The sequence below is a fragment of the Lissotriton helveticus genome, chromosome 10 (assembly GCF_964261635.1).
Source record: "Lissotriton helveticus chromosome 10, aLisHel1.1, whole genome shotgun sequence".
Lineage (NCBI taxonomy): Eukaryota > Metazoa > Chordata > Amphibia > Caudata > Salamandridae > Lissotriton > Lissotriton helveticus.
Window position 1 is genome coordinate 485,669,269 of NC_136071.1, and position 72,089 is coordinate 485,741,357.

A 72,089-nucleotide genomic window follows, 5' to 3' on the forward strand; every position below is an offset into this window, starting at 1 on the left:
TGTGCGCGCCCCCCTCGCCCCCAGCACAGCGGGGAAATTACCCCCGCAGTGAAGGGGTTAAGCTTCAGTATCCCTTGTCAAAATACAACTTTATGTTTTTATGTTTTTTTCATTTCCACAGTTAGGGAGCATTAAATGATTTTCACACTATGCAAATCTCATTAACAGGAAGTTCGGTTCAATCCGTAGTGGCATTTTTATGTCAACATTGTTTTCAGGTTTAGACAATATCTTAATTGTTTTAAAAATTTATTAATCAGATTATCAATTATATTGCAGCAATAGATTACATATGTTGCAATGGGAGAATTGTCCTTGTACTTGAACCCATGCATTTATGCTTGTATCCCTTTTAAAAAAATGGGAAGAAGGGACCTGTCTTCTATGTTCATGAATTGTGACATGCACTAGCACTTTAAAAAGTGGGAAAAAAGGTCAGGGCGCTGTCATGTAATCAACGCCGCTTCTACGGCTGAAACGCGTTATGGCAGAGGCTAAATAAAGAAGAAATTGCTGCACAATATTGATGGTCTGCACTCGTTCCTACCCGACGGAAAAGGGTGACGTGGCGAGGTGAATGGATATATATATATATATATATATATATATATATATATATATATATATATATATATATATATATATTCAAGCTCCGCAGTCAAAAGACAGAAACAGCACTCGCAGTAGGTAAAACCCGCTAAGGTTTATTGCACAAAAATCAAAAACAGACTCGTTTCAGCCCTTGCCTTCGTCAGTGTCAGCTGGCGACGGCAAGGCGGAAGTAAATAAAGGCATAATGATCAACATAGAAAACGGATCATGTTCCAAATCATGAGCGCCATCTTAGAATGGTAAATTAAACTCAAACAAAATAGCAACAAACTAATGAAAGCAATATTTGTTAACGTTGAAAAACAATTAATATGATGTTCTGTCAATTGATAGACAATCTTGTGTTTAAGCTTCAGTATCCCTTGTCAAAATACAACTTTATGTTTTTATGTTTTTTTCATTTCCACAGTTAGGGAGCATTAAATGATTTTCACACTATGCAAATCTCATTAACAGGAAGTTGGGTTCAATCCGTAGTGGCATTTTTGTGCCAACATTGTTTTCAGGTTTAGACAATATCTTAATTGTTTTAAAAATGTATTAATCAGATTATCAATTATATTGCAGCAATAGATTACATATGTTGCAATAGGAGAATTGTCCTTGTACTTGAACCCATGCATTTATGCTTGTATCCCTTTTAAAAAAATGGGAAGAAGGGACCTGTCTTCTATGTTCATGAATTGTGACATGCACTAGCACTTTAAAAAGTGGGAAAAAAGGTCAGGGCGCTGTCATGTAATCAAGGCCGCTTGTACTGCTGAAACGCGTTATGGCAGAGGCTAAATAAAGAAGAGATTGCTGCACAATATTGATGGTCTGCACTCGTTCCTACCCGACGGAAAAGGGTGGCGTGGCGAGGTGAATGGATATATATCTTCAGTGGATATCTTCAGTGATGTCATTTGAGATGTTATCAGTGATGTCATCAGTGATCTCACTGACCATGTCATGAATGATGTAATATGTGACGTCATCAGCACTGCATGGCGGGGGCACGAGTTATAGTTATCTCAATTAATTATAATGGGCGAATTTCTCTGGTTTTATATGAGTCAAATGTCCAACTAACTATAACGTCCCTGAAACCTATGGTTTTTTAATGAATTTCAAAGGTTTTTTACATGCTAATTCCTACCTATAACGTCTGTAAAATCTATGTTTTTTTCAGTGAATTTCGAAGGTTTTTTAAATGTTAATTTCATATTTTATTATTTATAACAGTTATATATTTTTTTGTAATATTTTGGAACTCTATTATCCTCTTTTTACTTTAAAAATTATGTCATGTTTTATATCTTAAAAAATATATGTATATCATTTTTTTTTTAGAAAACTAGAGTCCCATACCGGGAGTGTACCAAGCTCCATCAGCAATGAATCCTATCAGCCATATTGCTAAACTCGTAAATGATGCGCATTTCATATCCAATGGGTTTGTGGCACTGGGTCCCGTGTGACATCATATACGTATGAGGTTTCGCCACCTGCTACTTTGGTATGCGACAGCTACGCAGTACCAAGCTGCGCGTTACTTCATGTACGTATAGGGTCGCGCCCGCTGCATGTGGCTTATGCGACGAGTGTATGCTGCCAGGCCCTGTGTTATGTCATAGATGTATGTTGTCGCAACGGATACGCCATTCCCTTATTTTTTTTAATGTCTCAATCTATATCTAAATAAGTTTAAAGTGTATAAGAGAGCAAGCGAAAATCAATTTTCTTTTAACATTTATATATTTCTAACTGTAATAAACTTATATTATAGTAAATATATTTTCTCAAAATCGAGTTGGGTACGGTCTCCTTGCACGGTGGGTGTACGATTGCCATGTGACCTTAAAAAAAAGCATTTGATTAGTTCATAACATTTCCCAATGTAGCAGTTGGAGAATGTCACTCATTTTAGTCATTCTCTCTACAGCATTTGATGAGACACACCTCTTCTGCTTAGAGAGCTTTTTTGAAAACTTTTTGCTATGTAACCATATCCTACACTACACACAACAGGCAACCATTATCTTCATCAATATTCATGGTATGTAAAGTAGCCTTCCACCTGTGATAGCCATGCACCTAAAAGTTACATAACCAAAGTTTTCCCCACTGCCAGAGGTGACATGGTTGCATACTCTGTCCACAGCACAATGTAATGTAGTACGGCCCAGGGGCAGTATCATGCATAGATAATGAACACAAGGACACAGATAGATAATGGAAGTGGGTACGGGCACGTGCGCTTGACTCCTTTTTATTACCAGGGTCACATATACAGTGGCGTCTGTGCTGGATGCATGTGGGGTGAGTGTAAACCAGCCCTCAGGGAATGGTTGCCGCTAACATCAACTACAACAGTAATCATTGGATCACACACAGAGATTCAATTATAAAAGGATCAATAGTTTGTGCTGCAGTAAGGTAGGGAAAGTAGATGTGAAATAATACAGAAAAAAATCTATCATAAAAGAACCATAACTTGTGGTATACTGAGACACAGGCAATAGATCTGAAATAATACACAAAAGGATTTTATCATAAAGGGTCCATCAGTTCTAGTGCACTATGATACCACATCAAAACCATTCAGGATGTGCACAGCCAGCGATGATGCGTGCTGCAGGCGGGCCGTACTAGGAGCAATGTCTGTTGCCTACAGGACTGCATCATCTGCAATAGCTACTCGATCTGAATTGTGAACACTGCTGTCTGCAGTGTAGGCCAGAGAGAGCGGTCAGCAAGGGCCCACAGCCACATGGCATTAACCTGAGCTTCCCAGTTTGTAATAAACGAAGCAACAAAAAGCATGTGTGGAGCCTGCAATGATGCATATGTGTGGTGAGGACAGACCACACTGGAGTAATGTCTTTTGCCTACAGTACTGCATCATATACAAAAGCTACTCGATCTGAATTGTGAACACTTCTGCCTGCAGTTACGGGCAGTAGTCACACAGACATCCATGAATACTTTTTCTCACTTCCTCTTCACAAAATACAACAACATAAATTACAGAAAACTCTGCAATAAATAATCAAAATAATTCAGATTCAAATCTCTGCTGTCCACAGTGTAGACTGTTATTCAGTGTTCTTTTCCACTATCAAGAAAAATTTGGTAATTGTACTAAATCTATAACTTATCTAAAAATACTTCTTCAAGCATGTATACTAAAAGGATATTGTGTATATTTCAATAGACATTGTAGTTACTTGACTACTGGATTTGTTAATTAAACAATCACCACTCGATCTGAATTGTGAGCCCTGCTGACCGTAGTGTGGGCCAGAGGCAGTGGTCATTAATGCCTTACAGCCACCTGCCGTTGGATTCGGAAGCATGGAGTTGGTTGCCCCTGATCGGAGGGGGTATACAGAAACCATCACAGACCTTAACTCCTGGCATCCTCAATCATAGAATCAAGACATCAAGACCCCGTTTCACTGTCCGGACCTGCTGTACCCCAGTGTAGTCCAGCCACTGCAGTCGGCCAAGGCCAATAATCATGTGCAGCAGTTAACTATGGAAGCACAGAGTGTGATGCACCTCAACGGAGGGAGTCCTGTGAAAACCAACCACAGGTAATATCAGACATCGTCCATTGTGGGATTAAGACACCGTTCAACTGTTGGGACCTAGAGTTGGTTGCACCAGGTCAAAGGGAGTACCTTCATCTCCACTTTCAGATGCAGTTCTAACACTGTCCATTATGGGATTAAGACATTGTTCCACTGTTGGGACCTAGAGTTGGTTGCAACTGGTCGAAGGGTGTACCTCCATCTCCACACTCAGATGCAGTTCAAACATCGTCCATTGTGGGATCAAGACACCGTTCCACTGTTGGTACCTGTTTGACTACTGTGTTAGTAGTATACAGAGCACTCCACGGTGCTGGGCCTCAGGCTGGGCGGTGTGTGTCGGTGTTGCGGTAGCCAGCGTTGATCTCAGGAGACTTCTGAGCTCACAGACCTTGACCCAGGAGCTTCCGTCGGCATGTGGTGGGCCCTCTTTCACATAAGGCGGTGTCGAAAGTTGAACTGTGTGGCATATATGTGTCACAGCAGCCATGACGGTTTCTGAGTACCAGCAGGCCGAGATCATCATTCACGCAGCCACCTTCACTCACAGCATCAGCCTCATGGCGGTGTAAGCTGCGCAGACCTGGCAGACACGTTTGCCATTCCGGAAGAGAACCACACCCGGAGAAACGTGCCTTTTATTCATAGCCCAAGGCTAGCCTTGAGTACGCCGAGCCAACCCACTACGCTAAATATTTGGGGGGGAAGGGGGCACGTACGCGCTATGTTTTCGTAATCTTCCCTACTGACTGTACTATCATGGTTGCGTCCACTGTCCACTTCACTCAATAGGCCATCAGTGTATGTTGACATGTACATGTCTGTGCTGTTCATACTCAAGTCTCTCCAGCACATCCCCTCAACACTTTGCATTGTATACTTTGATAATCGAGAATCACTTGCCACCTTCGCACATACTTTGCTCCCATCTCTTCCCGTTTTCGCATTGTGTGGCAGAGGTGCCATCCATGTTTGGTTTGTGTCCATGGCTAGCCACGGTTCCCACAGTATGTACTGTCATTGTGTCTGCTAGGTGTACATATTGTTTGTCATGTTGTATGTGATTATATAAGATAGCGCATTTATTCAAGAGCAGTGGTTTCTCCCATTTACATATCGCTGTCTTAAAGAGGATCCAGAAGTGTTTCTCACTGGTGAAATTTGCGACCACAATGGCAGTCCTTCATTACTATGCAAGAATGTCCAACTGCACAACGCTTCTAAGCTTACAGTCCCCAATCTAGCTGGCTTTCTTAAAATCACACCAACTCCCACAATCAGACTTACATTCACACTGCTTTCTAACGGCAGTTATCAGCTTCTTAATAACATGCACTGCTAGGGAATGTGAGCTAACATACCGTATGTCCTTACTGTTTCAAACCGAGTAACTTCCCGTGGCAATGTCTATGCCCACCCACACAAAGTAACTCCCAAACTTCAACTTGGCCTTCAATATCTACTTTGAAAACAGATATCATTAAACTGAGCAAACTGAAAGCGCTTTTGTTCCAAACACAAGTGTCCTTCACTTCTGCAAAAGAAATTTATCGACTGCAGATAGCACAAACTTCAAGTAAAATATAGTCACTATTAAATACCAACCTCCCATTACACTTTGTGAATTGTTACACAATGTTTAACACATCTGACACTCATGGTCTGGCACACTTTTTTAACACTGTCTCCTCTGGTCTTGTCACAGGCTTTCAAACTTTTTTTGTTGTAATACCAGACTTAATTTAGTAGACAATTTGTCTTTTAGACATGGGGGTAAACCGGGAGAGTCCCAAATGGGGGAATAGTTTGAATAGTAAGATAAGCCCAGTTTTTTTCTAATGTTAAACCAGTTTTTGGCCCAAGAGTATAATATTTTCAGTTTAATGTTTTTGAAAAATGTCTGACTTCCGAATTTAAACATAAAGCCATCTGCTGCTAAGTTCGTCCCCTTTAGCATGGCCCCGAACATGGATGTATTAGGAAGATTGGATGGCATTTTAAGGAGCATTCTAGAATAGGACATCTGAAAGGCCCATGAATAGTACATTAGGTCCGGCAATGCAAGACCCCCTTTTTCTCTCCTTCTTCTAAGCTTCTTCCATGCTATTCTTGTTGTCTTATAGCTCCATATAAAAGAGTTGATTTCTCTTTGGCATTTTTCCATCGTTTTTGTTTCCATAGCTATTGGGATAGTGTTAAATACAAAGGTGAATTTTGGGAGAATGCACATTTTAATTAGATTTACCCTTCCAGTTATAGAGAGAGGCAGATGTGTCCAAGATTTCATAAGTCTTTTGCTTACAGCGAGTATTCTTTCCAAGTTAGTTTGTGCAAGGGTGCCCACGTCTTGGGTTATTTTGATTCCCAGATACCGCATTGAGGATGAGATGTTTATCCCAACATCTAAGTTGGGTAGATTCCATGCCATGATCTCACTCTTGCTCGAATTTATGTCATAGCCTGAGACATGGCCGAATTCTTCAGCCCGCTGTATTACCACTGGGAATGCCCTGTCTGGGTCGGATGTGAACACTAAGATGTCATCTGCATATAATGCTATCCGTCTTTCCCACTCTCCGAAACAAAAAGATGGAATATTTGCCTCTTCTCTTAACACCTGGGCAAAAGGCTCGATGTACAGATCGAATAAGAGAGGGGAAAGCGGGCAGCCCTGCCTTGTTCCACGTGTGATGTTGAATGCTTCAGTCAGGGACCCGTTAATCAGCAGCCTAGCAAATGGTGCACTATATAGCTGCTTTATGGTTCTGCAGAACACTTCCCCGCAATTACATTTTTTTAAGACGTCATTTAGGTAGAGCCAATTGACTCTATCAAACGCCTTAGTTGCGTCGAGGGTCAAAGTGGCCAAGGGCAAGGAGAAAGCAGTGGCGATATCTATAGCCCCAATTAGTTCCTGCGTTAGCTCAGCCAGTTGTCGCCCCTTTATAAACCCTTTCTGATCATGATGGATTACAGTGCCAATAATACTAGCCAATCTTGTGGCAATTATAGTTGTAAAATTTTTATAATCGTTGTTAAGTAACGATATTGGTCTGTATGACCCGCACTCTAATGGGGATTTCCCTGGTTTTGGAATGAGAACTATTGTGGCCTCACCCCAAGACTTAGGCATTGGCTGTTCTTGCCGTTGAAGAGTCTACTAAATTACAACAAGCAGGCATCATCAAATGGGGCCAACTATTTAAAGAAAAAAAACTGATAACTTGGGATGAGCTATATGATCTAGTTGGCCCGGGGCTTTCCAGATTTAAATACATTCAACTGGACAGTTGGGCAAGATCTGTAACCCGTACAGATGGTAATATCGGGAAGATAAGTGAAACAGAACAACAAATGGTGGAATGACCAACTGGGGGAAGAGAAGTAGCCAAATGGTATTGGCTTTTGCTGGAGGAAAGCGAAGGGGAGTTTCAACTCCCGGATGAGCTATGGGGGGCAGAGATAGGGCTTCCATGTGAGGAGAGGTGGATAAGCTCTTTTGAATTATTACGCAAAATCGTAAAGCCCTCATGGCTAGTAAGAAATCACATTTTCACGGCACACCGGGCATATCTAACACCACGAAAACTTTCCAAATACCAACCGGATAAGAAATGTAACAAATGTAACTTAGCGGATGCATGTGATGTACACATGTTCCTAGAATGTCCGAATATAGCAAAATTCTGGATAGAGGTGAAAAACATTCTAAACTCCATACTAAATACATCCCTCTCAATAATTCTCCCACTGGTCATCTTTGGGATGGAAGACAACATTATTGGTAAGGAGAAATCATTCCTTTTCTACGCAATTCTATTAGCAAGAAGACAGATCTGCATACAATGGGTAAAGAAGACACCTCCCTTACATTGTTCATGGTTAACATCTTTATACGAGACATCCAAAAGTGATTTAAAAAGATCTGTCGGCAAGAGAAATCTGGCTTTCTGGGACCTTCTGTCCAATTGGAGATGATCCGGGTCTTTTTTTTTTTCCCGGGTCCGATGATTATGCCATCTATACTCTTTTGGACCTGGGCCCAGGACACACTCGAGTAAGGTCTGGCAGGTTGAAATATACCTGGATGGAGTCAAAAGAAAGCACCCCATATTTTTGGTGTTGATATATCTCTCCCACCAACAAGACACATCACGTCAGCAATGCCCTGCACGGTGGGTGGTATTATCCACCTAAAGGGGAAGGCAGATGAGGACAATTTTTTTAAAGCAAAAAAAAAAAAAAATACCAGACTTAATTCATTAGATCATCTTTGGAATAACAGGAACAGTGCCCATAATTCTCGCTCTCTCTGCTGCCATCCTACTACTATTTTTGCTTGTAAAAAATGTCTGCGCTCCCTGTGGTAACAAGCATGTCCCACAGAATACGCCTCTACACGAAGCTACATCAATACTGTGAAAAAATGGACCAACTTTTCGGCTGCCTGCCTCTATCTATTATCGGAACCAGCTACAACATGATATTTATTTACACATATGCAATCTGCGTGCAACCATCTTTTTATTGCAAAGCTTGCACATTCGACTGGCGAATGGATCTATGCCTTACCAACATCCCAACAATAGTTCCCGATATCCAGCACGTAATGGAGTATCTTGAAAACCATGAACTTGATTGTTCGGGCTGTGGAGCAATGGCGGATGCAACGGAAAAAGGTATCGTGGCGGAATGGGATTTCTGCGCAGAGGCTAAAGATCGCCTGCAATGTGCGACCTTTGACAACATCGCAGATTGCCTGCCAATTCAAATCGCCGCTCCAAGATTTGAGGAACATTACTGTCCCTTCGAGGATATGAATTGGATTGCTTCGCTTTTCTCACATGATGGCAACAATGACCTCTTGGAACATTCCGCATCTCAAGCTGCTGAAGAACTTCTGGACTGCAATCTCCAAGACTTGTAAGAAATTCACGTTATTCTTGGATTGATTTTTTCCAAGTTTTTTTAACTTTTTCCTATAAAAAATGTTAATACACTTCAATTGAACTACTTTCATATAATAACTTTCTAAGTATGCTCAGGCATTTGAACTCTGTTTTAATTATTGTCCTATACGTCTCCAGCCTAACCAGGGATGGGTGATGTATGGCCTATGCAGATACGCTATTTACTTGCTAAATTAGCCTAAACCCAACATCCATTTTAAAACCATGTCTATTCTTTGTGCACACATCTCTCTGCCTGCCTGTTATCCACAAAGCCCTTTCACACAAATTAACTCATCCTCAGCCTCTGCTCATGAGCTGGCGATCAAGATAAAAAACACGACATTGTTCAGGAACTGGTTGGCACAGTGGTAATCGTATCCTTCCTTTTTTTTCATTATCGAATTTAGTCATTCACGTCTAATAGCTATTGTTTATGTCACATGGAACTGTAACATGTAGTGTGGAATTCACTGATGCAGGAGTTTAGGTTTTAATACAGCAGAAGCGGTTGGACTTTGTCTCAGCTCGATGCCTTAGCTCTTTGCACAAGAATGTTTTTTTGAAAGGGCTGAAGACAATAATGTATGGTTTGATGAGAAGGATACCAAATGTGCTTCTGAGAAGCGCAATGTTTGTGTTCCTCCTCAAAATTGGTGTGGGTAGAACTATTACCAATTCTGACACACACCAGATTGAATCTACTGTAGAAGAGATTGCTGACTGTTCTACTGTTGATAATTTTGTGTTACAAAAAAGGAGTACCAGGGTACCTAAGAAGTTTGATGATAACATTTTGCAATATATATATATTTTTTTGTTTTCTTAAAGGTTACATGTGGTAATCGTACCCTACCTTTATTTTCATTATAAAATTTAGAGTCATTCATGTCTATTGGGGCATTGTTTATGTCACATGGAACTGTAACATGTAATGTGGAAATTACTGATGCAGGAGCTTACGTTTGAATACAGCAGAAGAGGTTGGAGTTTGCCTCAGCAGGATGCCTTAGCTCTTACACCAGTGAGTCTAATTATGGCACTTAAATAAAGACACTTTTTATATAACTGCCAGACTCCATTGCTTTATTACACACAGCCACTTTCTTAGACACACCTGATTTCACCGTTTCTCTTCTGTGGCATTGCAACATTCTGCATTATATTCTTCGTGACTATTTCTGCTAAAATATTGCATTCGAGTCTTCAGACCGGTAGGGGTGAGTAGTTCGCTTCCCATTCCCTGTATAGTATAAACGCATACTAACACTACTTACTCAGGTATCCTACAGTGGCCACAGCACATCACTTTACAGCAATCAGCTCACAGCTTAGGCTCTCAGTTTCATCCCCGAGTCTTCAGACCGGTAGGAGTGAGTAGTTTACTTCCCAATCCCGCTATAGTCTAAACGCATACTAACACCACCTGCACAGGTATGCTACAGTGGCCAGAGCACAGCAGTTTACAGCACTCAGCTCCCGATGTAGGCGCACGATTTCATCCCAGAGTGTACCCGCACCTCACCTCAGCACCATCTCATTGTGGGCAAAACAGCACTTTCACACCCGTAGGGGTAAATACTTCGCTTCACACTCCCTGTATATCACACCCTAACCACCCCACAGAGCTCACAGTGCTCCTACCCTTCTCTTTCCTACTTTTTTCCCCTTTTTCCCCTTACTCGCTTCAACGGAATCAAAAAATGGCTGCCAACACTTCCTAGCTGCAACCGTTCACAGCCAATAACCAGCACGCTTGTGCTCGTAACACCTCAGCCAATCATATGGCAGAATTCCTAAACATCAATATCTGTAAATTTTGATATTTCTCCAAAACTACTGAACGAATTTACGCCAAATAAACAAAGGCATGCTTTCTAGACCAAGACTCTTCTCCCTGCCAAAGTTGGGGTAATTCCGTTCACCCGTTTGACCTGTGGCCTTGTCTACAGTTTCCTATGGAAATTGCATGGAGAAAACACGTTGTGGGACCCCCTTTTTTCTAGCCCCCCTTGACGAATCACCCCCAAATGTTCAACACAGGAGCTGATATCAACAAAGAATTAGTTTGGGAAATTTCATGAAGATTCCGCATCCCCCTTCTGCTCCAAAACCACCAAGATCATCTGCGGCGAACCCCAAGGCTCATCTCTCAGCCCAACACTGTTCAACGTCTACATGGCACCACTTGCCCACGTAGCCCGACAGCACAACCTAAACATCATCTCCTACACTGACGATACCCAGCTGATCCTCTCGCTCACCAAGGACCCCCACACCACCGAAACCAACCTCCACGAAGGAATGCAGGTTGTGGCCGACTGAATGAGGGACAGCCAACTGAAGCTGAACTCGGACAAGACAGAGTTCCTCATCTGCGGCTCCACCCCCTCGGCCTGGGATGACTCCTGGTGACTAACGGCACTAGGAGTACCCCTACACCCATCAACCACGCACAAAACCCTGGGGTCATCCTCGACCCCAAACTCTCCATGACAAAGCAGGTCAACGCCGTCTCCTCCTACTGCTTCAACACCCTCCGCATGCTTCGCAGAAATCTTCAAGTGGATCCCCTCCGAAACTAGAAGGACGGTCACCCAAGCCCGCGTCAGCAGTAGACTGGACTATGGCAACGCACTCTACGCAGGAGCCCCGGCCAAACTCCTGACATGACTCCAACGCATCTAGAATGCCCCTGCACGCCTGACCCTTGACATCCCCCGCCACAGCCACATCACACCCCACCTGCAAGACCTGCACTGGCTCCCCATTAACAAGATGATAACCTTCAAGCTCCTTACCCACGCACACAAGGCACTCCACGACATCGGACCAGCGTACCTCAACAGACGACTCGGCCTCTACACCCCCACCCACCAGCTCCGCTCCGCAGACCACGCCCTCGCCATCATCCCCTGCATCCAAAGAGTGACCACCGGTGGCAGATCATTTTCCCACCTCGCCGCCAAGTCATGGAACACTCTCCCCATGCACCTACGACAAACTGAAGAAGACCTCCTAACCTTCAGGAGACTCCTCAAGACCTGGCTCTTCGAACAGTAGCAGCTTCCCCTCCCTAGCGCCTTGAGACTCTCACGGGTATGTAGTGCGCTTTACAAATGCTATGATTGATTGATTGATTGATTGATCAAACATCGCCAAAGTTATAAGCAAAACACCTACTGGTGACCGCCAATACGTATATATAAATATATATATATATATTACCTACTGGCGGTCGCCAGTAAGTATATATAGTTAGGATTTTTTCTCTATGGGTTTTTTGAAAATTCTATGTCTAATAACTTTGGCGTTTGTGGACGGAATTGGCTGAAATTTTCAGGAAAATGGCACATTTTGTTTCTGAGCAGCCCCTGAAAATTTTGGGGGGGTTCGTCAAGGGGGGGCCGAGAAAAAAGGGGGGTCCCAAAACGCGTTTTTAACATTGAGTTTTCCATAGGGCGTCTGGCCTCACTTTTAGCCCGAACGGCTGAATGGATTTGCACGAAACTTGGCAAAATTGTAGGGACTGGTAGCCCGATGTGCCTTTTGTAGGTCTCAATATATGTGCTGCAGTGGATTTTGAGAAATTAACGTTTAAAAAAAGATATATATCTGTAACAGCGGACTGGGCAGCGGCCCAGGACGCGGACTTTTCGCGCAACGGAGCTTTGTGAAGCGAAGCTGATTGGTTCTCCGGCGTCTGTCAACATTCCAAATAGTCCGTAGCGGCCGCCATCTTGTCTCTCAGTAGGATCGAGAGACAAGAGGAGGCGAAAGCGAAGGGGCAAATGACCATAAGGGGGAATAGTAGATCCTCGCTGACCCCCTAGGTTTGATGTGGAGGTTTTAAAAGGGCCCCGCGGGGCAAAAAAAAAAAATAATAATAATAATCGAACGGCTGAATGGATTTGCACGAAACTTGGCAAAATATTAGGGACTGGTAGCCCGATGTGCCTTTGCTAGGTCTCCATATATGTGCTCCAGTGGATTTTGAGAAATTAACGTTCAAAAAAAGATATATATCTGTAACAGCGCTCCGCTTCGCGTACTTTTCGCGTTACGGAGCTTTGCGAAGCTGATTGGTTCTCCGGCGTCTGTCAACATTCCAAACAGTCCGTAGCGGCCGCCATCTTGTCTCTCGGTAGGATTGAGAGACAAGAGGAGGCCAAAGCGAAGGGGGAAATGACCATAAGGGGGCATAGTAGATCCTTCCTGACCTCTTAGGTTTGATGTACCATTTTGCCAAGTTTGGTGTAATTCCGTTCAGCCATTCAGGCTGTAGACGTATGTAAATGTCCTATGGAAAATTGCATGGGGAAAACACATTTGAAAGTGTTGAAATTTAGAACCAATTAAAATGTTACTTTGGTTTTGTATTTGTGTGTGATGAAAGTTAATTGGTTATGTATATATGTCAAATGAGAGGAAACCACAGCCATTTTGTGATACTACTGTCTGAGGTACATTTGTGAGGAATTTTTGGTGGTGAATTTCTGGTGTTTGATTTACACAGTACTAACACTTTTCCTACTTTTGAAAAGGTGAGTTGTTAATTTGTAAGGGGAACTATGTTGTACACTTGAAGATAATTTGAAAAATGTTTTCTGTTATTTATTTGCAGTCCTTCTGTTATACTAAATACTTGATAAAGTTAGTTTTATATTATGTATTACTAAAAACGATAAATGAAAGTGATTATTTTTTTCTGCAATTTACAGCAAGCAATTTCAAAATAAAATGGCTCACAATGAAGAGACCGTGGCAATTTCTTTTGAATTGTCCACTACATTGATTGAAATTGAGAGCACCAATAATGAAACATTGTCACAAGGAGGACATGACTTGTATGATTCCATTAGATTGATTGAAATGGACAGCACCAAGAATGAAATATTGTCACAAGGAGATGACTTGAATGATTCCACTACGTTGATTGAAATTGAGAGCAGCAATAATGAAATATTGTCACAAGGAGGAGATGACTTGTATGATTCCATTAGATTGATTGAAATGGACAGCACCAATAATGAAATATTGTCACAAGGAGGAGATGACTTGAATGATTCCACTACATTGATTGAAATTGAGAGCACCAATAATGAAATATTGTCACGAGGAGATGACTTGAATGATTCCACTACATTGATTGAAATTGACAGCACCAATAATGAAATATTGTCAGAAGGAGGAGATGACTTGAATGATTTTTTTGATCAATCTCTTGATGGCGAATTTATCGAGTGTTTGGAGACGATAGAGTTACAAGAATCATTATTGCAGACTTTTCATGAGGACATTGCTGATGAGGACATGTTACTAGTTCTTTCAAATTTAGAAAATTCTGAAGAATAAATTTATATTTAGAAATCAAAAATTGTTTGAGACATTATTCATTTTTATTTTTAATTTATGAGGTTGTAGCGAAGTGATTGTAGTATAAAATGAGACTTATAGTATAGAGTGCAACATTTTTATGTTACATGGTAAGTTTACTCATATTTACTTCCCTTCTGCCACTATATTATCTCCAATGTGTATTTGACATCTCTTCTTCATCTCCGGCCTCCTTTCTCTCACTGTGTGTCTCCGATGCATCTTATCGGTGCTATTTTGTGTAATTACAGAAGAGAGTAAAATAAAATAGTTCGGAACGTGAAAAGGGGGCAAAGTAGAGTACTCCTCACCCCCTAGGCCTTTTTAGGCGGTCCCAAAAGGATCAGTTTCTGCTTTCCTGAGAGATTATGGTATGAGTTCCATATACCACAATAACTTGCATTACAACATGCAAGATATCTATCTCCTATTACCAACTTTTGGAGATATTCGCGCTAAGCGCGAATATCTCCAAAAAGTAACACCTGCCCTGAGCAGTTCTTAGCCATGTTATCCAATGGGAGGTGGATAACATGGCTAAGAGCATTAGCTCGGTAATGTATGAATATCGCTGAGTTTTTAGCGATATTCATGCATTGCGGCCGTTTATTATCGCATTTGTGATAAACCTTGATAATAGCAAGGTTTATCTTTGATAATTTCTGACGATGCTTAGCGGTAAAAAATTCGTTGGTAAGCATCGTTAGCGATAAATATCGCTTAACTTTGGTAATATGCCCCAACGTCTGTTAACGTTCGATTCGAAGGAAATGAGGAAGTGTTGAAAAACATTGTCTGCGCCATCTTGCCTTTTTTGAAATGCCACACTTTTGTCGTGCACGGCAGCCATTTTAGATGTCTTGACCAGACCCACTCTCTGCACGCTGTCGATTCGTAGCATGGCTCCTCACCCTCGCAAGCATCTTCCCCAGGCACTGGTCACCCCCGCTCTCTGTCTTATGCATGGGCAATAAACCTCCCCCCATCTGCGCTGCTCTTCCCTGAGAATCACACTCTGTGCCCGCCCGACACCTCCCTTTCGCCCTATTCACTACCGCACCCTCTGACACTCCTCTTCCTCTGTGTCCGATTGTCCAGGCTATCAGCTAGCCCTGCAGATGTAGTTTATGGCCTCAGCTGTAAAGAATCACCCCTCTTCAAAGGAGTTATAGTAGATCAAGGCCCACACCCGATGAGATCCGTCACACCACACGTGTTCCTACTATCTGAAAACTATCCTGTATTGTGATTGGGGAGGGGATCGAGCCTGAAGCGGAAGATTCCAGGAATGACTCTTTGTACATCAAAGTTTTTACAATTATGTCTCACATTAAAAATATATAGCACTCCAACAAAGTAGTAGGAATATAAAACTTTAATAACATATAAATATATACAACAAAACAAAAACAGTAAAAACATTTAAACAACGAAGAGACCGTGGCAATTTCTTTTGAATTATCCAATAGATTTATTGAAATTGACAGCACCAATAATGAAATATTCTTGTCAGTAGCGGTCTGTTGTGCGAATAGTTCCAAGACAGCAGAACGCGCTGAAATCTAGATGGCACTAAAGTGATGTCTAGCAAGTTGCCGGCCAGCACATAACGGCGTGGGGCGCCGCGGGGGTGAGTGAGTCCAGTAGGCACCACAGCTATTCTTACCGGCATTGCAGAATTACTGCTGGGGACAATGCCTGTGCTGTAGCAGGGTCACAGCAGAAACAAAAAGGATTCTGTTGAAGATGTTGTTGGTTTTCAATTTGAAAACAGTTCTGGTGTCAACTGCTATGCTAATGTAGTGGTTAATGTTTTGTTTTCTCTAGAAAATGTAAAAGAGGGGGAGGCAGTCCAAAGTTCCGTTAAAAGGGCAAAGGAAAGGATCGGTGGTTTGAACTATCAGTCAAAAAGGGGAGGGGGTGCAATAATTTTTCCTACCGGGTCACACTGTGCTTTTACCGGAAGTGAGGTCTGCAGGATTCTAGTAATTCAAAGTGAGGCTGGCGCCGAAGTCCCGCGAATACAGTTTCGTCACTCCACGGGTGATCATGGCAGTCATTCCCCATCGGGGGTCGGAGACTCCCGCGGCTCCTCTAGAATCTTCAAGGTCGTGGAGGACTACGGTGGTGGAGTCAACCAGTGACCGGGCCATTTCTTTATGCTGGGCCCGCTCTTGCAAGGTCGACCGCTATTTTGAGAGTTCGGTAGCTACTGGCGATCGCGGGGTCAAATGAGCGGACGGGCTCCACCCTGCCGGGCGAGACGTTGCAGCATGGCCACAGTGGAAGAACTCTTTTCCGGGCGCCTGGAGCGCTGAGGGTGCAGCTGGGAAGCCTCCACTGGGGAGGCGGGAGAGGCCTGTTCGCACCGTCTCTTCCTCCCAGTGCACCCCACGGCGTCTCGCTTGATATTTGTTATGGCCGGACCAGGCGATGAGGACGAGGGGGGGGGGGTCGGAGGCATGTGCAAGACATCCCCCCCCAGGGTTGTTGCAGCAATTATACAAGAAAGAAGAAGTGTCCCGTTCGTCTTCGGGCCGGGCTTCCGGTAGATGTCGGCCGGACGCCCCTGGCTCTGGCCCCATGAACGGGTTTCTTGGTTTATCGGCTGCAGCCGGATCCCGTCGGCCTCGGCCCCCCGACCGTTGGTGGCCGGACCGGAAGAGCATGTGGCGGGACTACCTGCAACTCTCAAGGGCCACCGCGGCCGGACTGGGAGAGAGAGGGGAGGGTCGAGGAGACATTCCCCCCCCCCTGCAACTGTTCAGCATTGTAAAGGCAATCCCCTGGCCGGGTCCCGCTGGTCTCGGCCTCTCCTCCGGCTACACCCTACGTTAGGATCTCCTGGCCGAGGCGTGGCAGCAGGACCTGCCTTATATGGGCTGCTCCCGGCTGGGCGTAGCCGGAACCCTGCTCCACCTTGGAAGTTTCCAGAGTGGGGGCGGATGTTCTACTGACTTGCATTTTCCCTAGTCTATCGATTTTTTTGGCGTGGCAGGCGGTGGGACAGCGAGGGGTGATTTGGTTTCTCTTACTGTTTTTCTGGTCTCTCACCAATGGCATATTTTAACGTTTTCTTGTTTCTAGGACATTAACAGGTTTTATCATTACGTTATGTTATCGTTTCTTTGTTCGTTGTTTAATAAAAGTTCATGTTCATCAGTGGCCTACTGATTTTCGTTTTCCTATTCTTTTCTTTCCAGGTTGTTTCATGCTAAAGTTTCTGTTAACAGGATACAGTGATCACTTCGTTATTATTGCATATGTCCTTTTCACTAGGGGTGCTCTCTGGTCGGGCCAGATGACGTATGTCTAGTAAATGGTCCGGGTGAAACAGGTGCATCAATCAGTGGGGAGTAGATAGGCATGACAGATTACAACGGGGGAGAAAGGTCCGCATTACGTACCCTTTCACTACTTGCAAAGATTTTCCTACGTTTATTTGCAAACAGGGAATACCTCCAAAAAGAACTAATTCCCAAACAGTCAATGTTCGGACAATCAATCAATCAATGAGGAATGAAATAGGTACGACGTGTTAAAGGCTTGCGTTACCTACCCTTCACTATCTGCAAAGGGAGAGAGAATATTCCTATTCTTCCTCGTTTGCAGGCAGAGAAGATCCTTAAGAGAACCAACTTCGAACAATTCAATGCTCGATTCAAACAATCAACAAGGGGTACTGTGAACACAAATGAACGCCGCTCATGTACATACGCATTGCTATTTTCAACAGGTTGTTCCTAATGTTTCTATTTTAGCGAGGTCAAAAAGAGATCCCATTAGTGGCCTACTGATTTTGCTCGATTCCTTTTGTTTTTTTACACGGTTTTTCGCTATCTGCAAAGACTAAACAGAGTATTGCGACTCTGTGCTTGTTTGTAAATAGAGAATGAACCAAAGAGAACAATCAATCAAATGGAGAGAGAAGCAGGCACGACGGATTACAAAGGGGGCAAAGGGCTGCGTTAACTACCCTTCACTATCTGCAAAGAGAGAGTACTCCTAATAGAAATGAGGGGTGGGGGGCAGCATTCAAAGCAGATCAGTGTGCATAAACACGAAAATGTTTTTACTTACCACGTACTTGACATTCGACAGCTTATGATATTTGCTATTAAAAAACCATTGAAATTCACTGAAAAAACCATAGGTTATAGACCATATATAGTTAGGAATTAGCATTTACAAAACCTTGAAAATTCACTGAAAAAACCATAGGTTATAGACCATATATAGTTAGGAATTAGCATTTACAAAACCTTGAAAATTCACTGAAAAAACCATAGGTTAGAGACCATATATAGTTAGCTGGACATTTTATTGACATAAAACCAATGAAATTCCATATATAGTTAGTTGCACTAACTATATATCGCGCACCCGCAATCCACTGCTGATGATGTCACATATTACATCATTCATGACATGGTCAGTGACATCACTGATGACATCACTGATGACATCTCAAATGACATCACTGATGACATCTCATTTGACATCAATGACCACATCACTGATGATATCATTCATGTGACAATACAATGCATCTCCTCACATTTTAATATAACCTCTGTTTCACCCAGTGTTAAATACAGAGTATAATTTTTGAAACCATTGACACACCAATAGTAGTTACTACATACGTACTCACTGATTCCTACGTCTACACACACCTTCACTCATTCACCCATACAATCATTCATACATACAATCACTCATCTTTACAACACTATCATATGCACTCATACACCTATACAGACACTCACACTCTGCCACTCATCCATGGAGTTACTCACACACCTAGTCAGTCCTGTAAAGAATCAATCACACTTCCATTTTCTTGTCTATACAGTTAAACATAGAGCACCTTACATTTTCAAAAATATACTAACACATACTTACCTTCTTATACAATCATTGATACAAGTACACATTGATCTGCACAGAGTCACACACCTCCCAGCCAGCCACACACACACTCAGTCTCCCATACAAATACTTGGACAATCAATCAGTAACCCATATAGTTAATCATATAGCTACTGATCAACACATGCAGCAGTTTACAGAACAACAGACATAATGATGCACAAATTAAGACAGTTTAGTCACTAACCCATGCACTCAGTGAGACACATTTAATCACTCACTCATACATTCAGTCATGCACCTACTAAATTCTTCGTCCAGACACTTATACATCTACTCATTATTCAATATGTAAAACATATTTAAACTTTACAGAAACACACAGTCACTGGATGATGTCATCAGTGATGTCATTTGAGATGTCATCAGTGATGTCATCAGTGATGTCACTGACCATGTCATGAATGATGTAATATGTGACATCATCAGCAGTGGATTGCGGGTGCGCGATATATAGTTAGTGCAACTAACTATATATGGAATTTCATTGGTTTTATGTCAATAAAATGTCCAGCTAACTATATATGGTCTCTAACCTATGGTTTTTTCAGTGAATTTTCAAGGTTTTGTAAATGCTAATTCCTAACTATATATGGTCTATAACCTATGGTTTTTCAGTGAATTTTCAAGGTTTTGTAAATGCTAATTCCTAACTATATATGGTCTATAACCTATGGTTTTTTCAGTGAATATATATATATATATACATACATACGTATGTATGTATGTATGTATGTATGTATGTATGTATATATATATTATATATATATATATATATATATATATATATATATATATATATATATATATATATATATATATATATATATATATATATATATATATATGCCACACTAACACTTCCCCACTCGGGAGAGATCACCACGGACACTTCACATGGATTGCAGAAAGTTTATTCATGCAACTGCACAGCAACGCGTTTCGACTTAACGTCTTGATCACGCTAGACGTTAAGTCGAAACGCGTTGCTGTGCAGTTCCATGAATAAACTTTCTGCAATCCATGTGAAGTGTCCGTGGTGATCTCTCCCGAGTGGGGAAGTGTTGGTGTGGCATTGTGCAGGGCTTCCGGTGCCCTGACCGCGGACCGCCCTGTAGACGGCCTCTTCTTTAACGGAGTTGGTTTGCTGATGTGTATATATATATATATATATATATATATATATATATATATATATATATATATATATATATATATATATATATATATATATATATATATATATCAAAAGGACAGTCCACTCCAATCTGGCTGAACAGAAAACCAGCACACCATACCTTCTATCAAAGATGATTTAATTCAAGCCCCTACCCCCACAACAGACGCGTTTCGCCAACAGGCTTCGTCAGTGTTCACCAGTGTTAAAAATGCCAAACGCCATTTAAAGCCGACTCATCATGGAAATCAATGACGGTATATCATTTTTCGAATGTACATCGTGTCGGCCATCTTATAGTGTGCAAAATTCGCAAAGGTAGTTACATTTCATGGCGTTTTGTAAATACATAAAGTGCTCAGTGCAAATTACAAACAAAAGGTAAGCGATATATTAATATTTCTAAAGTGCATGTATCTTAGAGTTTTGTCAAACATTCCCTGTACTCTTCTTATCACAGTATAGGTGTAGTACTTCTCTCATAGTGCTTAAATAGTCGTGTTAATACATCTAACAATCACTTGAGTTGAGATTGTGCCTTGCATAGGCAGATACTATCCTACTGCATTAATACATTTCATTCAGCCCTGGATGGGCATAAACTTAAAGAAGAGTATATACAGAGGGGAGTATGTGTGCGAGTGCATCACAACAAGGACAGTTTCAGAAATGTGGAGATAGTATGATGTTATACAGTATCTAGATATTATTCCAGGTGTACCCACATTTCCTCATTGTTATTGAGGCCCCAGGGAATTGTTGTTTTTAACCCGATGATGTACTTAGACTCCAAAGTCCGGAGTCTTTTTTCTCTGTCACCACCCCTCTCGCTGCGTTCAGCCTGATCTATGCAATAAATGCTTAACAGTTCCCTGTCACTTTTGTGGAACTCGGCGAAGTGTCTTGCTACAGGGTATGCCTTGTCCCTGTTTGCTATTGCCCGTTGATGTTCAAGAATCCGCATCTTTGTAGGCTTGATAGTACTACCTATATAGCGTTTCCCACAGGGGCATGTAAGGCAATATATGGTGTACTCTGAATTGCAGTTGAGTAGTTTTTTGATACATCTATCGGGTTAATTTTCGTCAGTTTTACCTGGGTAGGTTTTCATTATCTTGCTGTTTTTACAGGCCTTGCAGGCTCGGCATGGAGAGAAACCTTTGGATTTGGATATTTGGGCCGGCTTGCTTTTAGTTGGCATAAAGTGGCTGTGGACAAGATGGTCCCCCAGGGATTGACTCCGTTTGTATGTTAAAGCGGGTCTTTCGGGAAGGACTTTGGTCATTACTTGGTCTGTTTTGAGGATATGCCAGTTCTTTTGAAAGATGTGCATTATCTTCCCTGACTTTGAGTTAAAGGCAGTGATCATTCTGGGATTATTATCATCTTTCAACCCCTGTTTGGTCATCAGGAGTTGATCCCTTTGGATCTTTTTGGATTTCTCCTCTGCACTAGTCAGGATGTTCCGGGAGTATCCTCTGATCTGGAACCTTGTTTTGGCTTCTTCCTTTGCCCGAGCGTACTCCTCCTCATCCGAGCAGTTTCTTTTCAGGCGAAGGAATTCACCATAAGGTATGCTACCTATGAGACATTTGGGATGCTGGCTCGCTGCATGTAAAACTGCGTTTCCTGCAGTCGGTTTTCTATATAGCCTGGTCTGTATCTTCCCATTGTCTACATAAACCTCAAGGTCCAGGTAACATACACTGGTGTTGCTGATTACATAGGTAAATTTAAGGTTCCAAATATTGTTGTTAAGTGCGGCAATGTATTCCTCAGCCGAGGATCTACTGCCGCGCCACACCACAAACAGATCATCTATGTATCTTGTCCATAGAAGAATGTTATCAGTCCACTGGTCGTTGGCCTCACCCCAAGCCTCGTGCCTCTCCCACCAGCCAACAAAGAGATTAGCGTAGCTGGGAGAGAAGCACGAGCCCATGGATGTCCCTCTGACCTGTCTATATAGCTGGCCTGCAAACAAGAACATGTTATTGTTAAGACAGAAAGTTGTTAATTGTACTAGCATTTCATTATGGTCCCGATATTGTCCATGTTTCCAATCAAGGAACCATTTTACTGCAGCAATGCCGTTCTCATGGGCAATGCAGGTGTATAAGTTGACGATGTCCAGAGTTATTAGTAAAAAACCAGGTTCCCAAGCAATATTGTCTATTAGTCGTAGGGAATCCTGTGTATCCCTCACATAGGAAGGAAGTTCTTTAACAATTGGTGCAAGATAGCCATTGATAAATCTTGAGGCATTCTCCAGCAGGCTGTTGATTGCCGAGACAATCGGTCTTCCTGGGGGTCTCTTTGGGTCTTTATGTATATTCGGCAAGTGATAGAATGTTGGGAGCACAGGTGAGTCACATTGTAAGTATAGCAATTCATCCATACTCAGCATCCCTTTCTCTCTCCAGATAGCCAATAATTTGTTGAAGTCCGAGATGCTTTTGTTATATTCCTGTCTGTTAATTGTTATGTAGCAGTCTTTATCCCTTAGTTGTCTCAGGGCCTCCTCCTGGTAGTTCTCCTTGGAAAAAATAACAATATTTCCACCCTTGTCGGAGGGCTTGATTTCAATAGTTTCATCGCTGCTTAACGCCTTGATCGCTTCCCATTCATTTCTAGTTATATTTGATTTTTTTGCATCCATTTTTTCTTTTGCCTGTTTTTCAAGGTCCAAAAGCACTGCCTCATTAAATACATCAATTGCATCGTATTGTGTTTTAGGAAGTTTCCTCGATTTCTTTTTCATTTTACTTGGATCTCTTATTTGTTTTGCCGCATCGGATGATGTTAGTGTGTCTGTGTCTTGGCCATTCTCCATATTAGGGGTAGCTCCATTTAGTGTCTCTACAAATTGTGTTAGTGTGACACCATCGTCCACATCATTTCGGAATTGGTCACCTCCATTGTTTCGGTCTGTGGGATGCAAGGCGAAAAGTTTCTGAAATTTCAGTTTTCTAATAAATTTGAAGAGGTCAATTTTGGTATCCACCAGATTGAAATCATTGGTAGGGCAGAAGTTCAAACCTTTCTTCAGAATTTTTTCCTCATCTCTTGATAGAGTTCTTGAAGAAAGATTAATGATGGTTTTATCTTCTACCAGTTCTTGCGTCTGGACGCACTCCTCGTTACCCTTGGTGAGGCGGTAGCCACACTTCCCCCTCTTGCCCCTCCTCGTTTTCCTCTTTTGGTTTGGAGGGTGATTGCTTTGTTGTGGCCTCTATCTGGTTTCTTTTATTATTTGAAACTCGTCGAAAAAAAAAAAAAAAATATATATATATATATATATATATATATATATATATATCCAACACACCGCCTCTCCTCTCACGCTCTGGATCCACTCCAGCCAAGAAGGGAATTAACGGACACGGACCAAGTAAAGTGCTCCAAGTTATTTAATAGAGGTGCAGGTTCAGTCTCATGACGTTTCGGCTTGCAAGAGCCTTGTTCACATGAATACCAGACTTAATTCATTAGATCATCTTTGGAATAACAGGAACAGTGCCCATATTTCTCGCTCTCTCTGCTGCCATCCTACTACTATTTTTGCTTGTAAAAAATGTCTGCGCTCCCTGTGGTAACAAGCATGTCCCACAGAATACGCCTCTACGCGAAGCTACATCAATACTGTGAAAAAATGGACCAACTTTTCGGCTGCCTGCCTCTATCTATTATCGGAACCAGCTACAACATGATATTTATTTACACATATGCAATCTGCGTGCAACCATCTTTTTATTGCAAAGCTTGCACATTCGACTGGCGAATGGATCTATGCCTTACCAACATCCCAACAATCGTTCCCGATATCCAGCACGTAATGGAGTATCTTGAAAACCATGAACTTGATTGTTCGGGCTGTGGAGCAATGGCGGATGCAACGGAAAAAGGTATCGTGGCGGAATGGGATTTCTGCGCAGAGGCTAAAGATCGCCTGCAATGTGCGACCTTTGACAACATCGCAGATTGCCTGCCAATTCAAATCGCCGCTCCAAGATTTGAGGAACATTACTGTCCCTTCGAGGATATGAATTGGATTGCTTCGCTTTTCTCACATGATGGCAACAATGACCTCTTGGAACATTCCGCATCTCAAGCTGCTGAAGAACTTCTGGACTGCAATCTCCAAGACTTGTAAGAAATTCACGTTATTCTTGGATTGATTTTTTCCAAGTTTTTTTAACTTTTTCCTATAAAAAATGTTAATACACTTCAATTTAACTATTTTCATATAATAACTTTCTAAGTATGCTCAGGCCTTTGAACTCTGTTTTAATTATTGTCCTATACGTCTCCAGCCTAACCAGGGATGGGTGATGTATGGCCTATGCAGATACGCTATTTACTTGCTAAATTAGCCTAAACCCAACATCCATTTTAAAACCATGTCTATTCTTTGTGCACACATCTCTCTGCCTGCCTGTTATCCACAAAGCCCTTTCACACAAATTAACTCATCCTCAGCCTCTGCTCATGAGCTGGCGATCAAGATAAAAAACACGACATTGTTCAGGAACTGGTTGGCACAGTGGTAATCGTATCCTTCCTTTTTTTTCATTATCGAATTTAGTCATTCACGTCTAATAGCTATTGTTTATGTCACATGGAACTGTAACATGTAGAGTGGAATTCACTGATGCAGGAGTTTAGGTTTTAATACAGCAGAAGCGGTTGGACTTTGTCTCAGCTCGATGCCTTAGCTCTTTGCACAAGAATGTTTTTTTGAAAGGGCTGAAGACAATAATGTATGGTTTGATGAGAAGGATACCAAATGTGCTTCTGAGAAGCGCAATGTTTGTGTTCCTCCTCAAAATTGGTGTGGGTAGAACTATTACCAATTCTGACACACACCAGATTGAATCTACTGTAGAAGAGATTGCTGACTGTTCTACTGTTGATAATTTTGTGTTACAAAAAAGGAGTACCAGGGTACCTAAGAAGTTTGATGATAACATTTTGCAATATATATATATTTTTTTGTTTTCTTAAAGGTTACATGTGGTAATCGTACCCTACCTTTATTTTCATTATAAAATTTAGAGTCATTCATGTCTATTGGGGCATTGTTTATGTCACATGGAACTGTAACATGTAATGTGGAATTCACTGATGCAGGAGCTTACGTTTGAATACAGCAGAAGAGGTTGGAGTTTGCCTCAGCAGGATGCCTTAGCTCTTACACCAGTGAGTCCAATTATGGCACTTAAATAAAGACACTTTTTATATAACTGCCAGACTCCATTGCTTTATTACACACAGCCACTTTCTTAGACACACCTGATTTCACCGTTTCTCTTCTGTGGCATTGCAACATTCTGCATTATATTCTTCGTGACTATTTCTGCTAAAATATTGCATTCGAGTCTTCAGACCGGTAGGGGTGAGTAGTTCGCTTCCCATTCCCTGTATAGTATAAACGCATACTAACACTACTTACTCAGGTATCCTACAGTGGCCACAGCACATCACTTTACAGCAATCAGCTCACAGCTTAGGCTCTCAGTTTCATCCCCGAGTCTTCAGACCGGTAGGAGTGAGTAGTTTACTTCCCAATCCCGCTATAGTCTAAACGCATACTAACACCACCTGCACAGGTATGCTACAGTGGCCAGAGCACAGCAGTTTACAGCACTCAGCTCCCGATGTAGGCGCACGATTTCATCCCAGAGTGTACCCGCACCTCACCTCAGCACCATCTCATTGTGGGCAAAACAGCACTTTCACACCCGTAGGGGTAAATACTTCGCTTCACACTCCCTGTATATCACACCCTAACCACCCCACAGAGCTCACAGTGCTCCTACCCTTCTCTTTCCTACTTTTTTCCCCTTTTTCCCCTTACTCGCTTCAACGGAATCAAAAAATGGCTGCCAACACTTCCTAGCTGCAACCGTTCACAGCCAATAACCAGCACGCTTGTGCTCGTAACACCTCAGCCAATCATATGGCAGAATTCCTAAACATCAATATCTGTAAATTTTGATATTTCTCCAAAACTACTGAACGAATTTACGCCAAATAAACAAAGGCATGCTTTCTAGACCAAGACTCTTCTCCCTGCCAAAGTTGGGGTAATTCCGTTCACCCGTTTGACCTGTGGCCTTGTCTACAGTTTCCTATGGAAATTGCATGGAGAAAACACGTTGTGGGACCCCCTTTTTTCTAGCCCCCCTTGACGAATCACCCCCAAATGTTCAACACAGGAGCTGATATCAACAAAGAATTAGCTTGGGAAATTTCATGAAGATTCCGCATCCCCCTTCTGCTCCAAAACCACCAAGATCATCTGCGGCGAACCCCAAGGCTCATCTCTCAGCCCAACACTGTTCAACGTCTACATGGCACCACTTGCCCACGTAGCCCGACAGCACAACCTAAACATCATCTCCTACACTGACGATACCCAGCTGATCCTCTCGCTCACCAAGGACCCCCACACCACCGAAACCAACCTCCACGAAGGAATGCAGGTTGTGGCCGACTGAATGAGGGACAGCCAACTGAAGCTGAACTCGGACAAGACAGAGTTCCTCATCTGCGGCTCCATCCCCTCGGCCTGGGATGACTCCTGGTGACTAACGGCACTAGGAGTACCCCTACACCCATCAACCACGCACAAAACCCTGGGGTCATCCTCGACCCCAAACTCTCCATGACAAAGCAGGTCAACGCCGTCTCCTCCTACTGCTTCAACACCCTCCGCATGCTTCGCAGAAATCTTCAAGTGGATCCCCTCCGAAACTAGAAGGACGGTCACCCAAGCCCGCGTCAGCAGTAGACTGGACTATGGCAACGCACTCTACGCAGGAGCCCCGGCCAAACTCCTGACATGACTCCAACGCATCCAGAATGCCCCTGCATGCCTGACCCTTGACATCCCCCGCCACAGCCACATCACACCCCACCTGCAAGACCTGCACTGGCTCCCCATTAACAAGATGATAACCTTCAAGCTCCTTACCCACGCACACAAGGCACTCCACGACATCGGACCAGCGTACCTCAACAGACGACTCGGCCTCTACACCCCCACCCACCAGCTCCGCTCCGCAGACCACGCCCTCGCCATCATCCCCTGCATCCAAAGAGTGACCACCGGTGGCAGATCATTTTCCCACCTCGCCGCCAAGTCATGGAACACTCTCCCCATGCACCTACGACAAACTGAAGAAGACCTTCTAACCTTCAGGAGACTCCTCAAGACCTGGCTCTTCGAACAGTAGCAGCTTCCCCTCCCTAGCGCCTTGAGACTCTCACGGGTATGTAGTGCGCTTTACAAATGCTATGATTGATTGATTGATTGATTGATCAAACATCGCCAAAGTTATAAGCAAAACACCTACTGGTGACCGCCAATACGTATATATAAATATATATATATATATATATATATATATATATACATACATACGTATGTATGTATGTATGTATGTATGTATATATATATTATATATATATATATATATATATATATATATACATTCACTGAAAAAACCATAGGTTATAGACCATATATAGTTAGGAATTAGCATTTAAAAAACCTTATTTTACTCACACAAAACCATTGAAATTCCATATATAGTTAGTTGCACTAACTATATATCGCGCACCCGCAATCCACTGCTGATCATGTCACATATTACATCATTCATGACATGGTCAGTGACATCACTGATGACATCACTGATGACATCTCAAATGACATCACTGATGACATCACTGATGACAACATCCAGTGACTGTATTTTTCTGTAAAGTTAAAATATGTCTTGAGTGGATGTATAAGTGTCTGGATGAAGGATTTAGTAGGTTCATGACTGACTGTGTGAGTGAGTGATTAAATGTGTCTCACTGAATGCATGGGTTAGTGACTAAACTGTCTTAATTTGTGCATCATTATGTCTGTTGTTCTGTAAACTGCTGCATGTGTTGATCATTAGCTATACGAGAGGCTATATGTGTTATTAATTGGTTGCCCAAGTATTTCTATGGGAGATTGAGTTTGTGTGGGGGTGGCTGGAAGGTGTGTGTCTCTATGCATAGATGTGTGAGCAGTTTATTCACTAGGTGTATGAGTTCAAGAGTGCATGTGAAAACAGCTACATGGGCAGTTGACTGTGTGCATGAGTGTATTGATGAGTGAATGGATATCTCAATGCTACATGTCATAGTAAGTACATATGTAAAACACAGTACATGTGAGAGTTGGCATATATAAATAACTGTGCATGAGAGCCACTGAATGAGTGAGTGGTTGTATCGATCATTGTGAACTTGTATCAGGGATTGTATAAGAGAGTAAATATGTGTTAGTATATGTTTCAATAAGTAAGGTGTGTTTAACTGTATAGTTGAAGAAATGGAGGTGAGATTGTTTCTTTGCATGACTGACTGGGTGTGTGAGTAACTCCATGGATGAGTGGCAGTGTGTGAGTGTCTGTATACACTGAGTGTATCTAAGGTTATATTAGAGTCTGAAGAGGTTTATCGTATTAGCACAAGAATGATGTCAAATGAGATGTCATCAGTGATGTCATCAGTGATGTCATTTGAGATGTCATCAGTGATGTCATCAGTGATGTCACTGACCATGTCATGAATGATGTAATATGTGACATGATCAGCAGTGGATTGCGGGTGCGCGATATATAGTTAGTGCAACTAACTATATATGGAATTTCAATGGTTTTGTGTGAGTAAAATAAGGTTTTTTAAATGCTAATTCCTAACTATATATGGTCTATAACCTATGGTTTTTTCAGTGAATTTTCAAGGTTTTGTAAATGCTAATTCCTAACTATATATGGTCTATAACCTATGGTTTTTTCAGTGAATTTCAATGGTTTTTTAATAGCAAATATCATAAGCTGTCGAATGTCAAGTACGTGGTAAGTGAAAACATTTTCGTGTTTATGCACACTGATCTGCTTTGAATGGTGCCCCCCCCCTCATTTCTATTAGGAGTACTCTCTCTTTGCAGATAGTGAAAGGTAGTTAACGCAGGCGTTTGCCCCCGTTGTAATCCGTCGTGCCTGCTTCTCTCTCCATTTGATTGATTGTTATCCAAGTATTTACTGTTTTAGAATTAGTTCTCTTTGGTTCATTCTCTATTTACAAACAAACACAGAGTCGCAATACTCTGTTTAGTCTTTGCAGATAACGAAAAATCGTGTAAAAAAAAAGAAAAGGAATCGAGCAAAATCAGTAGGCCACTAATGGGATCTCTTTTTGACCTCGCTAAAATAGAAACATTAGGAACAACCCCTCATGACAAATACAAAACTAGTGAGATGAACTGAACTCCACACAATGATGGCTGCAAAACAGCTCGGCTCCGCCACCCACCCCGCCCAAAATAACGATAAAGAACGGCTGCCATGATTGGTTGCGGAATGACCACGACGGAGCTACGAAATGGTGCTGCTCTCATGCTAACCCCAGCTTCAGTCTGAAACATCCAGAAACACTGTAGACTACCAATTCGATCAGTTCCGGTAGCGCCCCAATGTAACCCGGTAGAGAAGAACTAGCCCTCCCCTCTTTGACTGATGGTTCTTGTTGCCTGTCCCTTCTGTTGCCATTTAACAGAACTATTTAGCCTGCTGAAAGGGGTTGTGTTCCGACCGCTGGTTGGTGGAGACATTTTGACTATATTCTGTACCTGCGTTGTCGCATAATGCGTCATATGACGCGCCGCGTTAGCGCATCCGGAAGTCATCCGGGGCGCGCAGCGCGTAACGTAAGCATAACAAGTCATGTGACTTGTTAATAAAACTTTTCATTGGTTCATTTTACTTTTCTTATTGTAATGATGAAAGGCTTGGTCATATGACCTAAAAATTACGCTTTTCATTACTTCCGAACATTTTTTTTTCTTAAATATATGTTATAATGTTCCAGGCTAATGTACTTTCCCGGAAATTTTACAACTGTCCTGCAAGTAAAATATATTCTTTTTTCGAGAAAAAGAGCGTTTCTTCGTCCCATGACGGAGCCGTTGAGCAAAAGAGGGTCGACCTGCTGTCTTAGTCGCCGATACGCCTGAATATGAGATTCTTATCGATCACTTTATGTTGCAGGAATAGAAAACACAACAGCCCTTGACCATTTATCTTTACTGCGTTCCTTCGTATTATACCTTTTACCCTTCATGTAATTGGTCTGCTTTATTTCACTTGCCTTTTAATGATTCTAAAACAGTCACTATTATTAAAAACTTTACCAATGTATATACTACTACCATGTTTTCTTTTAAAAACCTTTATTGTGAAAATGTCATTATACAAATACGAGCCTATAACCACGTGGGCCTGCCACAGAGCAAACTGTAATCGTATATGATGAATAGACATTTACACTGTAGAGGAACGTAACGGGCGGGCCATTAGGTTGCAAGAACTAAGGTGTCTAACAGTTACGGAATCGGTGGACGTACATTTTATAATTAAAATACGACAGGGCCAGTTACAATAAAATTATCTAGATATACATTTGCGGGCAAGTACCATGGGTGACGTTAATTCGAACTTTCAACAGTACAGTAATCAATAACACATCAGAACTTAATATCAATAGGGATGTCGAAATAGTCAATCAATTCTCGTCCCCGCCCGCCATGTACTTCAAAACTGCATACGTATCTCGTGATTTCAAGGTTCTGCAACCAGTACACAACAAGGAGTTACGAGTCCCATTTATTCCGGCGCCATTTTGGGCGAGGACGGGCAGGTCCAGGATATAGTCAAAATGTCTCTACCAACCATCGACTATGATGATGTTCATATGCTGTATTTATTAGAGTAACACTCATCTGTCCACATGAAATTAATTTGCCACAATCTAAACATGTCATTTTAATCTTTCCAAAGTTCTTCTAAATATTTGGGACCGTTTCCCTTGCCTCTGAAGCTCTCAGTGCCACTTCTTTGATGAATGTACTAGCAGGTCAGGGGTTCTCCTCCAAATCTCTCTTTTATGCAGCACTATAATTAATTGGTGCCACCTCTCCATATGACGATGCATGGTATAGTTACCACAACTATATTTTTTTTCGGTTCCTCTGGAGAGTTCATCGTGGCAGATGAAGCGTGTAACGTACCGGGCATTTACCTTTTTTTGCATGTACAGGAAAGGAAAAAAAAATCGAGCGTCCGAGTTCTAAGGTGTCCCAGGGCCATTTTAGTGGACCAGGCCCAAATCCAAAGAACAGGCCGCCATTTTGAGAGTCCTCTTGCAGCCGCCTGTCGCTGTAGCATCAAGAGCAGCCGAAACTCAGCTGAATGGCAACTGAAACAGTAAAGGGGCGCCCCACTACAGCAGACGAGCCTCCACCTAGGAAGGCCCATTCACTCCGGCTCCCCCCCCCTTCGGGCACCCCACGCCGTTATTCGGAGCAGTATTGTAGGATGGCCACCCCAGTGCGGCAACTTGCTAGACATCACCTCGGTGGTAACCGAATCTCAACGCCTTGTGGTGTCTTCTATTCAAAAAACATTGTTATGCTGCCTTCGACCTATTCGCCGCAAGTGCGCACACAACTCAACTGCATAGCTTGCTAGACACCACCTCGGTGCCATCCGGATCTTGGAATGTCAGCACCTTTTGGTGTCTTCTCTTCAGAAAATATTGTTGCGCTGCCTTTGGCCCCATTCGCACATCAGTCCGCTACTGACGCCATCTCACAGGCTAATGGGGCGCCCCACGCCGACTTTCAGCATTGTAGAATGACCACACCAGTACAGCAACTTGCTAGACATCACCTCGGTGCCATCCGGATCTCGGCGCCCCACTGCAGATGAAGTGCCTCTCAACTATGAAACCACCACGGTGACATCCGGATCTTGGCGCGTTGTGCTGCCTTCGGCCTATTCGCACATCGGTCCGCTACTGACGCCATCTCACAGGCTAATGGGGCGACCCACGCCGACTTTCAGCATTGTTGGATGGCCACACCAGTGCGGCAACTTACTAGACACCACCTCGGTGCCATCCGGATCTTGGCGCGTTGTGCTGCCTTTGGCCAATTCGCACATCGGTCCGCTACTGACGCAAACTCACAGGCCAACGGGGCGCCCCACGCCGACTTTCAGCATTGTAGGATGGCCACACCAGTGCTGCAACTTGCTGGACACCACCTCGGTGCCATCCGGATCTTGGCGCGTTGTATTGCCTTCGGCCTATTCGCACATCGGTCCGCTACTGACGCCGCCTCACGTGCCAACGTATTTTCTACACATTTTATACCCTATGCCGCATAACAGGTCATGTGACTTGTTTATAAAACTTTTCATTGGTTCATTTTACTTTTGGTTTCCTAATGATGGAAGGCTTGATCATATGACCTAAAAACAACACTTTTCATTGGATGAAAACTTTTTTTTTTTCCCAAACGATGAAAGCCCCACCTTGTTTCTGGATGTTTCAGACTAAACTGGCGTCAGCATGAGAGCACCACCATCTCGTAGCTCCGTCGTGGTCATTCCGCGAGCAATCATGGCAGCCGCTCCCCACCAGAAGCCTGCAGGAGTCGGGGCCCCCAAAACTTTTGATGAATTCTCAAGGCGGAGGGGACGCTTTCGAGAATGGGGTCCAAGACCTAGCAGACAAGCGTCCGATTTCCAAGGTGTCCCAGGGCCATTTCAGTGGACCAGGCCCAAAAAGGAAAGAGCCTGCCGCCATTTTGAGAGTCCTGTGACAGCCGCCTATCGCTGCACCGCAAGAGTGGGCGCAACTCAGCTGAATTGCGGCTTTTGACACAGTGGACCAAAAACGGACGGAATGGCAACTGAAACGGTAAAGGGGCGCCCCACTACAACAGATGACACTCCACCTGGAGAGGCCCGTTCACGCCGCCTCCCCCGGGGCGCCCCACGCCGTTATTCGGAGCAGCATTGTAGGATACCAAAACCAGTGCGGCAACTTACTGGACATCACCTTGGTGCCATCGTTCTGCTGCCTTGGAACTATTCGCACAACAGTTTGCTACTGATGACCCACCCCCCGCGACACCCCACGCCGTTATTTGCTGGGTGGCAACTTACTAGACATCACTTTCGTGTCATCTAGATTTCGGCGCGTTCTGCTGCCTTGGAACTATTCGCACAACAGTTTGCTACTGATGACCCACCCCCCGCGACGCCCCACGCCGGAAATCTGGACGTTGTGCTGCGTTGGGACTATTCGCACAGCCGACCGCTACTTCGTTGTTTTTCCCTAAAAATGTTTATATGTTATTACTATTTTTGTTTTCTTGTATATATTTATAAATTATTAAAGTTTTATAATCTTACTACTTTGTCGGAGTGCTATATATTTTTAATGTGACACATAATTGTAAAAACTTTGATGTACAAAGAGTCATCCCTGGAATCTTCCGCTCCCCAATCACAATACAGGATGGTTTTCAGATAATAGCAACGCTTCTGCTGTGACGGATCTCATCGAGTGTGGGCCTTGATCTACTATAACTCCTTTGAAGAGGGGTGATTCTTTACAGCTGTGGCCATAAACTACATCTGCAGGGCTAGCTGATAGCCTAGGACCGGCCTGGACAATCGGACACAGAGGAAAAGAAGTGTCAGAGGGTGCGGTAGTGAATAGGGGGAAAGGGAGGTGTCGGGCGGGCACAGGGTGTGATTCTCAGGGAAGAGCAGCGCAGATGGGGGGAGGTTTATTACCCATGCATAAGACAGAGAGCGGGGGTGACCACTGCCTGGGTGAGATGCTTGCGAGGGTGGGGAGCCATGCTAAGGATCGACAGCGTGCACAGAGTGGGTCTGGTCAAGGCATCTAAAATGGCTGCCGTGCACGACAAAAGTGTGGCATTTGAAAAAAGACAAGATGGCGCAGACAATGTTTTTCAACACTTCCTGATTTCCTTCGAATCGAACGTTAACAGACGTTGGGGCATATTACCAAAGTTAAGCGATATTTATCCCTAACGATGCATTGCAAAGATTTTTTTACCGTCAGAAATTATCGCAGATAAACCTTGCTATTATCAAGGTTTATCGCAAATACGATAAAAAACGACCGCAATGCATTAATATCGCTGAAAACTCAGCGATATTCATGCATTACCGAGCTAATGCTCTTAGCCATGTTATCCACCTCCCATTGGATAACATGGCTAAGAACTGCTCAGGGCAGCTGTTACTTTTTGGAGATATTCGCGCTTATCTCGAATATTTCCAAAAGTTGATAATAGGAGATAGCGATGTTAGCGACTGTTTCCAGTCGCTAACATCTTGGCATGCCCACTTTGCATGTCATTAGTGATAAATATCACTCACATGCAAAGTGGGGCCCAAGATGGTCGCTATCTCCTACTAGCCGTCGCTAACTGGTGTTAGCAACAGCCAGGTAATACAGATATAATTTTATCTCCGCGAAGCGGAGCGCTGTTACAGATATATATCTTGTTTTTGAACGTTAATTTCTCAAAATGCACTGAAGCACATATATTGAGACCTAGCAAAGGCACATCGGGCTACCAGTCCCTAATATTTTACCAAGTTTCATGCAAATCCATTCAGCCGTTCGATTATTATTATTATTATTTTTTTTTTGCCCCGCGGGGCCCTTTTAAAACCTCCACATCAAACCTAGGGGGTCAGCGAGGATCTACTATGCCCCCTTATGGTCATTTGCCCCTTCGCTTTGGCCTCCTCTTGTCTCTCGATCCTACCGAGAGACAAGATGGCGGCCGCTACGTACTGTTTGGAATGTTTACAGACACCGGAGAGCCAATCAGCTTCGCTTCGCAAAGCTCCGTAACGCGAAAAGTACGCGAAGCGGTGCGCTGTTACAGATATATATCTTTTTTTGAACGTTAATTTCTCAAAATCCACTGAAGCACATATATTGAGACCTAGCAAAGGCACATCGGGCTACCAGTCCCTACAATTTTGCCAAGTTTCGTGCAAATCCATTCAGCCGTTCGATTATTATTAATTTTTTTTTTTTTGCCCCGCGGGGCCCTTTTAAAACCTCCACATCAAACCTAGGGGGTCAGCGAGGATCTACTATTCCCCCTTATGGTCATTTGCCCCTTCGCTTTCGCCTCCTCTTGTCTCTCGATCCTACCGAGAGACAAGATGGCGGCCGCTACGGACTGTTTGGAATGTTGACAGACGCCGGAGAACCAATCAGCTTCGCTTCACAAAGCTCCGTTGCGCGAAAAGTACGCGTCCTGGGACGCTGCCCGGTCCGCTGTTACAGATATATATCTTTTTTTAAACGTTAATTTCTCAAAATCCACTGGAGCACATATATTGAGACCTACAAAAGGCACATCGGGCTACCAGTCCCTACAATTTTGCCAAGTTTCGTGCAAATCCATTCAGCCGTTCGGGCTAAAAGTGAGGCCAACCGCCCTATGGAAATTAACATGGGAAAAACGCGTTTTGGGACCCCCCTTTTTTCTCGGCCCCCCCTTGACGAACCCCCCCAAAATTTTCAGGGGCTGCTCAGAAACACAATGTGCCATTTTCCTGAAAATTTCAGCCAATTCCGTCCACAAACGCCAAAGTTATTAGACATAGAATTTTCAAAAATCCCTATAGAGAAAAAATCCTAACTATATATACCTACTGGCGACCGCCAGTAGGTAATATATATATATATATATATATATATATATATGCCACACCAACACTTCCCCACTCGGGAGAGATCACCACGGACACTTCACATGGATTGCAGAAAGTTTATTCATGCAACTGCACAGCAACGCGTTTCGACTTAACGTCTTGATCACGCTAGACGTTAAGTCGAAATGCGTTGCTGTGCAGTTGCATGAATAAACTTTCTGCAATCCATGTGAAGTGTCCGTGGTGATCTCTCCCGAGTGGGGAAGTGTTGGTGTGGCATTGTGCAGGGCTTCCGGTGCCCTGACCGCGGACCGCCCTGTAGACGGCCTCTTCTTTACCGGAGTTGGTTTGCTGATATATATATATATATATATATATATATATATATATATCAAAAGGACAGTCCACTCCAATCTGGCTGAACAGAAAACCAGCACACCATACCTTCTATCAAAGATGATTTAATTCAAGCCCCTACCCCCACAACAGACGCGTTTCGCCAACAGGCTTCGTCAGTGTTCACCAGTGTTAAAAATGCCAAACGCCATTTAAAGCCGACTCATCATGGAAATCAATGACGGTATATCATTTTTCGAATGTACATCGTGTCGGCCATCTTATAGTGTGCAAAATTCGCAAAGGTAGTTACATTTCATGGCGTTTTGTAAATACATAAAGTGCTCAGTGCAAATTACAAACAAAAGGTAAGCGATATATTAATATTTCTAAAGTGCATGTATCTTAGAGTTTTGTCAAACATTCCCTGTACTCTTCTTATCACAGTATAGGTGTAGTACTTCTCTCATAGTGCTTAAATAGTCGTGTTAATACATCTAACAATCACTTGAGTTGAGATTGTGCCTTGCATAGGCAGATACTATCCTACTGCATTAATACATTTCATTCAGCCCTGGATGGGCATAAACTTAAAGAAGAGTATATACAGAGGGGAGTATGTGTGCGAGTGCATCACAACAAGGACAGTTTCAGAAATGTGGAGATAGTATGATGTTATACAGTATCTAGATATTATTCCAGGTGTACCCACATTTCCTCATTGTTATTGAGGCCCCAGGGAATTGTTGTTTTTAACCCGATGATGTACTTAGACTCCAAAGTCCGGAGTCTTTTTTCTCTGTCACCACCCCTCTCGCTGCGTTCAGCCTGATCTATGCAATAAAAGCTTAACAGTTCCCTGTCACTTTTGTGGAACTCGGCGAAGTGTCTTGCTACAGGGTATGCCTTGTCCCTGTTTGCTATTGCCCGTTGATGTTCAAGAATCCGCATCTTTGTAGGCTTGATAGTACTACCTATATAGCGTTTCCCACAGGGGCATGTAAGGCAATATATGGTGTACTCTGAATTGCAGTTGAGTAGTTTTTTGATACATCTATCGGGTTCATTTTCGTCAGTTTTACCTGGGTAGGTTTTCATTATCTTGCTGTTTTTACAGGCCTTGCAGGCTCGGCATGGAGAGAAACCTTTGGATTTGGATATTTGGGCCGGCTTGCTTTTAGTTGGCATAAAGTGGCTGTGGACAAGATGGTCCCCCAGGGATTGACTCCGTTTGTATGTTAAAGCGGGTCTTTCGGGAAGGACTTTGGTCATTACTTGGTCTGTTTTGAGGATATGCCAGTTCTTTTGAAAGATGTGCATTATCTTCCCTGACTTTGAGTTAAAGGTAGTGATCATTCTGGGATTATTATCATCTTTCAACCCCTGTTTGGTCATCAGGAGTTGATCCCTTTGGATCTTTTTGGATTTCTCCTCTGCACTAGTCAGGATGTTCCGGGAGTATCCTCTGATCTGGAACCTTGTTTTGGCTTCTTCCTTTGCCCGAGCGTACTCCTCCTCATCCGAGCAGTTTCTTTTCAGGCGAAGGAATTCACCATAAGGTATGCTACCTATGAGACATTTGGGATGCTGGCTCGCTGCATGTAAAACTGCGTTTCCTGCAGTCGGTTTTCTATATAGCCTGGTCTGTATCTTCCCATTGTCTACATAAACCTCAAGGTCCAGGTAACATACACTGGTGTTGCTGATTACATAGGTAAATTTAAGGTTCCAAATATTGTTGTTAAGTGCGGCAATGTATTCCTCAGTCGAGGATCTACTGCCGCGCCACACCACAAACAGATCATCTATGTATCTTGTCCATAGAAGAATGTTATCAGTCCACTGGTCGTTGGCCTCACCCCAAGCCTCGTGCCTCTCCCACCAGCCAACAAAGAGATTAGCGTAGCTGGGAGAGAAGCACGAGCCCATGGATGTCCCTCTGACCTGTCTATATAGCTGGCCTGCAAACAAGAACATGTTATTGTTAAGACAGAAAGTTGTTAATTGTACTAGCATTTCATTATGGTCCCGATATTGTCCATGTTTCCAATCAAGGAACCATTTTACTGCAGCAATGCCGTTCTCATGGGCAATGCAGGCGTATAAGTTGACGATGTCCAGAGTTATTAGTAAAAAACCAGGTTCCCAAGCAATATTGTCTATTAGTCGTAGGAAATCCTGTGTATCCCTCACATAGGAAGGAAGTTCTTTAACAATTGGTGCAAGATAGCCATTGATAAATCTTGAGGCATTCTCCAGCAGGCTGTTGATTGCCGAGACAATCGGTCTTCCTGGGGGTCTCTTTGGGTCTTTATGTATTTTCGGAAAGTGATAGAATGTTGGGAGCACAGGTGAGTCACATTGTAAGTATAGCAATTCATCCATACTCAGCATCCCTTTCTCTCTCCAGATAGCCAATAATTTGTTGAAGTCCGAGATGCTTTTGTTATATTCCTGTCTGTTAATTGTTATGTAGCAGTCTTTATACCTTAGTTGTCTCAGGGCCTCCTCCTGGTAGTTCTCTTTGGAAAAAATAACAATATTTCCACCCTTGTCGGAGGGCTTGATTTCAATAGTTTCATCGCTGCTTAACGCCTTGATCGCTTCCCATTCATTTCTAGTTATATTTGATTTTTTTACATCCATTTTTTCTTTTGCCTGTTTTTCAAGGTCCAAAAGCACTGCCTCATTAAATACATCAATTGCATCGTATTGTGTTTTAGGAAGTTTCCTCGATTTCTTTTTCATTTTACTTGGATCTCTTATTTGTTTTGCCGCATCGGATGATGTTAGTGTGTCTGTGTCTTGGCCATTCTCCATATTAGGGGTAGCTCCATTTAGTGTCTCTACAAATTGTGTTAGTGTGACACCATCGTCCACATCATTTCGGAATTGGTCACCTCCATTGTTTCGGTCTGTGGGATGCAAGGCGAACATTTTCTGAAATTTCAGTTTTCTAATAAATTTGAAGAGGTCAATTTTGGTATCCACCAGATTGAAATCATTGGTAGGGCAGAAGTTCAAACCTTTCTTCAGAATTTTTTCCTCATCTCTTGATAGAGTTCTTGAAGAAAGATTAATGATGGTTTTATCTTCTACCAGTTCTTGCGTCTGGACGCACTCCTCGTTACCCTTGATGAGGCGGTAGCCACACTTCCCCCTCTTGCCCCTCCTCGTTTTCCTCTTTTGGTTTGGAGGGTGATTGCTTTGTTGTGGCCTCTGTCTGGTTTCTTTTATTATTTGAAACTCGTCGAAAAAAAAAAAAAAATATATATATATATATATATATATATATATATATATATATATATATATATCCAACACACCGCCTCTCCTCTCACGCTCTGGATCCACTCCAGCCAAGAAGGGAATTAACGGACACGGACCAAGTAAAGTGCTCCAAGTTATTTAATAGAGGTGCAGGTTCAGTCTCATGACGTTTCGGCTTGCAAGAGCCTTGTTCACATGACAAATGTTCAAATATATATATTTTGCCACAATTTAGCCCTCTGAGTCGACACTGGCGCTCACCTCTAAGGACCACCCAAACATATATTGACGATCCATTACCAGTCTGACAATCCTGTAACTAATGAATCTCTTAGCTTCGTTTGTGAATAAGATATGGAATGACGTGCTTTCACACACATTCACATATATACAGAATAACAATTTTCTGTTTTTCTCTGGGTTTCGGGCTCTTTCTTTGGTCTGATTTGTGTTTATTTGTTGATTTATCTAACTAGGTGTTATCAGGTTGGCACAAACGTCATACATGCAGCAATTGAGTAAGAATGAGGTGAGCAGCAATATAGCAAGGAGCAGTGACATCCAAGGCTTCTATTCCTGCATGAAATGCAAGGCATGCAGGTATAGTAATAACATCAAAAAAGTATTTTTCCCTGTAGAAGCTGTAGAAAAACCCATCAGTAAACATTTAACATGCTTATTCGAATATTGTGTCTATGTGTTTATGTGCCTGTGTTCTAGGAAGTACGTTGGGAGCACTATGTTCCCAGCGAAAAAACGTGTCCTGGAACACATGAGATCAATTGATAACAAAGACCAGACATCACCCGTTGCCCGTCACTTCGAAGAAATGCACAGGAGCAATAGAAATCTGCTCAAGTTCTTCGTAATTGATAAACTCCCGGACATGAAGGAGGTGATAAAATTCGGAAGCTGCGACAAATGGAGAATAGATACATTCTCGAGCTGGATACTCTTATACCCAGAGGTCTCAATTCTGAGGAAGAAATGAAATGGCACTTAGGGGAGTGAGAGCTAACAATAGGGTGTCATACATAAGGACTTCTGAGATACTACTCAAGTGGGGTATATTCGTTGAATATGTTTCACGATATTTTTGCCATGGCTGTATACTGTCAGTTGTTAGAAATTGCTTAGGCCCAAGGTCAACCTAGTGCTTCTTATAGATTTTAAAATATTGAATTTTGTGTTACACTTTTAATTTGATTCACTATTATTGAAGACTCAAAACCCGTCTAGGGCCTCTTGTGGTACTTAATAGAACACAGCATTTCTGACTGGCCCCCTTTTTTGTCTTGATTGTAGGGAATGGGAGTGTAGCGGTGCACCGGACCAGAAACCCACTGGGGTCAGGATAATGGATTACAAAACCGTGTGGTCTTCTTTTGGAAATCTCACTTGGGAATAAATACTGTATACCGGCAATATATCTTGTGACATTATATAACATGAAATATTGCTATTAACTGGAATGTTGCCCACTGGAGCAAATGCCAATTCAATCCAATTTAATTTAATTTAATTTAACTTGGTTATAATATCATATCAGTTGCAAGTAGTTGGCATTTTATTGCCTGATAAGATGTCGTCCACTAGGAAAAGCTAACTTATCTATACAAATGTACTTTGACTGTATATAGGATGTACCTTTGCCTGATTTGTCTGGTAGATACGAATCAAAATGCCATTGTATTGGCCAATACGTGATATGGCACCAGTTATGAAATTCGGAAATAGTAATTTCTACTGCTATTATGTAAATAACTCTCATCTAAGCATTAAGATTAGGATGCTGATTGATTGAAGCTTTTATAATGCTGGATGTTATAGCGGGTCAGATATGAGACACTTAAACCATACTCCACTCTAAGATGGCCGCGAAAATGTGGGCTTGAGTCCTCTGTTTATTTCCATTATTTGTCACTTGTAACTTTATTTATTGTTTGTGCACTGTTACTGAAATCACCCGTGACCAAGGCGAGTGTTTCGCCGAAACGCGTTGGGGTTTTCCTTTGTCCGAAATCACGATGCTGCATTTGAAAAAATAAACTTAATTGAAATGCGCTAAAAGCAACTGGAGTGATCGTTCTTCTATCGAAGGGGAGTGCATTTGCATAGCGGTGACTACGCGCTGTGGACAATAATATATATATATATATATATTTATTTATTTTTTTCACTAAAAAAACATAGGTTTCATCGACGTTATAGTTAGAAATTAGCATTTAAAAAACATTTGAAACTCACTGAAAAAAAACAAAGGTTTCAGGGACGTTATAGTTAGTTGGAAATATTACTCATCCAAAACCAGAGAAATTCGTCTGTTATAGGAAGTAGAGCTAACTATAACTTGCGCCCCCCCAAAGCTCTGCTGAAGACGTCACATATTAGATCATTTATGACATGGTAAGCGACATCACTGATGACATTACTGATAACATCACTGATGACATCACCCAGTGACTGTGTGTTTCTGTAAAGTTTAAATATGTTTTATATATATAAATTCCAAGGTGTATTGAAGTGTGAGTGGGTGTATGAGTATCTGAATAGATGATTTAGTAGGTGTGTGACTGAACATGTGTTTGAACATGTCTTACTGAATGCATGGGTTAGTAAGTAAACTGTGTACATGTCAGTATCAGTCTGTCAGTTGGTGTATAAGCGGCTGAATGGGTTGGTGGGTAGCTACATGAGTGTCTACTTGGGTTATTTATTGGTTGTCTGAGTATCTGTATGGGTGCCTGAGTATCTGTGTGGGTGGGTGGGTGGTGTGTCACTCTGTGCATGGATGTGTGAGTGGGTAATTCACTGGGTGTATGGGTTCAAGAGTACATCTGTGAAGGGCTGTATGGGTGGGTGAGTGTGTGTATGGGTGTGTTGGTTCATGAATGGATGTGAGTAAATACATATGTAAAAGGCAGTATACGTGAGTGCTGGAGTATACAAATGACTGTATGTGAGAGTTAGAGATTTTGTGAGTAGCTCTTATTGAGTGGCTTTATGGATGAGTGTGTACTTGTATCAGTGATTGTATAAGAGATTAAATATGTGTTAGTATCTATATAAATACCTGAGCTGGTGTGTGTATATTTGTATAGGTGAGTTAATGGGAGTGTGATTGATTCTTTGCATGACTGACTAGATGTGTGAGTAACTCTATGGATGAATGGCGGTGTGTGAGTGTCTGTATAGGTGTATGAGTGCAGATGATAGTGCTGTATTGATGAGTGACTGCATGTATGAGTGACTGTATGGGCGAATGAGTGGATGTGTGTTTAGTCCTAGGAATCAGTAAGTGAGTATGTAGTAACTGGTATTGGTGTGTCTATGGTTTCGAAAATGGTAGTCTGTATTTAAGAGTGGCTGTATCAAATGTTATATTAGGGTATGAGGAGGTGCATCGGATTATCATGTGGATTATGCCATCAGTGATGTCTTCAGTGGTGTCATTTGAGATGCCATCAGTGATGTCAACAGTGATGTCACTGACCATGTCATGAATGATGTAATATGTGACGTCATAAGCAGTGCATTGTGGGGGCGCGAGTTATGGTTAGTGCTACTAACTATAACAGCCACATTTCTCTGGTTTTGTACGAGTAAAATGTCCAACTAACTATAATGCCCCTCAAACTTTTGGTTTTTATCCTAAATTTCAAAGGGTTTTTAAATGCTAATTTCTAACTATAATGTTCCTGAAACCTATGTTTTTTTCTGGGAATTTCGAAGGTTTTTTAAATGCTAATTTCTAACTATAACGTCACTGAAACCTAAGGTTTTTTATGTGAATTTCAAAAGTTTTTTAAATGCTAATTTCTAACTATAACGTCCCTGAAAACTATAGTTTTTTCAGTGAATTTCAGAGGTTTTTAAAATGCTAATTTCTAAGCGACAGTGCATACATGTTCTGTAGACTGCACTGTTTATCAGTGTACATGTGCAATGGTGAAAGGGTGTAAAAGCACACAGCTAGGGAGGAGTACAAAACAACCGCCTCATCCATCATCCTCACCCAAGTCCCTTCATACCTCTCTTTCTCTGAGAGTGCAAGCTTCTTTCCTTGCCTCAGAGGCGTAGTTAACTGTAGTGCAGCAGGGGCAGTGGCACCCGAGCAGGGGGTGAAAGACTCTCTTATCCCAAATTAAGTGATGTTCATTCGAAAAAACAGAGCCTGGGAATAAACTCTTTTCATATAATATAGGGGCATATTATCAAGGGGGTTTATCTCCGCTTTTTTGGCTTTAAAAGCCAAGAAAGCGGAGATAAAATTATCTCCCTATTACCTAGCTGTCGCTAACACCAGTTAGCGACAACTAGTAGGAGATAGCGACCATCTTGGGCCCCACTTTGCATGTCAGTGATATTTATCACTAATGACATGCAAAGTGGGCGTGCCAAGATGTTAGCGACTGGAAACAGTCGCTAATATCGCTATCTCCTATTACCAACTTTTGGAGATATTCGCGCTAAGCGCGAATATCTCCAAAAGCTAACACCTGCCCTGAGCAGTTCTTAGCCATGTTATCCAATGGGAGGTGGATAACATGGCTAAGAGCATTAGCTCGCTAATGCATGAACATCGCTGACTTTTCAGCAATATTCATGCATTGCGGCCGTTTTTTATCGCATTTGCGATAAACCTTGGTAATACCAAGGTTTATCTGCGATAAAAATCGCCGCAGCTCTGCGTTAAATTTTGTCTCTAACCAAGCAATAGCGATAATTATCGCTATTGCTTGGTAATATGCCCCATAGTCTTTGCCACCCTTGCTCTGCCGCAGCCTCTTCACTGTGTGCCTGAATGAACTCATCTTCAACCACACTCTCTCCAGGCAGAATCCGAGGTGCTTTCATTGTGTGTCACTTTTAAAGGCCCCCAACAAGCATGGGTTATGGCTACTGCCTGTGCCCTCAATGCCCTGCCTGAGAACCGGTGGCGTTTGGCTGAACCCTCTGTGCACGGGATCACACAGGCACTCTCAGTGTCAGCCTGGTGTCCCCAAACTGCCCGAGTGTCATTGTTCATCATTCCTAAATGTGAATTAGGGGTGCGCGGAATTTGCGTAATTGCGTTACACAAATCTACGCAAAGCGGTAGAAAATCTCTGCGAACATGCAGAAATTCCGCAAACACGCGGAATTGCTTGTTCGCGATGCTTTTTTCCTGTTTGCAATCGCTGTTTGCGTGCTCGGGGGAAATATCTCGCAAACGCGCATTTTGAGAACGCGAAATTACCCAAATTCCGCAAATTCCGTGAGCGGAACAGAATTTACCGCCAAGGCCTAATGTGAATATGGGGGAGTGCACTTCACTCCCAGTGGGAGGATAGTATTTCTGTAGTAAGTTCATCGCATCACCCAAACTACACACACTGAATGCCACAGCGAGTCCAAGGCCAGTGCCCTGCGCAGGCAGCTATTCCCCTCGTGAAATACCACACAGCGCTGCTCAGATACGGTGGGGGATGCGAGACCTGTCTAGTGACAAACACTGATGAAGCACTACTTTAATAAAGCACCGGTTCATTTTGTGCGCCTAAGTGCAGAGTTTTCAGCACAACGGTCGATGTTATGCACTTCCTGCATGCTATAGATCGGTTGTCTGGTGAACCAGTGAGCATACATAAGCTCTGTTAAAGTGTAAACAGCAACATGCTTTAGGGAAATGGAATGGGTTAAAGATTCCAGTGAATAAATGGCGTTGTAGGGCAGTGTGGAAGGCTTTGGCAGAAAATGGGTAAAGTGTCTTTCTTTAAGACAGCAGTGGCAGTACTCTCGGTGCTTAACCGCATGGGCAGTATACGGGCCCTAGATCTAGAAAAGGGCAGCAGCTGCCTCAGGTGAGAAGCGTTCGTGAGAGGTTGAGGCGAAAAAACAGACAAAATATGCATTTCATTTATAGCTCCTCCTTCAACATAAAGGATTGTGAGGAAATTGGTACCATGGAGTCCGAGTCTGTAAACTTTTATTGCAGGGTTGCTCAGAAAGAGATTTCCATTTTTATTAGTTTTTTTTTTTGTAATTTTACATAAAAGTGACCAACATTTAAAATTTGAGACTCGGAATCATTCTCTGGCGTTTCAACAAAAGCACCTTCATCCACAAGACAGCAGGAAAAAGTAGTTGATAGGTTTCAATCAATCAATCAATCATTTGTAAAGTGCACTACATACCCGCGAGGATCTCAAGGGGCGGAGTGCTACTGATCGAACAGCCAGGTCTTGAGTATCCTCCTGAATGTCAGCAGGTCTTGGGTCTGTTGTAGGCTCAGTGGGAGGGTGTTCCATGTCTTGGTGGCGAGGTGGGAGAAGGATCTCACACCAGTGGTTGTTCTTCAGATGCCTGGGACAGTGGCGAGTGAGAGGTCGGCAGAGCGTAGCTGGTGGTTGGGGATGTAGAAGGAGAGCCGTCTGTTGAGGTAGGCTGGCCCGGTCTTGTGGTGTGCCTTGTGTGCGTGGGTGAGGAGCTTGAAGGATATCCTCTTGTTGACGAGCCAGTGCAGGTTTCTCAGGTGGGGGGGTGATGTGGACGTGGCGTGGTAGATCGAGGATAAGTTGTGCCGAGGCGTTTTGGATGTGCTGTAGTCGTTTGATGAGCTTGGTCGGGGTCCCGCATCGAGGGCCCTTCCATAGTCGAGTTTTCTGCTGACGAGGGCCTGGGTGACTGTCTTTCTTGTATCTGTCGGGATCCATCTGTAGATCTTGCGGAGCATGCAGAGGGTGATGAAGCAGGAGGAGGAGATGACGTTGACTTGCTTGGTCATTGAGAGCGGTGAGTCGAGGATGATTCCAAGGTTGCGTGCGTGGTCAGTGGGTGTCGGGGCTAACCCCAGTGCCGTCGGCCACCAGGAGTCGTCCCAGGATCAAGGGTTGAAACCAAGGATGAGGACCTCCGTCTTGTCCGAGTTCAGCTTCAGACGGCTGGTCTTCATCCAGTTGGCGACAGCCTTCATTCCTTTGTGGAGGTTGGCTTTGGTGGTGATGGGGTCCTTGCTGAGGGGGAGGATCAGCTGAGTGTCGTCGGCATAGGAGATTATGTTGAGGTCGTACTGTTGGGCTACATGTGCGAGCGAGGCCATATAAATGTTGAACAGTGTAGGGCTGAGGGAGGATCCCTGGGGTATGCCGCAGATGATCTCGGAGGCTTTGGAATGGAATGGGGGAGGCGGATGCTCTGGGTTTTGCCCAGGAGGAAGGAGGTGGTCCAATCCAGGGCTTTGTCTCAGATCCCTGCGGCGTGGAGGCGTGCGCGTAGTCTGCGGTGGCAGATGGTGTCGAAGGCGGCAGAGAGGTCTAGGAGGATGAGTGCTGCTTTCTTGCCGTTGTCCAGCAGGGTCCTGATGTCGTAGGTGGCGGCGATGAGGGCAGTCTCGGTGCTATGGTTGCTGCGGAACCCTGACTAGGGAGGGTCCAGGATTTAGTTTTCTTCGAGGTAACAGGCTAGCTGTCTGTTGACAGTTTTCTCAATGACCTTGGCCGGGAAGGGGAGCAGAGAGATGGGCTGGAAGTTCTTGAGGTCTCTTGGGTCTGCCGTAGGTATTTTGAGTAGGGCTTTGATCTCGGCGTGTTTCCAGATCTCTAGGAAGGTCACGGTCTCGAGGGAGAGAATGATGACGTTGCGCAGCTGAGGTGCGATGGAGCTGCTTGCTCTGTTGAAGACGTGGTGCGGGAATGAGTCTGATGAAGAGCCGGAATGGATTGTGCACATGGTCTTGATGGTGTCATCGATGCTCATGCTGGTCCAGGTTAGCAGGGGGTCGTGGTCGATGGTTTGAAGAAGACATGCAGAAACGTGTTTTGAGGTTACCTTTGGGAGTGGAGGTTCCTGGTGCAGAACAACTCTTGTGAACAGGGTTAGTGTGACAAATGGGGGCTGGATTTGAGAGGAGATAAGGTGAGAGAGGTTAGTGGCACACTTTTGAGTATAATATTAGTAAGTGTGAAGGGCTACTTGTGAGTGAGGATAACTTGCCTGTGAGTGAGGATAGTAAATGTACTCATATATGCAGCATTGCTAAAACACAAACCTAGTCAAAAGACAATGCAGCATTGTTAAAGGGTCAAAGAGCAGCATATAATCAACCAGAGATAGGAGAGGTTGGTAACATTTGTGAACTGTTAATGCATTGAGGTGCCTCTGTGTAAGAATGGCTTGAGGGTGAGTTTAGAGGGCCCCTGAAAGTAGTGCGAGTGAGTTCACCTGCAAGTAAGTGTGGTGAGCTGACAGTGAGTGAAGACAGTGTGAGGATGAGGTAAGTGCAGAGCCCGCAAGTAAGAATAGTGTGAGGATGAAAGGGACAGACTGATTGTAGGGATGGTGTCAGAATGAGCAGAATAGACTGCCCTTATCGGAAAGTGTAAGCGGTTGCGTGTCGAGTGAGGACTGTGTGAGGGTGTCCCAGTCCAACTTTGAGTACAGATGATGTGAGGATGAGTGAGCATAATGTTAGAGGGCTGGGCTGCCACAATAGTAGCGAGTGAGTGAACTGTAAGTGCTACTTGTGAGTGAGTCTGTGTGTGAGCATGGTATAAAGATTAGAGCGGTGAGCTACTTTGAGAACAGGGTGAGGAGTGAGCTCTCTGCTAATTGGTGAAGGGAGAGTGGAGACTGCTGGTTGGATGTCTTAATGAGGATTGAGTACATGTATGATGGATACAGCTGCCTGTAGACAAGTGAAATGTGACAGTGCACAGTGTCAGTTTCCTATGAGTTAGAAGATTTGAGGGTGGAAGAGTAATACGAGTGCCCCAAACTGGAGTAGTGTGAGTGTAAAAAGAGTGGCCTGCTGCTGAGTGAGGGTTAGAGAGTCTTCTACATGTACTTGGAAGAAATGTGGGGTGCAACCACCACTGGGAACAGTGCGCCATCACCGTAAGAATGAGACCGGAGACTAACGTGACTGATAGTGGCATGAAAAGGAGCAGGTGACCTATCTACTACTGAGGATTGAGAAGTGAACTTTCTATGACATGGGCGCCGGAACAGGGTGAGCTGGAATGTAAACACAGAAGGCATGAGGGAAAGTGGGGGTACATTCATACCACCCCATACTTGCTTATCGCCTGCTCCTGCAGGCCCTGGGGTCAGCGCTGGGACCCTCTCCCAGCTGGCACCCTCCAGCAGGTAGAGCCCAGCCAGGCGGACATGCTACTTGCTCTCGAAGTAGAAGTGCTGAGCTTGGAGCCCTCCTGGTGCACAAGCAGGGAAAGGTGAAGTGGGTGGCCCTCATTGTATCACACGCTCTTCTGCATGGTGGTTCTGCGGGACACTCAATCTCTGTGCCCGCCATGGCACTGCTACATTGGACGTCGGGCAGCGACGGCTCCCTCTTGGCTGCTGAGCAGGTACCGTCCGCTGCTGGGATGAATGAACGTCTATGTGGAGGCAGCCTTCTAGACCCCTCCAGCGAAAAGTGCTTTATGGTGAATCTGCCTCTGTTCACTCCTACCCATGGCGCCTTCCTCTCCCGAGGTGATGGTTTCTGTGTGTTGCTGCAGCTAGTGCCTTTTCCTGCTCCTGCGCACTCCAGGGGAAGGTACTTCTCACTGAGGGGACTATCCCTTGGTGCAATTGTGCGGGGGTACCTCCCCTCTTCTGGGGTGACTACCTAAGTGCACTCCTACCAAAGTTGCCTTCACCTGCTGTGGTGACTGCCTTTGTGCGCTACTGTGGAGGCTGTCTCCCCTCCAGTGGCAACTCTCGCTCTCCATGTCTTCCTTCCTCTGAGTTGCCTCTAGTTTGGTGAGCTCCGTCCGGTGTTTCTTGGCAGCGTGAGTCTGCCGTTGTGCACTAATGTAAGGGTTGCCTTCGTATTCAGGAGTGACTGTCTGTGTGAACTACTCCCTCTCCTCAGGTGACTCTCTGAGCGCCACTATGGAGGGCACCTCCTCTCCTGTGGCAACTCGCAGATTCACTGACTTCCCCAGCAGTGTGCCTGTGCCTATAAGCACTCCTGCGGAGGCCCCTTCATCTTGGGTGACTGTGTGCCTCTTCTCAATTCTGCGCAGTAGGTGTGATCCCCTACTTGGATGACTTTTTGCCTCATGCCACATTATAAATATTGACCCCGGGACCTTGCCCCCCTGGGCTTACAGATATTGAAGCGAAGAAGACCGCGCTTCATTTTGAAAAAAATAGTTTGACCGGATTCGCGTTTCAGCGCAAATTCAGCCGTTTGAAAAAGATGCTTTTTTGGGGCCTGGGGGTCCTTGTGGGACCCCCTGAGCAGGCCTAGGGGGTCAGTCTGTTTCTACCCTGCCACCTTTTCTTGTTTTTCATCTTTATTTCACCCTTTTTCTTGTGACTCGGTTACTGAGTGACAAGATGGCTGCCATCACTTCCTGGTTTACAGTGTTGATAGCCAATCAGAGTGAAGCTCATGCCCGGGAAGAGTCGAGAGTCTCAGGAACTACTGAACTGATTTACACCATTTAAAAAAAAAGGTCACTTTCTGAACCAAGAGCTACCTTTTGGCCAACTATGATGTAATTCCGTTCAGCAATTCGGGTTGTAGCCTGTTCCAAAATTTCCTATGGCAATTAACCTGGGGAAAACACATTTTGGGACCCCCTTTTTCTCGGCTGCCGCTTTGTAAATCACCCCGAAACTTTCAAGCCAGGAGCTGACCGGAGCACCCCATTAGTTTTCGCAAAGTTACAGGGATGTTATAGTTAGGAAATAGAATTTTAAAAACCATAGATATTCATTGGAAAAACTGAAGGTCACAGGAACGTTATAGGTAGGCTCAGATTTTACTTGTACAAAATCATTGAAATTCAGCAGTTATAGTTACCTGAGCTATGACATCACCAAGTGAATGTAAGTGTTTCTAAGAGTTTATGGGCGTAAAACATATATCCTAACCTACTACATAGTTAGATTAGTATACTAAGTTGTACTACTAATGAGTGATACTATCGGTAACATGTGTAATCTGAGTGGGTGTGTGACTGTCTGTATCAGTGCGTGACTGGGTGAGTGGCTATATGGATGTATAAGTGCATGCATGACTGAGTGTATGGGTGAGTGAGTAGATTTCTGACTATGTCTATGTCATTGATTGTGTTGGAGTGTGAATGGGTACCTGTGTGATTGTATGGATGTGTGAGTGAGTGTGTGTGTGGTTTTGTGAGTGTGAGAGTGTCTGTATGGATGAGTGACTGGGTGTTTAAGTGGCTGTATGGGTATATAAGTATTTATGTGAGTAGCTGTGTGGGTGAGTGAGTATGTAAGTGACTATGTTGCTGAGAGAGTGGGTATTTCAGTGGCTAAATGGGTGAGTGAGTAGCTGCGTGAATTACTGTATGGGTGAGTGATTGGCTGTGTGAATTACAGTATGGGTGAATGAGTAGATGTCTGAATTACTCTGTGAGTGAGTAGGTGTGTAAGTGCCTATATTGGTGAGTGAGTGGCTGTTTGAGTGAGTGTCTGGCTAAATCAGTCAGTTTGTAAATGGTTATATTGGAGAGTGAGTATCTGTGTAAATGACTGTATAGGTGAGTGAGCAGATATGGGAGTGCTTGTATGGATGTGCGAATGGGTATGTAAGTGGTTGTGCGGGTATGCAAGTGAATGTGTGAGTGGTTGTATGGGTGAGTCAATGGTTGTGTTGAGAGGGAGTATGAGTGACTGTATAGATGAATATGTCAGTGTATGAGTAGCTGTATGGGTGACTATATAGCTGTGTGAGTGGCTGTGTTGGTGAGTGACTGGTTGTATGAGTGGCTGCATGGGTGAGTGATGGGTTGATTGAGTTGCTGTATGAGTGAGGGAGTGGGTGTGTGAGCATCTCTAAGGAGGAATGAGTTATTGTGTGGTTGTGTGAAAGGATATACAAGAGGTTATATGTGATGTGAGTGGGTGTATGAGTACTTATGTGGATGATGTAATCAGTGATTTCATTTGAGATGTCATCAGTGATGTCACTGATCATGTCATGAGGTATGTAACATGTGACTTCATAAGACATGCGGGGGTATAAGTTATAATTAGCTCAGGTAACTATCACTTCTGAATTTCCACGGTTTTGTACGAGGGAAATCTGAGCCTAAATACAATGTCCCTGTAATCTTTGGGTTTTCAATGAATTTCTATGGATTTTATCATTCTATTTCCTAATTATAACGCCCCTGGAACCTTTGTTTTTGTCAGTGAATTTCTGTTTTTTAAAATTAATTTCCTAACTATAATGTCCCCGTAAACTTTGTTTTTTTCAGTGAATCTGTACAACTTCAAAAATGTTGTACCCTAACTGAAAGTTCCCTGCAGCTTTTGTTCTTATCAGTTAATCACTTCAGATTTTTTATTTTATTATCTTACTGTAAGTTGAAAGTGGTGAGAGTGGGGGTGTGACAGGATGCATTATTATATGAGTAAGTTCATCTGTGAATAGGAGCATCTCTGAATGTATGTATGATTGAGTGCATAAGTGTGAATGGGTTTGTAATGATTTGTTTTATGAAAGGTTCTCAACATCTTTGAAAACACAGTGTAGTGTAAGTTGTCTATACTCAAATTGAAGTCATTTATTTGTTTAAATTAGGAGTTGCGCACCTATTTCGACCCGTTACGTACAGTACGCGACTCTGACATACTGTAGACAGCAATAACATACATATATAGAGATTTCTTATTTGGTTTGAGAATTAGTAATATACTAAATATGAAAGCGTAGTAAGAAGTAAAATTCATGTTTATAGTCACTTGAATTGATTTTAGGAATTCACAATACCCTCCTGCACCGCTGCGACTTGTATTCATTGAGTGGCGTTAAGGACACAACTCAAATGTAGTTTTGGTAGTAGTAATACATATATAAAGATACTTCTATGGTTTACTTTTACATTGTATTTTTACTAATACAGTCAAAAAAGTAATGTAATATAAAATAAAAAATATTTTAATCTTTGTCCTACTAAATTTTTAGGAGTCGCAACACCGTTGTGCACATTCCTGGCACATATTTACGGCATCACGCAGGGGACACGACTCCAGCATTTTTTTAACATTACTAAGATATATATTTAAACACGATTTAGTTTACTTTAAAGAAAGAGGTACAGTAAAAGGAAATAGTATAACTTTTAGGATAATTTTGTATACATAAGATTTTTAAAAGTTTAAGGGAATTGCAACTCAGGCGCAACAGAGCTGCATAGGGGTGGAGCATCCCATGTGACAGAAAAATGAACAGATTTGATTGGTTAAACCACCTTCCATCACCAAGAAAGACAGATCCCATCCCTTTTCTTTTTTATATAGGTGTGGCTCTAAATGGTTATTCTTTTTAAGGGCGCTTCCATTTTTATTGGTGTTTTTTTTTCAATTTCGGCCTCTTCATTGCAACTGCAGCAGAGTTCCAGGAGGAGGAAGAGGACAATCTGCAGCAGCAAGATGAGGAATCTCAAAATAAAAGAAAAGAAAGTTTGGTGTGAGTGTTTTTAAGCATCCCAAAGCACCAGAAAAGGTTAATGCTCGAAAAGTGGCATGTACAATCTCTCACAAGGTGCTGTCACATGGTACAGATAGAAAATAGTCTTGCAGTACGTTGTGGATGTACAAACATCTATGTATGATGTACAGTAGTCGGCTTGCCAGAGCAGAGTTGAGAATGCTAGAGGAGCAGCAAGGGGTTCAAGCTTCATGAGAAGGTCAGGCTGGATCATATGCATCAGGAGGACTAGTTGTCAACATGCCTATTACTTTACCTGATTTTGCAAAGGCTGGCCTGTTCTGGCCAAAGTGCAAGATTGTTTTCAGTGTTGGTGAACAAGTTGTCGCAAAGATGCTGGACACTATTAACACTCACTGTTGTAAAAAAAAGTATTGTTAAAGCACAACTTTATTTTCTGTGCCTGTTTAATTTTTCATGAAAGATACAACAATTTACAAAATAGTTTTTAAAAATGGTTCTTCTAGAATCACCTATTATAGTTGAAGAAAGAAAAATTACATGTTATAAGTATGATTGTAATAGCATGAATATGTCATGTTCTATGTTTTGGTGTTTGAGTTAGTGTATATGTAATTGTGTATTTGAGTAACTGTATTTGTATTTGTGTGTATGTATAAATGGCTGTACAAATGTGTGACAGGGTGTATGAATTCTTGTATGAGTGAGTGACTGACTGTGAGAGTGGGAATATCTATGAGCGAGAGGGTGAGTGAGCACCTCGATGGGTAGGTGAATGGATGTTGACTGCATGAGTGGATGAGTGGGTGTCTCAATGGTTGTGTGACTAAATAAGAAGTGCATAAGTGAGTATATTTATGAGTGAATGGTGTATCTGTGGATGTATGGGTGAATGCTAGGATATATGAATAGATGCATGAGTGAGTGGATATGTTAGTGGTTGTATATGTGTGACTGGTGTGTGAGGAACTGAATGTGTGATTGCCTGGCTATATGAGTGACTGAATGAGTGAATGAGTGGATTTATAAATAGCTAGGTGAGTGCGTGAGTATGTACCAGTGGCTGTATTGGTGAGTGAGTGGGTGCATAAGTAGCTGTATGGGTGATTGAGTTGGTGTGTGAATGACTGTATGAGTGAGTAAATGGACATTTGAATGGCTGTATGAGTGAGCGACTGGGTATGTAAATGTGCTGTACGGGAGGGTGAATGAGTGGCTTCTTGAGTGAGAGTTTGATTAAGTGAGTTGGTGTGTGAGTGGTTGTATTAGAGAGTATGTGTGAATGGGTATATGGGTGAGTTAGCAGATGTGTGAGTACTTGGATAGAAGTGCAAATGGGTATGTAAGTGATTGTGTTTGTGTGTGAATGAATGTGTAATGGGTTGTATGGGTGAGTGAGTGACTGTTTTGAGAGGTTGTATGGGTGAGTGAGTGGGTATGTGAGCGGCTGTATAGGTGAATAAGTGGGTGTGTGACTAGCTGTATGGGTCAGTGCATGGGCTTGTGAGTAGTGAGTGATTGTGTGAATTGTTATATAAGTGACTGAGTGGGTGTCTGAGTTAGTCTATGGATGGGTAACTGAATATATGAGCAGTTGTATGGATCTGCCAAGGGGTATGTGAGCGGTTGTGTGGGTGTGTAACTGGGCATACAAGTGCTTGTATGGGTGTGTGGGTGTGTGAGTGGTTCGGTGGATGATGTCATCAGGAATATCATCAGTAATTTCATGAGATCAGTAATTGTCATCAGTGATGTTACTGACCAGGTCTTGAGTGATGGAATATGTGAGAACGGAAGTATAACTGAGCATATGTGCCTAAAAGTGTGGAAGTAGGTCAATAAAAATACTAACGAAGAGAGTATCCTACTGCCTATCCATATGCTAACTTACGTTTGGGTTAAATCTGGTAGAACAAGAGGGTAAGGCTTGTCAAGGAGTTTAATATGTCAAGTCGACCTACGAGTAGAACTGGATGGATAGCATCAAGTATACCTGGTATGCGACATGTTTAAAGGGCTAGTACTGTAGATGGTTCAGTTGATTGTATAAGTTTATCTGAAACACTGTGTCAGTTCCCTTCGGGGGTCTGTTTCCATTTGAAAGTATGTTTGTTAGTGCAGTGCTTCCTCTGCGTGTAAGTGCATATCTCTCTAAATGTATATGTAACCAATAGTATGGACTGCCCTCTGGGTGTATATGTTAGTATTGGGGTATTTAGCTAAGTGTGTCACCACCTACATTAGTGCCACATCCATACGAGTTCTGTCTGTGCATATGAGTGAATATTTTGATGATTGTGACAATGTCTAAGGGGATGTATTGGTAGGTTTGCCCTTTTATATGTGCTTATCTGAGATTCAAATTAGAGTAGGAATGGATGTATAACTGAGCATATGTTCCTGAAAGTATGCATGCACATCACTGGAACTAGTAACTACATGTGTTAGCTTTTATGCACATAGCTCACTAGCCTATCCTACTGTCATAACCATGTAAACATTCACTCATACACACACAGACAAACACAGCTCCTATGTATCTAGCAGTAATGTAGGTGTTGCACAGTAACTTAAATAACCAAATAATAACTAAGAGACCCAGGACATAATCTATGCTGCTCCTTACAGATAGATTTCCAAACCCTTACAATAGCAAAGAATGCTAGTGATGTACCAAGAAAGTTAGATACATATGAAAACACACCTCTATATAGGTATTGCAACATCAATTCAGATATCTACAAAAAATCTGACACAATCCAGCCACCCTTGCAGACAATTAGCCCTTTTAACTTATCTCAGGCCTGATACATTTGAGCATGTGTATGCAGTTCTAATACGAGGACGAGTTGGCATTCAAAACATCTTCACAAGCCTTAAAATGCTGTTCTACCACATATAACTCATCCATAAGGTATCCTCTAGGTAGGCCATAGGGAACGGTGCAGCTCTCTAAATGTGCATCAAAGGAGCAGCATCAATTACTGTCAGCTTATATTAGTCAGTATTCATGTATAAAAGTCTGTGAGTGCAGAAGTGCTCCTAGTTAGACAAGATACATATAATGTATCAGTATATGTGAGTAGGTGCTTCAGTGTTAATATAAGTGATTGAGTGGGTGTAGTAATGACATAGTAATACATATGATACAGCTCTATATGTAAGCTCTGAATCAGTAAGATAGACTGTGTATGAGTACAGTATGAGTGAGTAAATGACTGTGTTAGTTACTATTTCAGAACACAAGTGGATACACTTCATGAATGAAGTAGTGGGTATGTGAGTGATTGTAAGATAATTCATTAAATGACATGTTGTTTGAGGGTCCGTAATTCTCTAAATTGTATACTGAAATGTTTACTTACAAAATAGTCAGAAAAAAGTCATGATACGCTATCACGATACCACTTTATGTATGAAAAACATTCTCCATCAATACCTCTAATCAATATGTTTATGGTAAAAATATATTTTCAAACATCTTAGAATGTTGAATTGTAGCCACTATTAAAAACAAAAAGACAGAAAAATGCATTAGTATGAGATCTTGAAAAATACAGTATCATAACAATACATATTTCTTTTACTATAGCACTGTAGTACAAATAGATAAAAGTATTAATTTCTCTTTTTTACTGTTCTCAGCTTTCATTCTACTTCACCATACACAGTGGTCTGTATGTAGCATCATCTTCGAACAGTGGGCAAAAAACAATGATATGGATTGTAGAGAAAAAATAGAACTGCACAGTACATCATTGTAAATAAGTGTTACTATGCTTCCACTCACTCCAATTGGCTAATCAGTTGTTTTACCTACACTTAGTCTACTATTGAAAACAAATGCATCTCAAAACATTTTCTATTATTACTATACCTAGTACAGTACTATGAATACATTTATTCCACACTTGAATTATTTTAAAGATACTTTTCAAAATATCACCCCAAGTAGGCCAAATGATGTCTAAACCACTGATGATGCATACTGATGAAATCCAATACATTTGTTTTTTTGTACAAAGAGTACGTTGAACTTTAGTTCAAGGAGAAAACATAATAATTTTGTTTTTCCAAAGGTATTGTTTGTTTCATTTGAAGGTTTCTATAATTCTCTTCTGTTCTGTCAGTTATTTAGTCCAATTAGACAGTGTTATATATACTTCTTATATCAGCTCTTTTGCAGAAGATAAAAGGTGTGTTGTAGAGTATTTTTTAAGAACATCACCCCCAATAGTCTGAATGATGTTATTAGAACTTTAGTTGAAGAAACAAGAGGTAAGAATGTCATACTTTGAACAACAGTTTAGCTTTGAATTTAAGGTTTCTATCCTTGCAATCCATCCATACACCGTCACTCTGTAAATAGACAGTGTAGTGTTCAGATGTTATATTTAGTCCTTCATGAAAGATGACTGCTAATGTTGTAAAGGTTCTTCAAAATATTGATATCTGACCTGCTTTGAAGTTTGTAATTTCAGTTTCCAACATAGATTCATATGTTCTATATTGTTGCATTATTAATATGAGGTATTTTCTACTTCTATATATTTGTAACATAGGTACAACCTTTGATTTACATTTTGGCCAGCTCATACTTTGGTTTGCTGTTTTAATCAATCTGTCAAAAGACAATCTAGTAGTTTTAGGCACAAGAATCAGTCAGCATTTATTTTGGTGATAGGTGCAAATGAGCAATCTTCAAACTCAAGGTCCCATTTTAAGTTAGTCCAAATAAGTCATCAGTATTTACTTCTGAAAACTGCCAGTATGATCATTATAAATTCTTGTGCATATTGTTGAATGTTGAGACAAAATATTACCGATCTGGTACATGTATCCAAATTATCTCAAATGCCTGTTGCAGAATGTATTAAAGTTCTTTTACTGACTAATGTTGGAGTAAATGATAGTGTGCAGTACTGAACCTTTTTTCAAGTATTTCTTTCAATCTGATGAACAAGATGGAGTAAGTGAAACACTACATTGAGAACTATATTTATTGAAGTGTTTTTCGATTGGTGTCCGACAATATGTGTCTGAGCTTCCAGCTTTTTCTTCTTAGCAGTTTGTACCGAAACTTTTATAGCTTTCTTTTTTTAAGTCTTTTGTCTGCTTCCATTTTGGACACATTATCTGCTTCTTATAAATAAGTGTTGATCTAAATTAGGACCGTATAGACGTCTTAACTGATTTTACTCTATTGCACAATTTCCATTGAAACTAACTTTTTTGTAATCAAATTTAATCAGATACAACCGGACAATGTTTTTACTAGAGACAATGCAACATATGTTCTTCTTTTTTTGAACACACTACTACCAATGTTCACAAAATCGCCATCTACACTTAAAACTTCAGGCTTGTGGATAGTTCCAGCATACGCTAGGGACACTGGGAACTGTTGTTGTTGGACATACAAGTCCAAAATGTGAACACATCACCCAATCTACTTTATGCAATCAATCTGATCGAATTTTATAGCCAAGAGTTCCAACTGATCCTTGTTTGGATAATTAATGAAGTCAATACCTTTACCTATCGTACCATTTACTAACCCTTCCCCTAAATTCAAATTACGCTGCAAAATTACTTGACAGTTTTTACACATGCGTAAACAGTTTTCTAAACCTGCACTCATTGATAAAGACTTCTCCACAGAATACAATTTTGCTTGTAGTTTTCCATTTAGTTGTATTGTTACTCCCTGTCTAATTTTTGTTGATAGCTGTAATTTCCAAAATATGTTGTTTTTCCAATTATATTTGTTTTTCATTAAAGTTGGAGCAGTCTTGTAGTATAGACATTACACAAATGATGGATTTGTCTTCTCCAATGAAATTACACATTAGTTGTGCTGGTGTATTTTGAGATTGAAAACAATTTCTGGATTAATTGAATTTCCAAGGCATGTTTACCGTTTTTAGTCAAAACTCCTATTCTGATGTCCTTTACAATATCTCCATATTCTCCATGAGATGCGTGACGCATATTCTTTACTAGTTCCTTGTATTCAAAGTTGAACCAAATAATTTTGGTGCCAATGATACCCAAAGCTTTCCATTTCTCATTATGGAGAAGTGTCTTAAAGACTGGTTGCCCTTTCACGGGGGGAAGTTGCAGGAGACCAGCTAAGACAATAAAATGCTGCCCTACAAACAATACGTTGTACTGTGTTCTTAAAATCTGTTGCATTCTCAAGTGTAAGTTTGAGACCATATTCACCTAACTGATGATTGAAAGTTTCAGTTTCTTCAGTACTCTTGAAACTTCATGACAAGCTTAACCAGATAATTTCGGGTATTCCAGTTTATTATCATGTTCAACAGGAGCTTAAGTAGTCGATGTAAATTAATTCCTTTAATGGTGTGTGTTGCTAATCCAGTTAGTGCTGTTACTGTACAGCAAAAGACACACAATTGATGGATGGAATGCAGAACAAATCAAAACATTCACCCCCAGTCAAGAGATCTGGGTTGAAGCCGTCATTCGCTTTCTCACCATGCCATCCCAGTTTGGGCCTGGCCATATGCAAATCTTGACCCTGTGCCTCATGGGAAGAATCCAGCCCAAACTGCTAAGCCAGGTCTTCCCTGGACTGGAAACAAGCATCCCAGGACCAGTTTCAGGGTTTCACCCCTCATCAGCCATGATAGCTTGACTCCAGTGGCACAGTGATCCCTGGACCCACATCTGGGCATACCTGGCACACTTAAGACAAGAAAGCAAAAGACAAACCAGTAATGGACGGAATGCTGTCCCATGCTCTCAATGCCACTGAAGTCAAGCTATTCTGGGTGATGAGGGCTGAAGCCCCAAAACCCGTATTGGATGCTTGTTTCCAGTCCAGGGGGGACCTAGCCTGGCAGTTTGGGCTAGACTGCCCCCATTGGGTGCAGGGCCAAGACTGATTTGCATATGGCTGGGTTCAAAGTGGAATGGAATGGGGATCAAAAACTATGGATTTATGTCCTGATCTCTGTACTGGGGTGAATGTATGACATTTTCTGCATTCTGTCCATCAATTGTTCTTTTTGCAGTTACTGCACAGGTCACATTTGATTTTGTACTGTTGTCTAGATAACTGGTGAGAACTTTAATTAAGGACATTTTCCCTGTTCCAGCTTGACCACTGATGTACAATAGAATAGGTTTAAATGAGGAACATTGACATGTTTTCTTCTTGTGGGGGAATCCATGTTGTTTTATCTCTTTTACTTTTATAAAGATTTCTTTCTGTTCAGTATTTAGTTGTCCTTCTAACTGTTCAAAATCAATAGTATCCTGCCTCGCTTGTTCCATTGCAGTTTCCACCTAATTCATGGTTATTGCTGCTTCAATCTGAATAATTGGTTGTCCAAGAGGATCTTGAATCAATGGCCCTGAAATGTGGCTACTTTTTTATCTTTCTTTAGCTATTTCAGCTGTGAATGTTTATTCTTGTTCAATCTCATCATTTAACATTTTCAAATTGATAGGAAAGACTCAACACTGAATATTGTCTTTATAATTTTGAAAGAATCTTCGCTGCAGTCACAATCTCCAAGTACTTCTGTTTCAGCACGCCTAGGCCTAAAGAGTTTCAAAAGTGCTAAATAGAAAAATTCTCTCTTATTCAGAGTTTGGCAACTGATTTTTCTATGGGTAATAGGATTTCCTTCTGCATGTTTGACCAAACATCCATGACATCCAACTACTGCATACTTTTCCATTGGTAGGTTTTCTGTTACATTCCTTTTATACCTGTAGTGTTGAAGTACTTGATAGAGGCACATATTTTCCAGATGTGAACTCCTTCTTGGATAGTACATATCCAACATATTTGTTTTGACAATATCAGTACTTTCTGGCTTAAACTCTGCTAATTATTGGATTTCTGAAAAAGAATTCAACACTCTCTTCCATGTGCTGGCTAGGCCTAGGCTCACCCAAACGATTCCTCTTGACTCTGAGAACAAACTGGCCGAGCTCAACCGATCCAAGCACTCATAGGGTCCTATCTCTCTGTGGGAAACATTTTCAAGCTGAAGCTGTAAAATCTCTTGCAGAGACTCTTTTCCACAGAAATCTCCTCCCACATCTTTTTTTATCTCTGACTTCTCTGATTTTGTAATGTATGATGTGACGTAACGAGCAACAGCATTTGCAACCTGCAACCTGCAATCTGCAACAAACTGAATATCCATGTTCACATTCCAATTTTTCAGAATGGCTGGATTATAGTGATTATTATACTTTGAAGTTTCTGTTCTCCTTAGATTGTACGTGTTTTTTGTGATTTCGGAGTAACTGTATGTCTTACTGCTGTTTTCTCTTCCTTGTGAAATGACAGGTGCGGGGAATCTTAAATGACATCTTGTATAAAATCTACCTTTGCATCTATATTTTCGACAGCAGTATTTTCCACATCTATGACTTTGGAGCCATAAAACATTTTGTTTTAATGTAGTTTCACCACTATCTTTTGGGATGGCACAAGTGACATACTGTTCAGTGAAAGACAGGACAGCCTCATCACTATCTGTCCTAAATTCTGGTGCATCCTTTATCCATAACAGCAAGTGTATATGTGGAGCACTTCTGGCTTGAAACTCTTTTCACCAAAAGAAACCAGTTACTTCTTCAAGAGGAGGATTTATTTTGTTGCACATTAAAGACACCCTAGCTTCAAGCTGCCAGCTGTCTTCACTTCAAAATTCTTTATGATTAAATGTGTTTCTCGCAAGAGCTCGAGTAGGTCATCCCACACATACTCAGCACAACTGAGTATTACAAACCAATTAGGTGCTCCTAGGTTTCTCAACATGCATTTGAGTTCACCATGATGATGATACCAATACTCGTTGGTGCCAAGTTGGCACGCCATCAAATTGATCAGGTTATATTCCAAGTTTTCATCTCTTCAATTACCTTTGCCCATTAATTCCCTTGCAGAGAGATTTTGTAGATGACGCCCTGTCTTTAATACATGGTTAACAGCATATGAAAGTCCAGATAAGTCGTTCTCAAACAGAAGAGGAAATATGTAGGGAATACAGTATCAAAACCTTGGATCTTGTGAGTATAATCTTGTTGGCCGGTATTCAGATGCTGGTATCTGTACAGGGCGGTCATCAAAGTGTCCACCTACTACAATGGGTAAGAGGTGTAGAAAACAGCAAGCCTGGAAGGGATGTACACGATGTATTAGAATAGACTCATTAACATTGAATTCTGCTAGTCCTTGAGGAATAGTTGCCAACTCTAAGTAATTATGTACTGCTCTTTTACTGTTTCCTATATTTTATGATTTGTGATTTTTTTATGTGAATTGTCGCTGTATGAAATATTGTGCTTTTATGGTGATTTTTACATGCACCGAATAAAGCTGATTTGATTTGATGTGTACTGCTCTGGCTGGCATTTTGTTTTCTTCTAACTTGCTGTAAAAGGAGTTATGTATTACTTGGAGGGTGGACAAGTCAAACCGCTCCTCTACAAATAAATAAACAGCACCTTTTTGACACTTATCATTGTTCTGTTTTGCACTTTCCAAACATTCAACATTCCGAGTTTGTCTTTTGTAGTGAGTGAGTCACCAACAAATACAAGCATAGTTTGGTTTTTCAGAAGAAACTGTGTTAAATGCTGTAATTTCTTCAACAACGTCATCAATACTAATCTTTATGTCCTGTTGTATTACACCTGCAGTTAGAAAGTCCTCACTTTCCCTACACTCCTTTTTAGGACCAAAGAAATTAAACTAACTGAACATTATCACAAACTATTTCTATTTCTTCTACTCTACCACTATTCATTTCTCCTAAACATAGTGCAGGGGTTTTAGCTTAGTAAAGTTTCCTAACTAAGAGGGTCATTCCGATAGCGGTGAACCCACTACCAGCAGCCTGCTGGTGGCAGATTCACCACCATCGGCGGTCATTTTCCGCCCGCCAGCTAAGGATGGCGGGTGTATTGATGGCAGACGGGAAGTCCGTCTGCCACGGGTCTTCTGTCAGATCCACCCCACATCCACAAAATGGTGGTGGTGCCTAGCAGGCACTGTCCGCCAGATTAGGATGCTGTATCCCCACCAGCCTATCTATGGTGGTTTAACCGCCATTCACAGGCTGGTGGGGATGTACTTTGGGGCCAGTAACAGGCCCCCCTTAAGCAGGGGCACTCCAGTTTTGCACCTGGGGGGGCCTAAGGTACCCCCCAACATTTCCCTGCACCATGTGGCCGGCACCGTGTGGTGACTGTCTCGTAGTGCAGGGAAATGCAAAACCTGCATTTTTGCCATTGCGACGAGTGCTGCACCCACCAGCACCCGCCGCGATGGTGAACATGCACAATGCAACTGTCACGGTAGCGTTCCCTCTGTAAGTGCACTTGCGGGACTGCCGCCATATAGGCGGACTGTCCATCGTAATGACCCCCTAACTTCTGCATTTCAGACTGGTCAACAGCTAAAATTCTGAAATGATAAAAGATGTTTTAGCACACATTCTTTGATAGACAAGCTAGTGAATGTCCTTCTACATAACTATACTTCGTCACTTTCCAAGGACCAAGCCCTGCAAAATTTCAATTTGCTGCTTCAAACTTATGCATGAAAACTCAAATAGAAAATGTCCCATTATATCAATAGATTCTCACTGAACGCTGCAAATACAGCTACAATTACACTTATATACAGGGGGCTGTCTACGTCTTCCCTATACCTCTTCAGCTATCACTTTCTCAACATTACTAAGAGCAAATTCCTCTTTTGCAACAGGAATACCACCCTTCACTTTATAACATCGACCAGTTGTTTCAAATATATGCACTAATGTGTTCTCTTGGAAATAGCTTTCGGTAAAGAAAGGCTCAGTGCTAGATGTATTCTTCCCTTCACCTTTAAAGATTTGACAAAAGTTGTTATTATTTAAAAGTCTTTTTTTCTGACTTTTCCTCTTAATACTCCACAATGTTTTATCCAGTGTTTAAATTTTGTTTATTATTAATTCCGCTTCAAAGTAATGGCTTTATCTACTACAGTTTATGGGTGTTGTTTTTGCTTATAAACTGCTGATCTTCTCTTATACTGTTTTCTATTTCTTAACAATTTTTTTGTTGTACCCTACTTTTAAACATTCTTCTCATTATCTAGTTGTGCTCTTTCTACCTCGCTGTTAGATAACTTGTTTTTTTTAAATGGTTATCAATTTGAACATAAATTACTGCTTTTTGTCTCTCAATTCTTGGTAAAGTTTTCTTTTTGTTGACATAATTTTCCACATTTTTCATTTTTCTAACTACTTTTATAAGAAACGACCTAATTTTCCTATCAGCAGATTGTTTTTTTGTACAACATTCTGTACATTATCCTCATTTTTCTTCTGAGTTTTCTGAAAGTAGTAATGTTTTTGTGTGTGCTTTTCTTCTCCGTTCCTTTCTTGACATCTTAGATTTTTCTGTTTGAACCGAATATCTAAAAAGAAAAAAGATAATTTTAATGTGCTATAATTAAACCATCTAAAACCATTAATAAACAAACATAGATATATGATTATATTACTATGTTATACAATTCTGCACCTGAAAACATACACAAGTATGGTTTGTATTACTAGCAAATTCTATGGCGTAGCTACAGTGTACCATAGAGGCCAGTTTTATGTGGTAGGACAGCAGGGTAAAGCTTCTGAAGGAAGTTCAAATGCCATGTTGGCCTGGCAGTAGAACTGGATTCACAGCCTGAAGCGTACCAACCCTAAGACATGTTTAAAGGACTACTTCTCTGGATGGGTGACTAGGTAGTGTCAGTTCTTTAGTAGACATCTGAATGAGTGTCTAAGTCTCTATGTAGGGGGGGTGGTTCCATATGTAACTAAGTTTGTTGCCACATTGCTTGGTCGGTTTGTCACTGTATGACTCTGTAGATTTATATGTAAGGGTGGCATGAATTGTCTTCTGGATGTGTTAGATACTATTGGGTTATTTAACTGAGTGTGCCACTGCCTCCACTGGTGCTACATACATTAGAGTTCTGTATTTGCATGAGAGTAAATGTTTAGATGCTTCAGAGAGTGCCACAGGGGGTGTATTAGTGGGTCTTCCCTTTTGTTTGTGCTTATATGAGATTGGAATCAGGGTAGAAGACTGGATGTATAACTAAGCATATGGGCCTGTCAGTGTGCATTTAGCTCAGTAAAAGTTCTAAGTACATGCATTAACCTTTATGCAGATAGGAATGTACCCTATGGCCTAGCTTCTAGCTACTTTAGAAGTGAGTTATATGTGGTAGAACAGCAGGTTAGAGCTTTTGAAGGGGTTGTAAGCGTCAGGATAGCATAACAGTTGAACTTGATGGACTGCCTCTATTTTACCAGGCCTGAGCCATGTTTTAAGGCCTACTCCCCTCGATGGGTGACTTAGTCTTGTCAGTTCTTTACGAGATCTCTGAATGAGTATACCAATCCTTATGTATGAGTGTGTTTCCATATGTAAGTAAGTTTGTTGGTACATTACTGGCTCTGTTTGTGACAGTTTGGCTCTGAAAATATATATGTAAGTGCTGGTATAGTTTGTCTCTTGGGTGTGTCAGTCACTAATGGGTTATTTCAGTGAATGTCTCACTGCCTCCATTAGTGCAAGATACATAAGAGTTCTGTCTGAATATGTGAGCGAAAGTTTATATGCTTGTAAACTGTCTGAGAGGATGTGTTAGTAGCTCTCTCCTTTCGTATATGCTTACATGAGATTCAACTTATTGTAGAACACTGAAAGTATAAGGCAGCACATGGGCCTGTAAGTTCATATATAGCTCGCTGGAACTTCCAAATACATGTGTTAGCTTTAAGGCGCATAGGAGCGTGCCCTATGGCCTTGCTACAGCCTAACTTGGGAGCCAGTTCTATGAGATAGAACAGCAGATAAAGCTTTTGAAGGAGCTTTAACTACCAATTTGGCCTAGACTGTGAATGCACAGTCCCAAGTATACAAGGTCTGAGACACGTTTAAAGGGCTACTTTTCTGGATGGGTGACTTGGTAGTGGCACTTCTTTTGCAAGATATTTGAATGAGTGTGTCAATCCCTATGTGGTGATATATTTCCATATGTAAGTACGTTTCTTGGAAGATTGCTACCTCTGCTTGTCAGTGTATGGCTCTATAATTGTGTGCATAAAGGAGCAGAAAGGATTGCCTGTTGGGTGTGTTACTATCTATAGGGTTATTTCAGTGAGTTGAGTTTGCCACTGCCTCTGTTAATTCTAGATACATACAAGTTGGTTTTGTGCATGTGAGTGAATGTGTATATGCTTCTGACAGTGTCTTCGAGGATGTTTTATTGGGTCTCTGCTTTTGGGCGTGCCTATATAGGATGGAAATCAGGGTGGGAGAGTGGATATATAACTGAGCATATAGGACCGCAAGTGTGCATATGAATTTCTGAAACTTCCAACTACATGTTTTAGCTTTTATGCACATAGCAGTGTACCTTCTATGCCTAGCTACAACCTACTTTAAGGTTGAACCACAGTGGGGGGCGCTAGGTGGCGCCAAACCAAGATGGCCGCACTGGAGTGAGGCTCCCGCCCGACCTGGCACTATTCATTATCCTATAGTATCCTGATCGGTAATATTGGACCGACACCCTCTAAACTAGCTCCGTTGCAGCGTCCTGCATTCAACGGTGTAAAATTCGCTCGTGTTACGCAGCGGCTTGCCTGGAGAGACGCCGGCGATCTGTGAGCGGGAGGAGGTGACGCTGCGTAGGAGGCTGCCGGCTGGATCTGCTGACTGGGACAGACCGGGGATCTGAGGCCTCTCCAACAGCGCCGGTGGACAGTGACCTGCGGTCTGGGCCCTGGTCCCCCCCTCCCCTCCCCCCCAGTGACCGACCTTGAAAAACACTGCGGAGGAGACCCCGGTGTGTGGTGCCGGCGGAGGACACGACTGACGGTTTTCCTTTTGGCCGAGGGCAGCGCTGTCCGTTTCTGGCACCTGGGAGCAGCGGAGCAGACAGACGGTGAGGAGGTGCGGGCTGCGCGCTTTGGGCTGCTTCTTTCACGGAGGAGGGACCGGACCGTTGGGGCGAGTGGCGCTGCAGTGGCACGTATGGACGCAGAAGGGGTGAGAGCAGTCACGTTTCATGCTGCATTAACTCCCGGTGGGCGGCCCGGCCTAGGGAATCTCGCGTCCACACCCTGCTAGAACACCGCAACGCCCCCATTAAGACTGCGGAACCTGCATCAGCTTGGCCGGAGCTGTGGAGGAGACTTGCTCAACGAACTTAGCCCCTCGTCCCCCAGTCACACGCTCCTACGTTTGGCCTGGGCCCGCGCTGCAAAACCACTGCAGGCGCGAAACTCTCTGGCCTAGCCGGAGCACCCGCAGGCCCTCGTGTCGCCGCCAACTGTGTACAGGCCTTGTGCCCCTGAGGTGACAGAGACCAATCTACCACGCTGAATCGGTTCCCAGCCTGGGAAGCGCCAGACCCCCCCCCCCCCCCCTCCAGAGAGGTCCAGTGAACATTGACCGGTCAGCCCTAACGCCTTCTGTCCCTGTGCTGGGGGATATCCTCTGGAAGACAAAATAGACGGGAGAGAGGCTCCATAGCACGCTGGTCACCCCTATAACAAGCCCCAGCAGACTGCTGCTAGCGAGTGCCTGCCTGCACCTACCATATACCCATCTCCTCTACCTGGAATACTGGCGGCCTCTTCACTGGCGGCGGCCCGGACTCCGAGACGCGACATGGGGCGCAACAATGCCAGGCAATCCAAGATTCCGTTTGAATCTAAAAAACCTGCAAAAGGGATGCCGGATGCGGAGTGGAGTCCCGCCGCGCCAACCCCCCAAGATGATGATTGGAAGACGCTCCTACTTGGCATGAAGCAGAGCCTATCGACCATTGACGCCAAGATTGACACCATTAACACCCGTATGGATAGTGTCGTGACGAGACTGGAACAGCATGACACCCGTATCAAAGAGGCAGAGGACAGGATCTCTACGCTGGAAGACGGGGCGACGTCGACCACCAAGCAAGTTTCGCAAATGGATAAACTGCTCAAGGTAATTGCGGATAAAAATGAAGATTTAGAAGTGAGGTCCAGGCGCAACAACATCCGCGTCCTGGGCCTTGCAGAAACAACGAACACTGGCAAACTGGAGATCTTCATGGAAAAACTGGTGGTGGAACTGTTCGGGAAAGACTCCTTCTCCCCACACCTAATAGTGGAACGGGCACATCGTTCGCTTGCTGCGCCTCCTCCTCTTGGGCTGCCCCCGCGCCCTATCATCGCCCGCTTCCTGAATTACAGGGACAGAGATGCAGTTCTTCGACGCGCAAGGGAGCTGGGCACAGTAACCTATGGCAACGCAACGCTGTCCTTCTTTCCTGATTTTACCCCCTCAGTACAAGATGCAAGACGCAAATTCGCCGCAGTTAAAAAGAAACTACAAACCCATGAAATCCCATATGCCATGCTTTATCCGGTGAAGCTAAAGATCACTCATCGTGGCACTCCCCACTTCTTCACCAACCCGCAACAGGTGGAAGACTTTCTCAAGCAGCAAAGGAAGGAAAGACTCCGAGAAGAGAGAGAGGAGCGTCGGTCCAGGTCACAATCTCCATTATCCCAACAAGACTGATCAAGACAGCCCTGTACTCATCGAAGTACCACCGCCGGTAGCAACCCTCTGCTGGACTAGATGCAACACTCTCTGGTGTGGTACCACTGCAGATTTTATCTGTTACCGATCTACAACATTGTCAAGTGCCGGATCACCCACCTCCGTCCCACGGCCGAAGTCTGGGCCTTGTCCCGGATGCCAGTGGGTGCAAGTAAGGAGGTGGTGGGCAGGTCTGGCGCCTCTTAGACTACGCCTCCAATGGGCAATCCCCATAACACCTTTCCCCCTTCTGGGGTCAGGGTTACTGTAGTTCTGATGTTGATTTTGGTTCTATTTGAAATGTGGGAGGGGGGAGGGTTTCTGAATGCCCGGCAAGTTGGGGAAGCCGGAGTGGGAGGGTGGAACGTCAGCACTGCCTCAGAGATTATCAGTCCACTTGAAACTCTAGTGGGAGGCGGTCCTTTCAGTGTTGCGGGGTGGATGTTAATCCGGTCAGTTGGGGTTACCGGAGGGAGGAATAGATTGGGAGGTCGACTAGTTCCTTACAATGTTTTTGGCCTATTGAAGGTGAGCCCCGGGAGGGGGAGGCCCCTGGGCGGGGGGCTGGGTAATGTCCTAAGTTGTCATTCTGCAATTACTTGTTCGATGCTTGTTGCTACACCTACTGGCTCAGTTTATATGTCATTGCGGGGATGGGGGACGTAACAGATTCGCCACCTGGGCTACAGCTCCAGGTATTGTCATGGAATGTGCGAGGGCTCAATAACCCTAGAAAGAAAAGGCAAATTTTGGGGTACCTGGACAGACATGGAGTGGCTATAGCTCTTCTGCAGGAGTCTCATCTCATGCCGAATGGGACCCCCCTATTCGCATCCAAATGGGCCTCGTGCAGAGTCTTTTCGTCTTTCTCCAGTTATGCGAGAGGGGTCACGATCCTTGTGCGTAGAGGGGTGGGCTTTACCCCAGCAGGCACGGACATGGACAGTGGGGGGAGATACTGCATTGTCTGGGGGAAACTGTACTCTCACACAGTGATTATTGCATGCTATTACGGCCCGAACACAGATGACCCGTCTACACTGCTCACGATGTGGGGCAAAATTCAAACTCTGGGCATAGCTCATGTAATACTTGGGGGGGGGGACTTCAATACAGCCGTAAAGCCTGTTCTCGACAGATCACACCCGCAATCGGCACATTACACAAACACCCAACGCTCCTTACTGGGCATATTGGAAGATCACCGTTTAGTTGACGCCTGGAGACATACGCACCCCACCACGCGCCAAGGTACTCACTACTCTGCAGTTCACTCTACCTGGGCACGCATAGACTACATTTTCCTTATGGCAGGCCTCACACCCTGGGTAATTAACACCATGCACCTGGCCCGTACTTTTTCAGACCACTCGCCTGTCCTCCTTACTCTGCGCGTCCCCCATGAAGTCTCCCCTTATTTAAGCTGGCGCCTCAACCCCGCACACCTTGCAGACTCAGCCTTTAAGTCAGAACTGGAGCTGGACATTCAAGACTTCTTTGACCGCAATATTGACTCTGTTAGCAGCCTAACTACTGTTTGGGAGGCTTTCAAAGTCACCGTTAGGGGCTGGTGTATTTCCAAGGGAGGGGGTGTACTCAAATCCCTGCGGGGAGAGCTCCGCAAGTTGGAGTCCGAGATACGCACAATTGAGAGGGATGTAGCTTGCGGCACGGAGGAATACGGGAAACGGGCTCAGCTCAGGGAAAAGATCAGTGAGTATTCGGAAGCGGCGGAAAGAGAATGTAAATTCAGAGGCAAACCCTACATGGCGCGAATATATGGGGAGGGAGACAGGCCAGGAAAGGCCCTAGCCACGGCTGTAAAACCCCCTAGACATAGTGGTTATGTAACTTCCCTGTGCGACGAACACCAGGTGCCTCAGAGGGACTTACCTGGACAGCTCCGGGTGCTTACGAACCACTACAGGGCGCTGTACTCCTCACAAAGGCGAGAGCCCCTGGTGCTCCATACATACCTTGCAGATACGGCTATCGCATGGTTGGGCCCGACGCAACAGAAATTCTTACACCTTGAGCTTGAGCTCGATGAGATAAAGGACGCCATTATGTCCATGAAATCTGGCAAATCCCCAGGATCAGACGGGCTGCCGATAGATTTCTATAAAACTTACATCCACATACTTGCCCCCATATTGAAGCAGGTATATTACTCAGCTCTCGAGGAAGGAACACTGCCCGACAGTATGAGAGAAGCATTGATAGCGTCGCTGCTTAAGCCAGGTAAACCCCCGGAGCTATGTGACTCCTACAGACCCCTGTCGCTTTTAAATACTGACGTTAAAATACTGGCTAAAGTACTCGCGACTCGCCTGAATCTTCTAATGGAAAGGCTGGTCCTCCCAGATCAGGCTGGGTTTGTCCCGAATCATGCGACTTCGCACAATCTTCGTACCCTACAGGCGGTCATGCAAGATATAAATCCCAACTGTGAGGCAGCAGCAATATTTTTAGATGCTACCAAAGCATTCGATTCCCTGGAATGGGACTACCTCTTGGAGTTACTGGAAAGGATGGGTACTCCATTCAGCTTTTTGGATTGGATCAAACTACTGTACACCAAACCACGAGCTTCGGTACTCCTAAACGGGTCCCGCTCCGCACCATTCGAGATACACAGAGGAACCCGTCAGGGTTGCCCATTATCTCCAGTATTGTTTGCGATAGCAATCGAACCCCTAGCGGCCAAACTTCGCCAGCATCATAACCATAGGTCCCTGATTTACCCGGAACGACAGCTGCTCATCTCCTTATACGCGGATGATATGACCTTATACGTACATAAACCGCGAGATAACCTCAATCCCCTACTGCGCGAAATTACCAAGTTTGGAGCGATAGCGGGGGTACAAATCAATTGGTCCAAATCAGCCTTGTTTCCCCTCACTGACAACACTCCCCAGTTCCCCCTTGACTTCCCGCTCGAATGGGCACAAGATGAGATAAAATACCTGGGGGTCATCGTGACTCGGAACCGGGATGCACTGATCAGGGCGAACTACGGTACGGTCCTAGATAAATTAGCGGACAGCATAACGAAATGGATTCATCTGCCGTTGTCCATGGCAGGGCGAGTTTCCATGATCAAAATGGTCATTCTTCCTAAGCTGCTTTACCTATTCACCAATATTCCCTATAGTCCAGGCCCGCATTTCTTTAAGGCGCTGGAGTCCCAGCTCT